General features: G+C 33.4%; 1 long non-coding RNA gene across 1 annotated transcript; it reads right to left on the minus strand.

Moving 5' to 3' along the window:
• Positions 1 to 6496: 6496 nt before the first annotated feature.
• LOC106998456 (uncharacterized) lies at positions 6497 to 59474 on the minus strand. Its single transcript, XR_001444915.3, has 3 exons — positions 59416 to 59474; positions 7372 to 7433; positions 6497 to 6699 (listed from the first exon to the last, which is right to left on the minus strand). It is a non-coding gene; the product is annotated as an uncharacterized LOC106998456 (long non-coding RNA).
• Positions 59475 to 72089: the final 12615 nt, after the last annotated feature.

Here is a 72089-nt window from a genome sequence, read left to right on the forward strand (position 1 = left end):
TGAGACTCAGTCATACACTTACCATGGACTGATTCTCCATGATTCTTTTCTCTGCCCTCTCGATTTATGAATTCTTTATTGAAAATACCTCAGCTGAATATAACCTACAGCCCACTCAGAAAGTGACTTTGTTTTTACTCTCTTTGTCTCTTTTGGTGAAAACTGGAACAGTTTATGCAAATATAATTCTCTTAAAAATGTGTTCATTTATTCCTATTGAACTCTTAAAAAATTCAATTGTATGTTTTTAAAATATATTCTGAGAACAAACTTCTACAGCTTTTGTGTGTTCCAAATATCTTCTTCAACTGCATGGCTTGCCTTTGAAATCACATATGTGTATTACTTATATCTTTATTTATTTACATATATAATATACTCAATATATTTTATTATATTAATTATATATTTACATATGTAAAATGCATATATTCGTCATAATATATATGTGTTTTACTTAACTTTTCTTCGATTTTTAATCATGATTAATAATTTTTAATTTCTATTTACAAAATTTTAATCAGAGGTCAAGTTGATATTTTCTTGTATACTCCACAGAGCTTATTTTATTACAGAGTGCTTTTAGAACTAAAATGTATTACAGATCAGTGGTCTTTTTTCCTCATATGCACTCCAACTCCATAAACAGGACATGTTCCTTGAAGATTACTCTCACCAGGCAAGTCTCAGCAGAGAAAGTGGTGGGAGGGTAATCCTGCAGATTCTACAGTTCAGCTCGCTTTCAGCAAGGGGCTGATATCCCAATACCTCTATTTTGCTTGAATTACTCTTCTGAGGGCCCCTCACCTGTCTGCCTGTGAGTAGTCTTTACAGTATGTTTCCAAAAAATCTTACAAAGACTATCTCAGTGACTCTCAACTCTCAACTCTCAACACTTTCTCTGTCCCCAGTCATTGTTGCATAAAGTTTGGGGATAAGAGCTGGAGAGCTACTATTGTGGAAAAGTGGTAATTGTAGTAGGAATAAATTCTATTTTCTCTTTAGTAATCCCTAAGGATCTTCTTTAGAACTGGACACACATCATCGCTTGGTGGCAACTGTGGATCCTGATCTCCGCGGCAGAAGTTAGCTAAGCCTCAATTACATGAGTGAAAATGAAGATCCCCCTTGTCCCTGAAGGTTTGTTTATCTGTTGAGTTTTAGAGCAGAATACTATGTGATGGCACATATTGAATTCTAATGTATTTTTTTATTGTTTATGTTGAAGAATAAACTAATAAAGAACATATTTTCAGGAAAATAGTGCATTGAACTTTTGAAAAAAAAATTATCTCAAACTGTAAAATTACCTGACATTACTTTCCAACAAAATGAATGATCTACTAAACTGTAGAATCTGTGATATAGAACTAATCTTCTAAGTGGGTGGGTAGGTAAAAACAAAAGAAAAATTTCTACTAGCATGACTCTTATTAATGTTTCAGCCCTACACACTAAGTTGAAAATTTATTCTTTATTATGTAGAGTCTTCTATTCAAAATCATTCAGTGAATCTTTCAGTTATTAATTGCACATGAGATTTGTTTTTGTGCTATGATAACTCCTCTGGAAATGAAGTTATAACACAGGCTATGTGAAAATTTACAAGGTGCTAATGAGCTTTCTTCAAGCACCACAAATTATTTAAGTAACTTAATGCTGTTGTTATTTTTACAGTGTCAGAGGAGTTTTCACACTAATGTGAAGCAGCCACACAATTTATTTCTCTGTTTTCAAACTTCCAAGTATAAATTGAAAACATAAGCATAATGTCAAACAGAATGGCATTAATTTATTTCTTTCAAATGCTTGGATGTTAAAAAGTATTTTTATTCCAGGGAAATGTAATACATAATGATATAATTGACTTTGATCTTTAACAATCTGAAATGTTTAGTACAGTATTGAGGAAGGGAATGTGTAATAGAATGTTGATGTATTTTAATAAAATATTTAATTTCTATTCATTTCAGTTGGATTCACTATATTAAAATTTGATCCAGGTATATATTTACACTAAAACCTCTCAGTGATAACTGTGCTCATTCCATCACACTTGAAGGTCAATTTGATTCTTGTCTAATATGGAGAAGTAAACACTGGATAAGCATAATTCTGTTATTTTAAGGAACCTCAGAAGTGGAAAGCTAAGTTGAATTTGCAGTGGTATGCAGAGCTAAGGATTCTAGAGAAAGATAGAAAATTCCAAAGGATAAGTGAAAGTTGAGTTTTGAGCTCATAAGGGTTTAACACTAGCTTTGGACTCTTGAGGAGATTCACTTGTATGGTTGTAAACTCAACAGCTGAGAAAATTGGAAGGGGTAGAGAGGTGGACAAGAGTTTTAAGCTCTCATTTGGTGAAGATGCCACCCAATAGAAATTTTAAAACCTAGACACACTTGCTTTCTATTTCCTCAGTTACCTGTGGTCAACAGCAGTCCAAAAATATTAAATGGAAAGTTCCAGAAATAAACAATTCATAAGTTTTATATTGCACTCCATTCTAAGTAGTGTTTTGAAATCTCACACCATCTCACTCATCCCTCCAGGAATGTCAGTCCTCCCTTTCTCTATCATAATCTCAGTGTATTTGCTACCTACATGTTAGTCACTCAGTCATTAGATCAACTGACATGGTATCACAGTGTTTATGTTCAAGTAACTCTTATTTTACTTAATAATATCCTAAAAGTGTATGCATAGTGGTGCTGACAATTCAGATATATCAAAGACAAGTCATAAAAGATTTCCATTAAGTAAAATGGGTCATATCCTGAGGTTGCTATGATATATGGTAAGAACATATTTGTGAAACTGTGAAGAAGAAGAAATAATTTTTTGTTAGTTTTGCTGATTCACCTCAAACTGCAAAAGTTATGGCCAAAGTGTATAATAAATTCCTAGTTAAGAAGGAAAAGGCATGGAAGGAGTGGAAGACATGAAAATAAACACACTCCTGTTGACAACAATTAGGTTCAGTACTATCTGTGGTTTAAGGTATCCACTGGGGGGTCACAAAACTTATCCCTTTTGGATAAGGGAGGGCTCCTCTAAAAAAATAATAATTAGTTTAACACTGATCTTTTCAATGACTTACTTTCTGAAGTGATTTTCTACCTATGTGGCAATATATTTAACCCTTCTGAGAACAAGACTTAAGATCTGTCAGATTCAGGATTTAACTGCAGGTTCAATGCTTACTAACTGCAGGGCCCTGAAAAATTTACTCACAATCTCTAAAATTTAATTTCTTCTCCTTTGAGATGGGAAAAATAATAATGCGTATTTCATCAGGTCGTTTTCAAGGTTTAAATGAGTTTAGCTGAGTGCCTGACACAGATTTCAGTTTCACTGAATTTTAATAGTTGATTACTTTTGCTAAATGATATGAATGACGTAAACCAGAATATATCATATGATATAATAATAAGAATTATACAAAATGATAGAAATCATTTATTGAGATTACAATATTTGCTTATACAATTAACTCAGTGCTTTAAGTAAGTTTAATCATTTCAATAACTCTAGATAGAGATAAATAAGAGGCTGAGTAACTTTAATAAAGTATTAAAATTAGGGAAAAATATTGTAAATCCAACCTCTAGTTAATGCGTTGAAGAGTTTTGATCCTTAAAAGTTGTCAGTGGTTATGTAACATGCTTATTATTAACAAAAGCATGTGCTATTACCCTTAATTATCACTTTTAAGTCTTTGAAACCACAGCTTCTTTATTTATAAGTAATGTGCATGCAGACCAGGTTTGGAGATGTTGAGCACACTAATTGGCTTCTTATTTTGTTTTGTTTTGCTCTGTTTTTGTTTCTTCTGAGATAGAGTTTCACTTTTGTTGCCCAGCCTGGAGTGCAATGGCGCGATCTCGGCTCATCGCAACCTCCACCTCCCGGATTCAAGCAATTCTCCTGCCTCAGCCTACCAAGTAGCTGGGATTACAGGCACCCACCACCACGCCTGGCAATTTTTTTTTTTTTTTCATAGAGACGGGGTTACATTATGTTGGCCAGGTTGATCTCGAACTCCTGACCTCAGATGATCCACCCACCTCAGCCTCCCAAAGTGCTGGGATTACAGGCATGAGCCACTGCACCCGGCCGGATTCTTATTTTAAACCACGTTTGCGAGCATGTGTGCCTTGTGCATTTCATTTAGGGATTTGGACGTATACCACAGAGCAACACTTTGCTTTGATATGGCTGCTCTGTAAACAGATGGTAAATTTCTTACTGTTTTCAATTAAGTGCATTTTTTTTTCCCAGAAACTTTGAAAATACTAAACATTCAGAAATTGTACCCACATACACCTGTAATGTTATGAAGAGGGCAGAATAAATTTTTGATAATATAGTAAGTTTAACTTAGGTAGTTCCTGGACTGATGGATTTATTTTCTCTATGGTTTTCACACTAATATATAACTGTTTCTTCCATTTAGGCTAGGTTTTAATAAAGGCACCTCTTATTTACAGTGTACCTCTTAATTGATTTAATTAACTCTGATTATGTAACTGCAAATTGGCAGATGTAAAATTTATTTAAATGGTGTTTCTCAAATTTCAAAATAAAAGCATTTCTGTTTCCTTCAATCATACAATTTAAAATCAAGAAAACATGCAAATGTTAAATTGGGAGGTTGGAGTTTGACAGTATATTTATTTGATTTTAATTTAAAAAATGTAGCTTTGCATATAAAGTGCATGAATTTCAATTCAATAATGATATAAGTAGGAATAGCAGAGATGATTAAAAATGTTACCTTAATTCTACATTCTAAGTATATCTTTATACGTCCTATTAGCTCTATGCTTTTTATTTCCCATCATCTTTAGTGATAAATGACCATAAAATTTTCACACCATGAAGGAATTTCAAAATTATAGTTTCAAGTGTTTCTTGCATAGCTTCAAAATATAAAAAAACAGAAAATTGAATACAATTTTCCAAACTGCCATGGATAATGGAAGAAGAAATTCCACGTTGATTTCATTAAGATTAAATGCTGTTTCCACCATACAATAAATTGTCTTTACAATCTGCCAACTAAGTAAAAAAAATTGTATTATATTCTAATATTAAAGCCACCTCATATGCTATTGTCTTCACAGGGACAATAAAACATAAAGACATTCTATTCTGTGTGTTTCTATTTACTGAAGATAATTGTCTTAAAACAATAGGTAATGATGGATATTTTAGAAGGAGATATAAATTAAACAGACATAGAACTTAATGTGTAAGTATGTATGTTTACATGCACACACTTATCTACATATAGTCATTAAACACTTGGATTTGCAAGGACTACACAAATAAACATATGTGCACTTGAAAAAACCATAAGAGACTGTGAAATAAGCTTTGGTGTAAGAATTAAGTCTATATACTACACTAATGCTTATTTAAGATCCATTAATGTGAAATTTTAGTTGAAGATCATTTTGTTGTGGAAAGAGATTTGGGCTCAGATCACGATAGAAGGAAAAAATAATACTCAATACTCACTTCTACTATCAGTTCCTTCTCAAATTCTACCTTATAATGTTCATGATATATTCTTATCTTTATGGACTATGATGTATAGCATTGCCATTAATTTATAAATTACATTGATAGACATTTTGGAGAAAGCTTAAATTTATTTTGAGCTATTTCAGGAATATAAAATGAATAAAGAATCTAAAATATTCTCTGTCTCCACTATTAACAAATAAAACTTAAAACAGAGTTGAATCATTCCTACAAACTTTTACTGATTGTATTTTTCTTTCACACAGAGATATTTATAATTCTGAATTTATATTTATTACCCCTTTACATTCTTTATGTTTTACTTCATATGTATGCACTCTGAAACTTTGTGACTAAACTAGAACTATGTATATCAATATAAATGAATTAAAAAAACATAATTTTATAAAATATTAAAAGAAATTAGTTGGTGAAAAACTAAGTAGTATATATAACAACAATTACATGAAGTTTTATTCAGTTTTATGTCTACCTATAAATATTGTGTAATTCTCTATGTCTCTGATAGTTTCTTCTACATATAGTTTGCTAAACAATACATAAGATTTTCTTAACAAATCTTGATCCCCCTAACTTCTACTCACTAGTAGAGTCTTACCAACTTGATTCTATAACCGAGGGACCATGATCAACTATGTTCATTATATTAGATCCCTTGGAAGCAACCAATATTTTCTTTCTGTCTCCTGACATCTGATATTGCCACATAACATCTAACAGCTTTGCTTATCAAGATATACCTTCGTTCTGAGGGTCTGATTTTTTTTTTCTTTTTAGTGTCATCATTCATATGAACCATTCATTTGGTTTTTTGTTTTTTTTTTTAACTCCTGATATTTTATCACTGTATCACTATCTGGCAGAAACACATAAGGTCTTTTAAAACTTCCTATCACATTACACTGATATAAAATATAACATATAGAATAATAACTTCTCATCAATAGCATTTGACGTCAGGATCCATTTTAATTAAGACTCACATTTTCTGATACATGTGAAACAAACATACTTCTCTGTTAAATGGACTGCTTAATATTTTTACATAAAGATCTTCATAAAGCATGAGAAACCATTTAAGTATAATAATAATCTTGGTTGCTGCTATTTTTCTTCCTCCGTTTTTGTCACAAAAAGGCAATCTGTGCAATCCTGTATTATAGAAGGACATAGAGCATAGAGAGAAAAAAAACAATTAAATTAATTACATATTCTAAGCAAGATTAGAAAGCAGTAATAACCCAAAGAGAAAGATAAAATACCACTGAATAGTGGAACTCTAAAAACCGTAGAGACATTTCCCATTAGAATTAAATTACATAAAAAACAAAGTTACCCCTAGCCCTTATCAAAAGTTCCTGTGTCTTGTGAGAGCCAAAACAATCACATCAGACACATATATTGAGAAAATGTAATGAAGAGCAATGAAACTTAATTGAAGTGCTTTTGGCCATTAGGGTCAGGCCTTCAGTGGATTAGAGGCACATACTATTAGGCATTGCTCTTGCTATTTCCATTTAATGTCAATTTAATGTAGGTGCACGCACTGTTCTTCTGCTCCAATTAAATTAGTCAAAGTTATATTTTGAAATGTTCCAATACAGAGTTAACCTTGAGGAAATACACTAATCATATTAGAAGATGATATATTTTAATAAATATTTTACTGAAAGAAATAATTGCATTATGTTAACAATCTGTTATTTCACTGGAATAAATTATATCAGCTTTCAACATGTCTACATTTAAATATTTCATCTGCCTTATTCATCCTGAAGTTACACACACACACACACACACACAAACACACTCAACAAATATCACCTGTTTGCACCTATATAATGAAGGTTAGTTCTTTTCTTTAAATATTTTTTCTGTTCTTTGACCTGAAACAAGATTTATTCTCTTGTGAATTTATCTAGTCATTCCAGTTGTAGCAGTTGCCTATTTGAATAGATAGTTTGAGGTCAGAATTTCACACCAGGAGAGCCTCAGAGGATAATGTTTTATTTCACTGTGTATCTCCACTGGGACATGACTGTCACCCTCATAAGTAATAAATAAATAAATACCAAATATTGCCAAGTAGAGATGAAATAGCAGAATAAATGTGATGCATATAAATAAATATTTATTTTCTTCTAAAAATAAAACTGATAAAAGTTATAAAATTAATAGGTGAATTATTAGCCTTCTTTCTAATATGTGATTATAGAAAATCATATAGATATTTAATAATTCCTATGGTTTTCAAATAATAACTCTGGACATTTATTAACACTCTTATATTTAAGTCTCCTCACACACTCACATATAGGATCCCTATTGGCCTTTCTTAGAGGAATAGTGCTTTGCTATCAACTCTGAAAAGTCTGAGGTAATTTATGAAGAGCAAATTTCATGAGTTACCATAAACAACAAAATAAGATGAAGGAACTGATGTTATTCTTCAAATGCCGTAGCCCTTACTCTTGCTGTTCATTTTTATCAAAATCCAGATGTCAAAAACTTTAGTACTCTGCAAGAGAAACTCATAGTTGAAGATGATCTTGACAGACTGTAACATGTGCATAATATGACTTGTTTATGGTTTAAAAGAATAAATGTATAGACTTACTAATACAGGCTAGTTGATATGACAAAACACATGAGAAAGCAAAATCCCTGTGATTTAGAATTAATGAAAATACTATTGATGGATAGTTAGGTTGATTCACTGCCTTTGGTATTATAAATAGTGCTGTAATGAACATGCAGGTGCATATGTTTTAAAACAAAATAATTTATGTTCTACTGGGTATATACCCAGTAATGGGATTGCTGGGTTGAATGCTATTTCTGTCTTTAGGTGTTTGAAGAATTGCCACATTCTCTTGTCAGAGCTAAATGATGAGAACACATGGACACACTGCGGGAACAACATGCACTGGGGCGTTTCAGAGGGTGGAGGTGGGAGGATGGAGAGGATCAGGAAAAATAACTAATGGGTACTAGGCTTGATAACTGGATGATTAAATAATCTGTACAACAAAATCATATGAGACAAATTTTCCTACGTAACAAACCTCCACTTGTACCCTCAACTTAAAGTAAAAGATTAAATAAATAAATAAATAAATAAATAAATAAGAATAAAATAGAAAAAAATAATGAAAATAATATTGAGACTCCCCAGGAGCTCTAGCTACAGATACAGCATATACAACTCTGTATGTAATTTAAACAAAATACAGAATACCATCACACAATTCACCAATTGACAAGGACAATTAGGCATAAAAAGACAAATAATAATTAAGAACTAAATTTCTAGAAAAAATACATTTATTATACTTTAATATTTTATTTTTAAATAAATAATTATTATACTGAATGATAAACCTAAAGACATTGAAAATATTCAGCCCAGAAAGACAATGTGTAAAAGAGATAGTACAGATAATATTAGACAACAGTGAAAATGGAAAAAATAGCATAACATGGGGAAAACAATAAGTGCAAAGTTTGTTTTTTGAAAAAAGATAAAATAAGAGAGAAAAATCTCTAGCCAGATTGATCAAGAAAAAAAAAAAAAACAGACACATGTAAAAATAATATTAGTAATGCTAGAGCAAAAATAACTGCATTAAAAATGAGAGTACTTTATTATAGTAATAACTTGAAGATTTTGCTGGAATACCAGAATTCTTAGAAAAAATATAACCTGCATCTGAATCACAAAAATCTGAATACCCCTATAAAATTGAAGTAATTAAAATATTTCTTATCAAACTACAAGAGAAACACCAGACCCAGTGATTGACAATATAAAGGTCTATAAGGCTTTCCTAGAGTATATCATTCTAATGGTCTCCAAATACTTTAAAGAAATTTATAAAGGAATATCTTCTATCTCATTTGGTGAAGCCATGTCACCTACCTACCAAAAGATGATGGGAATATTATCAGATAGGTATAGTGAATTTCTTCATCAACAAAGCTCCCAATATTTTTCAAACTATTAATGTCCAACTCTAGCAGTATATTAAATGGTAATTCAACATGAAAAGTTGATATATCCTGGGAATTGGCAATGAGAGGTGAGCAAACAAAATCTATTAAAAAACTATTCAGTACATTAACGGAGTGAAGATAATAAAGAGAATACAGGATAGATGGATTCAGAATAAGTATTCTTCAAGCCTGATATGTCTTCATAATATAAAAGCCATCTTAAAAAACTAAAAAACAAAGAGAATTTCTTTGTCTTGATAAGGATTACCTGCAAATATCTTACTGCATAACATCAATCAATAAGGAAATGTTGGGAAAATTCTTTTAAAATTAGGAATAATGCAAGGATCTCTGCAATCAAAGCTTATCTTTCACATTGTCTTGGTAATTCTAACAAGCACACTAAAACTTTCAAAATAAATTAATTCTAGAAGATTGAAAAAAGTAATAAAAACACACTGTTTCCAAAGATATCATGATGGATTGTCATAGAGAAACCCCTCGCCCAAATTTGCAGGTTCATTATTAAGAAAAATTGACAAGGTATATAGCTATGAGATTCATAAAAAGAAAATAAATTGTGTTTCTATACATGTACTTTACATCTGTTTCTCAACAGCCAGTGATGTGCGTATCATATAAAAATTACCTTGTCTATCAAAGATAACTTTTGTCATCTTTGTAAGTCTTGCTGTTATATGTCATTGTCCTAATTAATTATTTTTTTATATTTTACTAATTGCATCTTACAGAGTGTTTTGTTTACTTGTTTTTAATGATTCCACTTTAAAATTTCATGTGTATTGTAAAAGAACAACTGAAGAACAGAAGTAAATTTTTGTTATGTTTAGAAACATAAAACATCTTATGAATCATGCTTTAGAAATAACCTATTTATTATTAATGTGTTAATTTTGATTTTATCCCAAATCCTATCATCCTTCTTTTGGCTTGACAAGGATTTAGCTTTGTCATTTACAGTTGGGACAGGTTAGTTTTGAGGATATGCAAATTTCACACAAGTTTGAGCTGAAGGAAAATATCCTCAAGCACTTCTGAAAATAAATATTTAGTGTGGTATATAAATGCATTGTCCAATGGGGTTCATACTCTCTAGTCAGTTTTCAGATACATATGTGTGATGGGAAGTTACACATAAAGCAACGAGCTATCTCAAAGGGTTAATACCACATTACAATGGGCATTGTGCAACACACAGTATATGAATGCAATTCTGAGACTAGCAGAAAATATAAAGAGTCTATGGCTCAGTAGTTTCTGGGGCATATTACAGCCTTTGCTGAGTAAGGTGTACAGTTCCTACCTGCAAGACTTTGGGAACATATAGATAGGTATGCTATGTTTGGCTGTAGAGTGATGGTACTTAGTATACATTAAGATGATATTAAAACCATGTAGTGAGCCAACAAAGCACATGTAGGAAGGCTGGAAAATATAGAGTCAATAATAAGATATGAGGATGTGTGCGGTAGCTCACGCCTATAAACCCAGCACTTTGGGAGACCAAGGCGAGTGGATCACCTGAGGTCAGGAGTTCCAGACAAGCCTGGACAACATGCTGAAACCCCCCTCTCTACTAAAAATATAAAAACTAGCCGGTTGTGATGGCATGCACCAGTAATCCCTGCTACTCGTGAGGCTGAAGCAGGAGAATCGCTTGAACCCAGGAGGCAGAAGTTGCAGTGAGCCAAGATGGCGCCACTGCACTCTAGCCAGGGCAACAAAGTGAGGCTCTGTCTCAATAAATACATAAATACATAAATACATAAATAAATAATATGAGGCACAATTCTGAGACATACTGGTACTGTGCATTTTATTCACAAGAAGGAATGAATGCAAGTCAAATTCATTTAAAATAATAGACTCATCATTCAAGGTTAGATCACTTGAGCTACATCATTTTCTAGGTTCAACCTTTGGGGTTCAAACGATTCTCCTGCCTCAGTCTCCTAAGACTTTTTATTTTTAACAATGCAGAAGGAATAGAAGAGAGGGGCTGCTGTTTTAAATTCCATAAATCATTTTGGGGTTTTTATAATGTCTGTGGGAAATGAATTCAATTTAAAGTACTAACATGTAGAAAAAAATTATTTCAAGTCCTCTCGTATGTGAAATGAGTAAGTGTTTATATTTATAAACTGTCACTGTTTACTATATTTTTATGGTTTTTGGTGTTCACAAATTATTAAAATTCATTTTATGAGCTTGACACTCATAAAAATATAAATATTTACCATTTAGACAAGTCAATCTCTGTAATAAAACTAGTCAACCAGAGTTCATATTTATTTCTATTGAATGGAAACTAATAACAGCAATAGAAATAGAAAAATATATCTTTTCTGATAAAGAGCTTAAAAGTTTAATCTCATAAAGAAAATTTCTTAAACTGATTAGTGAAATAAGGTTTTCTGTTCAGTAATAAATTCCCCTTTCAACTCATAGAAGAAAGTTAAATAATTTACCTGAATAAAGAAAATACTTCTAAGTTCAAAAAATGTGCTTCATAATAGCTTTTCTTAATTGAAGTGTTGTTCCTTTTAAAAGGGAGAAATATCTCTGATGACGTTTTCTTTCTGAGAGACTTATACTACATTTTTATTGACAAGATCATACCAATTTTTCTACGTATATTTTTTTCATTTATCCAAAGGGAGCAAATTTATTGATCTACATTATTCGTATTATCAATAACATGTAAATACCATGTTATTTTATTAATCATGCATGCTTATCTGTGATTCATCTGTTTATTCATTAGTTTCATTAAATTACCTATAATTTCCTTGGTATTAGAGACCTGCTTTTTTACTTACATTTTTTTCTAGTACTGATTTCAATTTGAGAAGAAATAAATATGAAATTGATTGTTTTAAATGTATAAATAGGAAATGTATACATACATAGGTAGATGTAAAGATGGGAGATGGTAAATCATCCTCCCATATAAACCATGGTATTGTAGTGTGTGTCTTGATTTCCTGTATTGTTGAAAAAAAAAAAAAAAACTATCTCAAATGACAACATTTAATTATTACTTTACTTTTTAAAACATATTATATGGTCATTTTTTGATCTTTTAAAAATATTTTGGCTGGAAGTAGTGGCTCACATCTGTAATCCTAACACTTTGACTGGCTAAGGCAAGTGGATCACTTGAGCCACAGGAATTCAAGACCAACCTGGGCAACATGGCAAAACCTCGTCTCAACAAAATATACAAATATACAGAAACATGTGCACTCCTGTGGTTCTAGCTACTTTGGAGGCTCAGGTAGGAGGATCACTTGAGCCCAGGAGTTGAGGCTACAGTGAGCCGTGATCGGGCCACTGCACTTCAGCCTGGGCAACAGAGTGAGACCTTGTCTCAAGAAATAAGCAAACAAAAAACCATACTATATATACATACAAATATATACATTTTTTATTCTTAACATACAGTCTTCTTAATTGGTTTTCTAAATATATGCTTATAATTAAAAATGCATTTATCTTGTAAATAATATAACCTAAAATATACTATATAGTGAATGCAGACATCAATTAAAAATTAATCAGATTTGTTTTTTCATGCTCAACAACTCCACATTCATTCATTCTATAAACCATTTATGCAAAAATATATAATATATATTGAATGCAGCTCTATATGTTTTCCTAATTAGCACATGTTTAATTTATCAGGTTTGAATACGAAGCCTCATGACTTTAATTTTTAAATAAGTTAAACATGGTTTTTATATTTCCATTAACTTGATTTAACAATACTATATTTAAAAGTTTATTGAATTTTGTAACAAAATCAATGAATAATTCACATTTACTTAATTACTTTCTCCAGAAGCAGTAAACTCTTCATTAACTTAGGGGTTATGGTTTATGTAAAACACTATAGATTCATTTCAATTTTTATAAAATGTTAAATAGGTACACACAAAACTTTTATGGAATTTTAACCACAGTCAATATTTGCTTCACCTAACCTTGTAATTCAGCTCTATGGTAGATAAATTATTTTGCTCAATAATACTTGAAAATAAACTGCCATTACTAAAATCTGTTAAGAGCCTACTGGCTTTAGGTATCTAATTATTTACCTATTGGTCTATCTGAAAAAGCAGTGTTCATATTGAGTTGAAAACATATTTATCAAACTCCTGATATGTACCTGGAATTATCTATCCTTGACACTGAAGAAAAGTTGCTGAATAAAAGAGACATAGTTCTTGTCATATTAGAGACTAGATTTGGAGCAGAGAGAGAAACAAATACACGTACACACTCATACAAATATGGCTGAAAAGTACAGCAGCAACATTCATTCTAATAATGATAAACACAATAACGCAACAGAGGGAGTCAAGCAATAGATGTTCTATATTCATGTGAGCCAAGGAAGATCTCAGATATGATGGCCTTTGAACTAACACCTAAAAGATGAGGAGTCAGGCATAGAAGGAAGGAAAGAAAGGGGAATATGGCAGAAGAAAAAATTACGTACACGAGTTCTAAAGCAGAAATGTGTATGATGTATTCGAGAAACCGGAAGAAGACCAGAGTGGCGGGATCATGATGTGGAATTCAAAGAATTTGGAGAATACAAGCTACCATCAAACTAATCCATGTGTAAATACAATGTTAGAGACCAGCTTTCACAAATATATAGAAATACAAAGAAGTATGTTTCTCAGTAGAAGCAAGATCTCTTGTGTAGGACAAAGTTAAATGACGTGAACAGGCTAACATTACTAACAAATACACACCTCAATGTGTAATGTTTCTAGACTATAAACTTATTCTCAATCAAGTATCCAGATCAAGGAATGTACAGGTTGGAGGAAGTGCTCTGTTCTATGTATTAATTCAATAGTAAAATGTCAGTGACAATACACCTTCAGCATGTCTCCTGGAAGAATTTCCTTTTCATCAACCTTCATGTAGCAGAGGCAAAGAGTATAGAAGACCATGGGTGGAAAGTTGTTTTATGCGTCTAAAAGTCTCATAGGTTACATTCATTTGCCTCTACTTGAAAATAACTCAGTTGCATGGCCACACTGAACTGGAAGGGATGTTGGGAAATACAATCTAGGGAGAAGGACAACTGATGTTTTAATAGACCCTCCCACAGTGTGGCACTTTTAAATTTCAGGTCATGTCATTCCTGTATTTATTAAAGTTACTTCATTTTCTCATTGTCTAAGGAGTAGGCAGGACCTGTAATCGAATTCAATAAATTATATGTAAGTTGTTTTTAACTGATACTTATACTTTATGATAGCTAATAAAACAACAATATTTTAAATATTTCTTGTCTGACAGCCACATTAATACTTTACATTTAGTGATATAAGAAAAAAAAGAATTACAAGCCTGGTATAGAGAATGATTATATTATTCATAGAATATAACATCAATATGTATCTTGAAATTTGAGTTAGCAAGAAGAAATATTCATATAGTAAAATGACTTCACTGGTCATTTGATGATGAAAATCTGATTAATTTTGCATGTAAAAAGAAATCTGTACTTAAAGCTTGACTTCTTCATGATCTTTAGCAACTACTTTGAACCACCTATGGTCTAAATTAAAGCGACCATCAACTCTAGAGAAATTTCTAATTATGTCTGTTCATTGTCTGAATTTTAATGCATCTGAATGCACCTTCCATCAGCATTTCAGAGTCAGTGCTCTAGTCTGTCATCTGAGAATACGCTTTTCTATGTTATTTGTCAGTCCCCATAAATATACTGAATTGGAGAAATTATCTGTGTTAAATGCTTTAGATGATATTTAACACAGCCACTCTTCTAGGTGATCTTTTGTCTGTCCTTGAGAGCCAAACCACATAGACATAAGCTCACTGAGCTTTACTTTAGCGTTCAACACTTGGTTGTTGTCTAAAGTTGTTAAATTGTCCAGCCATTTGAAGTCTGTGATTTCATTATCTGCATGCACACTGCAGAAAAAAGTATCACTCTGTGCTTTTTTTACAGAGCCTCAGGTGAAGATTTAAGTTCATATTGCTTTTAGAAGAGATATGCAAGGTACAGTTCACATCCTCTAAGGAATCAATGTTTTTCCCTTTCTGATGATAATAATCCCATAAGTGGCCATGTGTTACTGTTTCCTCTTGCCTGCTTTAAGAAAAATAAGCAAATAATTAGAAAGTAATTTATGGCCAATGAATTTGTGGTCTTTGATTTCTTTGTTACATTTATCTCATACTTTTTTGAGATAATGCTTTTTTATATATATTATAACTTCCTTTGACATTCTTACTGTTATTTGTCTCAATGCTTTCTTAAGAAGATTAAGATCTGCACAAATAAAAATGTCATAAACTCTAAGTTTTACTGAGGCGACTGTTGAAGGCAGGGTTACAACAGGATTGCTTAGGGCTCTCATCACTCCACATGTCTATCGGTACTATAGCCTGAATTTATGTTCCTCCAAAATTTATATGTTGAAACTCCAACCCCCAATGTGATGGTGTTAGGAGATAGGGCCTTTGGGAGTTGACTAGAGGTCAAGAAAGTGAAGCCTTCATGAATGGGATTAATTCCCATTATATTATATATTATAAAGGGATGGAGAGATCAGAGTTCTGCCCTTCTGCCATGTGAGGACACAGTCAAAAGATGACCACCTATGAACTAGAAAGAGGGCAATAGTGAATTTGCCAGTGCCTTGATCTTGGACTTCCCAGACTCCAGAACTGTGAGAAATATATAACTGTTCTTTATAGATGACCCAGTTTATGTTATTTTGTTATAGCCACCTGAACTAACACAGTAGACAACACTTACTTGGATGGACACTTTAGTATTGTTTCTATTCAAACTTATTTGAGGATTTACATAGCAAGTTTTATCTCCATATTGCTCTGCTCTATATATATTAAAAGAATACAAAACCATTTCATGGAGTGGATGAGAGTGCTGTCTCTAATTTTAATTTTACTGTTTCATGTCTGTGATGTCCTACCTTGTACTAATGTGCAAACACATGCATATGAGTGTTGTCCTTGGCTTTAAACAAATCTAAAGATTTTTCAAACAAAAGAAATAATAGACAAATTAAGAAGTCTAGAAATAACTTTCAATTGTAGAGCCAAAAAGGAGAATTGACATTTCTTTGAAGTAGATTTCTTTCAGCATTAATGAAATGCAGACTCTTCTGAATTTCTCTTTCTTAAGTCATATCTCCTGTCAAACTCTTAGAGCCACTGAAATCCTGGAAAAATTCTGGAACTACTGAGCACTGAGTATCTCAAATACCGGCTAAGAAAGCACAGACTGGGCATTTATGCACCAGGAAGCTTGAAAAGGGGGCAAATGTAACAATGTCCATACAGTGATTTACATTTTACAAGCTGTTTTTACATGGAATATCTCATTTGATTCAGGGAAAAAATAAAACAATAAAAATGAATAAATGAACAAACAAACAAACATTGTGAGATGAAGAATGAAAAGTAGAATTAGTCTTCAGATTTTATAATAATAGTTGTGGAATTTGAATGTCAAAGAGGTTAAATAACTCCTCAAGTTTCCATGGTTGAACAACATTGTACTAGATTAGTCTGTTGATAGATCACCTCATTGAAGACCTGTGTATAGTTTCAAAATTAAGCTAATTACTTTTCCAGTTCCCCATGTCTGAACACACATGAAAGATTAAATCTAGCTAGAGTTATCCTGATAATTTTAGTGAATAATAGTGTCAGAATTGCATTGCAATTTTAAATTTAGGTCACATTAAATAAGTCATTTTCTTAAAAATTCCTATATTTTTACTAGAAGATTATAAACATTAATGTTTGGAAGAGTATAGTGCAAAGTTAACTTTCATCTTAGTTTTCAAAGTTGTATTATCTACTATTAGTATCTACTACTAGTATCTATGTTCCATGTCTCTTTGCTTGATTTTATCTGTTTGCTTTTCTAGACCAGAAAACAAGAATTTTCATTTTAATATTAAGACAAACCTTTAAGTAATATGTCAAAACAGAAAATACTCTGGTCTAATGTGCAAAAACAGTACTCGGTAGCAAATTGCTTTATTTTCTTTTTTCATTATATAAAATAGGAAAAGTAGATTATGTGCTTGAGAAGGAAAAAAGACATTGGAATAATAATATTAGAATGAATAATTTCATCTTGACAAATATTGCTAGGAAAAATATTAATACATATTAATTTTCCAGTTTTCATAAAGATCTGTGTGCATGTAATTGTCAATTTGTGAATTATTTGTAAATAGCTGTAATTTCAAATATTCACTGATATAATTGTGTCTGGCTGCAGTAAAGTTACATATAGTGTAGCAGGACGAGCTGCAGACAAAACTCCTCAGACACCAAGTTAAAGGAAGCGGTTTATTCGGCCGGGGGCATCGGCAAGACTCCTGTCTCAAGAGCTGAGCCCTCCGAGTGAGCAATTCCTGTCCCTTTTAAGGGTTCACAACTCTAAGGGGGTGCATGTGATAGGGTCGTGATTGATTGGGCAAGCAGGGGGTACATGACTGGGGGCTGCGTGCACCAGTAATTAGATAGGAACAAGATAGGGATTTTCACAGTGCATTTCTATACAATGTCTGTAATCTATAGATAACAGAACCAATTAGGTCAGGGGTTGATCTTTAACTACCAGGCCCAGGGTGTAGCACCGGGCTGTCTGCCTGTGGATTTCATTTCTGCCTTTTAGTTTTTACTTCTTCTTTCTCTGGAGGCAGAAATTGGGCATAAGACAATATGAGGGATGGTCTTCTCCCTTAATAGTACTTTGTGTATCCCTCACTCATCATGAAGCATGTCAAATGCAATGAGCAATAGAGCATAGCTGCCTTGTGGAAACTTCTCTCCCTTTCTATGCTTCACTGCTTTCTGTCTTGACCCAGGATAGAATACCAGCATTTTAACATCACAATTAAACTACCAAACAGTACAAGTTATATCACTAATCAAGTTGAGGGCGAAAAAAGAAACTATTGTTATTTTCCTTTATAAATCAAAACTGACTTTTTAAAGGAAATTTATGAACTCCTTTAGCAATATTTATTAAATTCCATAAAATAATTATGAAGTGTTGGAGGCCCCAATTTTAAGTAATATAAAACGTTTGTATTTTTCAGCAAAACATTTTTACTAAAAGCAAGATCTAAGAATTAAACACGAATGAGATACAGTTTTAAATTACATTCACTATATAACACTTAAGATGTCTACATCAAATGAGAAACATTTGTCTACATCAAATGAGAAACATTTGAATTTTCCCTTTTCATGGCATAAATGCTGTTGAGTAAATATAATTAAAAATAAAAGTTACTCCAAACCTAGAAAACCTCTCTGCAAATGTAGAAGTAAAAGAAAACAACTTTTATAACTGAATAGGTATCAAAACAGAATGTGATGTTCATCACAGATAATCTGCTAAGGGAGTGCAAAGACAGGAATAAATATTATTATTTTGTATAGTGAAGCAGATCTAATCCATTGCATATGAATTCTCAAGATAAACAATAACTAGTGCTCAAATAAGAGGCCCCGACAGCACCATTTAATACACAAAGGTCATTCTATAATCAACAGGTCATTAAAGTAGCCATCTGTGTTTATGAATTGGCTAATCCAAAATTAATAAATAAATCAACTTTTCACATCCTTCTCATGAGAGAATTTTACAACTTGGAGTGAAGCAGCCACTGAGTTAGGCTCCTTCCCTCACAAAAAAACTGGGAAATAAGGGCACTACCCCTTTCTTCATGATTACATTTCTAAGAGAAGATTCCCAAGACTTGGAGAAAGATATTCTTGGGTTTTAAACCTGACAAGAAGCTTATTTAACTTTTAAAAATATTTCCATATATTTCAAAAAGATAGAAGAATAACTTAAAACTGTATTATAAAATAAATGTTATAGGAAAGGGGGGAGTCTCTTATTTTAAATATAAATAATTAAGCCTCTTATTTTTATTTGTTTGATTTTATATTCCACATAGATTATGTATCTATAGAGTGACTAAGTTTTCAATACATTCTGCTAAATAATGCCATATGATAAAATGTTAATTTTTAGGCCATTTTTCTCATAGGCAAATTTCTTTTTTGAAATACATTATCTAATTTTACTATTAACTACTATTGGTTATTAGTAACTACTAGCAACTTTAGTAAGTATTCAAAACTCGGTGACGGTGGGGGAAAGAGGTGTCATGTTGCATATCTGCTGATATTGTTTTCAGTAGGCAAATGGAAGCATCATAATGAACCTACCCTTTTATTATTAAATAACATGCTTTCCTCTGAGACCCTGTAGGCTATTATGCTATTCAGATGATCTGATTTCCTTAACATCTTCCTGGACACCTTGCAGTCTGTTTACATATGTATATATGCATAAGCATTCAGTAATTACTAATGAAGTTCAGCATCTTTTCATTCATTTCCCAGAAAGGAGGAGGGGAGATTTACATTGAGCTGGACTTATCAAGCCCAAACATGATAGACATTCATACTATTTTTGAAGAGAATAGTTGTTTGCTTTAAATTTATAATTCAGTTACTGTCCAAAAGTTAAGCCTGCAGTGATGTAAATTTACTATCATAATTAAATTGAATTGACTATGGGCTAAAATTTTAGATTTTAATGAAACCCTTCAGGAACGGTTATGGTTCAGGATTTCAGCTTTAAAAGATATATTAGTTACACTTTAAAGATTGAATGATATCTTCATCTATATGTGTTGTGTGTGTGTGAAATTAATGTCTATACATGTACATATATAGGTAAAATTACCTACCTATGTGTTAAAAATTATATATAGTATATATAATATATGCATATACTACTATATGATATATAATATATGTATCACACATATTATATATATCATATATTTTTTATATATATGGCTATTCTCTTATCTGTAGGTTATCAATGTCCTTTTAATGCCCACAGTTTATTCAAGGCAGAAGTTTATTTCTTTATAAAAGAGACAATGTATTTGAGGCATTACTTTTTATGATTGTTGCTATGTCCTTCAAACTTCGAAACAGTAACTAATGTTGATTAAATTTTCTGATTTCTAATTTTAGATTACACATAGCATTGAGATAAAAATCAGATAACTTGTAGCCCCATTGCCTAGAGTCTTAGTTCCAATAATTATTAGCTGTATGACCTTGAGCAAGTTAAGCTCTATGTCTCAAGCTTCCTCATCTCTAAAATGAGTATAACAATCATAATTTCCTCATAGGTAGTTGCAAGAGTTCAGTACGTTAATACAAATAGAAAGGGAAATTGTAACTACCAAAGGGATTGTGGGACATGATCCTAACCTCTATGTCTAAAGTTCTCTTCCCTCCTTTAAAAAATAAATATTAGCCGGGCGCAGTGGCTCAAGCCTGTAATCCCAGCACTTTGGGAGGCCAAGATGGGTGGATCACGAGGTCAGGAGATCGAGACCATCCTGGCTAACACGGTGAAACTCCGTCTCTACTAAGAAATACAAAAAACTAGCCGGGCGAGGTGGCGGGCGCCTGTAGTTCCAGCTACTTGGGAGGCTGAGGCAGGAGAATGGCGTGAACCCGGGAGGCGGAGCTTGCAGTGAGCTGAGATCCGGCCACTGCACTCCAGCCTGGGTGACAGAGTGAGACTCCGTCTCAAAAAAATAAATAAATAAATTAATTAATTAATTAAATAAAATAAAAAGTAATAATTAAAAAAGGCAAATCTTTGGTGATTGATAATCACATGTTCTTTAATTCTAATTGGCTATGAATGAGAATTCTATTTTCTTCTCAAAGACAATATAAAACAAATATTTTTATTGCATATCATGGCTGAAAGTATCTCATAAATTGCAGATATATTGACTGCATATGAAAAAAATAACAAGATTGCACTAAGATATCAAAATATAATTTCCTGTATTCTTGACTTAAAATTGTAGTTTTAAAACATTTGATTACAGAACTCTATATTTACATGAATGCTTATTCATGCTCTCAATATTAGGGGAGATAGAATAGACCATTCACCCCTTCCAGCCTGTCTTATACACCAACCAAGACTGCCTTTCATGAAGTGCTACAGGACTCACTGGTCTAGCAGAGTTTAAACTTGCGTTTTGGCCACCATCCAGTGCAATAGATCACAAAGACTTATTCCTTCAGTCCAATGAAGCAATATACCTTTGATTAATATCTCTTATTTTCCCATTCATATACGCAATTATTGTCAATTAAAATTAATTATTAATTAATTAAAACAATAAAAGTAAAATACACAAAAATGTGTGCTTTGTATAAAGTGAAATAATTACTTATTTTTCATCAATGTAATCTCTTTTTGGTACTTGCAGCTACCAAAAATAGCCATTGCTTTTATAGTTATTTTAAGAGTACTATCAGTAAGATAAAATAATCTTATTAATTAGAATTGCCTAATTAATTAGAATTACAAAATGCATAAGGTCAAGCAATCAGAGACACCATATTTTGTTGGAATGTAGCAAAGCAGAGGGGTGCACCATAAACTAAGCTATTGGAATTCTAAAGCTAGGATTTTACCAGGATTTGTTTTGTTATGCTAAACAAATGAAGCAAACTCCATCAATTCAATGACATTTGTTTTAAATAACAAACAGTTCCTGCTGCTTCTTAGATCTCAGCAAAGATATTTTTAATGTAGGGATCGGATCCCCAAAACAATTCTTAAAAATATATTTTTAAAGGAAAAATATTGCAGATAGGCTCAGACTCACAGATTGCTGTGTTTGTTATTATTTTTCTGTACTGCATCTAGTATTTACCCAGATCTCTGTTCAGAGTCCTGAGTATCTATTAAGTCAGCAAACTATGACCTTTCTCCTGCTCTCTTGTTTTTCTTATCCAATTTATATACCGATGTATGACTTTTATTCTAGTTCTTTCTCCTAAGTTTCAACCTAACACTCAAAACCATTAAAGCCCTCTGTTTTTAGGGGATACACTCTGTAATCCTCATTTCCAATTTTTTTTTTTTTTTATCACAACCCAATCCAATTAAATACAAGTGTCCCATGATGTATTCTGTCCACTTTGGAAACGTTGTGACTATGCCTCCCTCACTAGAACAAGTGTCTATTAGCTTAGGGACTTTGAGCATAGCTGAAACCTAAGTTTGTTACACTCATTAAATATTATAATGTGAACTTCTAATGGGTAACAACTATTGATTTCTCTATTTCTGGCTCTCTTATACCAGGTTTTCTCTTTCTACTATGACCTGTGTCCTTGAAGCCTCAGCAGACTTCACCATAATCTAAGGTTTAATACAAAATTATTTAACATGAGTTTATTATGAAGATATATGAAGCCATTTTGTTAATATTAAATGGTGCATAATAACATTTCATTTGATTTCATATGAAATTTCTTAAAATAATATTGTCAAATATACAAATAAAGAGAAACATAAAATCTAAAGAATGTTTTTCTCATAAAAATCATTAAAACAGTGATGTTGACCATCTTGTAGCAGCAACAGATAAAATATCCATGTTATAATCCAAAATATCCTATTCATTTAACTTTCAAGTTACATTACACTTTTGGTAGAAGACAGAGCCTTGGATAGAGCTTCAGGGTCTGAAAATAATGGCTAACCACTAGATAGATTAAGCATACATACAGGATGGCAGGCAATGACTAAATCTCACACATCAGATGTTTTCAGTTGCACTATACACGTGAGTGATTTTGCATCACATATACATAGATAATAATTTTAATTTTCTAATATAAAAGACATAGGCATAAGCTAAACTCTACTTTTTTTTTTTCCTAGCATCTTGGGTAGAGATAGAAAATTTCTTAATATTGATGCTAATTTTAACAACTCCTAGCATTGTAAAATGACTTATATCACACCATAGTAACAGCACAAAGAACACTGAACCAGAAAACAAACTGATCATGGTTTTGTTATTGTCTTTTAGGCCAAACTCATCTTCCCTTAAGCAATTGTTCAGTGCTCAGAGAACTGAGTTTAAAAATGCTCATCACCTTCTTTTTCCAATCTTGAAGGATCTGGAGGAGACAGCATCTTCAAGGATGAACAGGGTTTAATAGATTTTAAATTCTTCCCAGAATTCAAGAAACAGAGTTTTTCATTTGTTGTGCATGCTGTGCACTCAAAGCATTTATGGAATACATCGTGTGTGTGTGTGCGCGCACGCGTGCATGTGCGCGCACGTGCGCCCATGTGTCCACTGGGACTGGGAAAGGGGTAATATGAAATATTTGGTAAGGCAAAATGATCAATCCAACAGCTGAGTTTATATCACAGTATGTGCCTTAGTGGCTTGGTTTGACATAATATCTTTATACCTATTAAATCCTGTAAGACAATCAATTTTATAAAGTTACAACACAATGTAAATATAATTCAATAAACCTTGGTTTGTTAACATTCATTGACTATTCAATTAACTAAATGGTCTTTGGAGGATCTTTTTAGAATACTAGACTTTATCCTCTTTGTTCTTTATGTTTTAACTGTTTCAGTTATTTAAGGACCCGTGATCTGAAAATAGATTATTTTATTTATGAACAAATGAGACTTGGAGGATGAACTGGAATGTCAGAGGCATAAAAACATTAAATTGCCTAGGATTTGGCCAGGTATCTATTCAGAGTATATAATCACTAAGCTTGGTAAATACAGAATGAAATAGCAGAGGCTGTGAAGAGATTGCATCTCTTCTTGCTCTAAGCCTAAGATCACAACTAAACAAAAGATCTTGTATACCTCATAAATGTTTTACCAAAACTTTCCTGACTTGAGATTTTCAGAGGTTAGTTAGATACAGGATCTTGAGAAAGAAAGCAAAATTATTAATTTAGAAAGCCTCAAAGTACAACACAGCAAAACTCGGGAATAATAAATAATCAGACAGCTATTTAGCTAGCAGAACAGTGTTAAACATACTGCAGATTTGTACACACATGTATAGATGCCCGAAATATCTTTGTGTCCAAGAAAAGAAATAACTAAGAGTAGGAATACTGTTAGTAATAAAGAACACTAACTATTTCTTTTCTCACTGTCTGTCTCTGTGATCACAAATAAATAACTTATTTGGACCTCATTTATTTTTACATGTGTTTTAAAACTTAAAAAAATCAGATAATAGTAATACTTGAAGTGAAAGATTTCTAAGAACGGACTGCAAAACAACATTTTAAAAATATATAATACTACCACACATAAATACAAATGTCAAAAATTAGGTAGATTTTGGTTAAATATAAAATATTCAGCTAGTTATTGCTTCATACTAGTAAAAGACAGCTCATGACAGAATTATCTTTTTTCTCATTTGGAATTAAATATCCGCAGCTGTAGTTACACAAATGCACTGAACTTCTCTTTGCAGAGTTTACATATTATTCAACAAATATTTTAATGCTTAATACCCCAAAATGGTCAAAATCAGAGACAAAATGTTCAAGACAAATGATAGTGCCAGAAGCACAAATAACAGCTGTCAAAAGAAAAAATGATAACTGCTGTTCCTAATTGCCTGTTAAAAATCAGTAGTGTTTAAGTTTATAAGTCAATTTTTCTTTGTGAAACATGGAGTCAACAGTTTGCAACATTAAATTTGGAATATTCTTATTTGCATTAGTAATAGGGGAACATCCCTTTATTTGGAAAAAGGTTTAATGTATTTTATTTGAGGCCTAATAGATCAACAAGTCATAGAGTCATTGTACAGAATCATGCTGAAGTTAAATTAAATGCATTGAATGAGTACAGCACAGTACTACATTTTGTCAGGTACAAAAATAAAATATATTAAACTAGACATATAAACATAAAGATTCTGAGAAAATAATAACAATAATATGTGAACATAATGTAGGAAAAAGAGCTGTTGATATGATATTTAGTAGATAAAGAAGATAATATGGCAGAATGGATTGGCTGAGAAAAGAACAGAATTGGTAAGAATTGAAACATGATATTAATAAGTAGAAAATAGTGTAATTATGGTAGATCTTTCATATGAGAGTATTGGTTAGATGGTTTTTCATGAAAAATGTCTGTAAAAAGATACATTAGATTTGGCAAATGTATTAGTCTTCTATAGCTTCAGTAACAGTTTACCACAACTTGGATGGTTTAAAACAACAGAAATTTGGTCTCTCACAGTTCTGGAGACTAGAACTTCGAAATCACATACCAGCAAAATTAGTCCCATCTACAGAGCTCTGAAGAAGAGTCTGTCCCAAGCTTCTTTTTCTGCTTCTGAGAGTTACCAGTTACCCTTGACCTTCTTTGGATTATAAATGCATAAGTGTGAGCTCTGCCACCGTCCACATGCAGAAATCTTTGCTCTGTGTCTCTGTCTCTTCTCCTCTTTTTATAACAACAGCAGGCATTAAGGGCTTACTCTATGCAAGTATTGCTTCATCTTAACTAATTATATTTGCAACGACTGTATCTTCAAATAAGCTCATATTCAGATATTCTGGTGGTTAGGACTTTAAGTGTTGAGGGGGTAAATTTTTACCTATAACAGTAAGTAAATATTTTATGTAATAGAGTTGAATAATATCAATATTAGCTTGAAGTTTACAGGAACTCATTAGATGTACAAATTAGGAGAAAAGCAATTTGGAAAGTGGAACTTTGGGATTATTTAATTGCTTAAGAGAATTCTACAAAAATACAAATATGAGATAATTAAAACATAAATATAATGGAAATGGAAAGAACATATTGAAACAGTCTCTTGTTAAAGAATGATATACCCTAATGGCACCACTGCAAAACAAATAAAAATACCAAGAAACTATTAAAAAAGCATAACATAAAAACATAACTTTGAATCTATCAATGGTATGAAAAATAACTTAAAAATTCTCAGAGACCAAACAGAAAGTAAAAAGAGGCAAAGATTCTAAAAGAGTCATCTGTCAAATTCTATTGACTTTAACCTTCAATTTTTGCTACCATATAGCAGAAGACAAAGTGTAGAAACTGATTTTGTGGGAAATCTGATAGAAGACTCAAAAAACAAAACTGACACCTGTAAAAACTATCCTCTTAGTATGACTGCAAACTAAAGAATCATCCACCCACAAAACAGGGCAGCAAGAAACGTTCTTCTCTCAAACTTTGCGTTGTGTACCAGGAGAAAATACCTTCGTTAAGAATTCAAAATCAAAAACCTCAACTGAGCATGCCACCTGAATTTACAGTTCTTATAGATTTCTGAAAAATTCTAATGAGTGTATAAATGCCATTGTAAGCATATAATGTCACCAAGAAAATGGGAAAACAAAATATAAATTATTGGGGGTAGAACACAGTCTTCAAACAAGACCTCAAACATTATTACAAATGAAGGTCCTAAGGGGCATGAGCTAACAAAGATTAGATATGCAAGAAACAAAGGCATAATGAGCAAGACCAAAAGGATACAAAAGAGTATAGTCATACCCAATGAATATAAAAATTAACAGTAAGAATACAACAAATAAGTGTGTGCAATATAACTGATCAAATAAAATAGTAAGTAGAAAATGAGTTTAAAAGAAAAAGGAGACATAAAATTGTCAAGCACATTGGAATAACAACCAAAGAAGTTAAAGGAGGGAAAATAGTAGTTTCATGTGATGAATAGAGTGGCAATTGCCTAGTTAATTAGATGCAGCTAGGAGAAAGACTGACGTGGAAGATAAATAAAAATATATTATAGTGGTAATTCTAAAAGAAAGATTAAGAATGTACGGAAGAATCTAGTTACCACTTGGCTAGCAAGACTACTAGGAGGAAAGTAGAGAGAAAATGGTGCAGAGTCCACATTTAAAATGATAATCATTGACAAAACTTGGTGAAAGACTCACATTTTCAAATTCGAGAATCTCAATGACTCTCAAACATTATAAATAAGAAATACTAAACCTAAATACACCAGAGTGAAATAGCAAAACAGCAAAGAACAAAAGAAGATTTTAACCACAGCCTGGGGAAAAAAACTATATTTATTCCAAAGAAATAACTTTAGATCAACAGTTAAATTTTCTATAGCTATAGTGGGAAGCATAACATGGTATATGAATAATTTTTGATGAATTTGTAACCAACAGAATCTCTAGAAGCAATATATGGATATGTCTCACACAGAAGAAAAGATTCCAGAGAGATTGCCTAGTAAACATGTACAAAAGTTAAGAGATGAATAACTAAACAGGCAAAACTATGATAATAATAAATAATAAGAAGAAAATAACAGTAATAGTATTTTGTAGGATTAAATGAAGCCATAGAGATCTAATATCTAAACAATAGCAAAGTTTGATGTGCAAAGGTGACTTAAATTATTGATCTTATTTCTTTTCTCAAAATAATATTAGGGCTATTTAATAAATTTAAATATTTTAAATTATACATGTTGAAATGCTGATGGTAAACATTTTCAACAAAACAAAAATAGTGTATTTAATTTCTAAATTAGAGGAAGAAAGTAGAAAAAGGAAGCAAAATAATGTCAAACAAATCAAAGTTATTACAAGGGAAAGAAAAATAATAACATAAAGCAAAATAAAAATTTGAGCCAAAGAAAGAAAGTTGTACAATACATACATTATTATTTAATTTATATACAATTCCAAATGCAAAGCCGAGTATAATAAAAAGAATGTATGTATATATTCCAAAAGTACATAAAAATGAAAGGGAGTGGTTAACATAGAATTGGGGTAACATTTCTCTCCTGAACAGAGAAAGGGAAAAATAATTGGAAAGGAGGCATACAGGGGATCTAATATTAAAAATTAGGAATTTGTATTATCCACGTTTCAAAGAAGATATACAGTTATGTGTTTTATTATTTGTATTTAAAATTAACAAAAATGATTTGGGCATATTCAAAAATTAATAAAACATTTTAAAAGAAAATAAAAGGATTTTAAAATTACACTAAATTTAGAGAGATACCATTGTCAAAACTGGAAATTTGTTACAGGATTTGTTCATATACTAGCATTCTCAAACTGCAAATTTTGTCCTTCAATGTCACTTTCTGGTTGTTACGATGGTTTCTAGACAAAGTTGAGGTTTGATGCAGCAAGCTTGTCCTCCTCTAAAATTGCTTTGCACAGTCTACCAAGAAATCTAATTTTCAGGTGTAGTGAACTCATCATAGAAGCATATATGTATGCATATATAATCAGATATATAAATATATATTTCCAATCTAATTAGACAAAGACATTGTCTTTAATGATAGCATTATTTAGTATGCTTTATGGTTCTTAGAAATTATAGATTAGTCCCCTTAATCTTTGGCAGAGTCAAAAGTAATATCTTATTAGTGTCTCTTGAAAAACAGTAAGAGACATTGCCATTATTCTTAATCTTTGATATGTTTCATTTAATCTCATTAAATATTGTAACTTTATTCAGCCCTTGCTAAATTTGATATACTTGAAATGAGGGGGACATATGCTGAAAGATATATTTTTAGAAGGAATTATGGAAAGTATGTATATATGTTCTATTCACTGATATATACATATTAATATTAAGCATATATAAAAAGAAAACTACATAAAATAAAGAAAGAAACATATTCACTATGAAGTGAATTGAAACTAATATTCCATTTGATTGATTTTCCTGGAGTAAAAATCTATAGTTAAAAAAAAGAAATCTGACAGATCAATTACACAGCTCAATATCAGAGAAGTATTCCAGTTATTGAAGAATGAACTTTAATTTTTATGGTCCTTTAAAATTTCTTTATACAAACATTTAAAAATATAATCTTTAAATCTATGGATAAATATATAAATCCGACACTATCATGTGTGCTACTCTTTTAGTAGTTCTTTTCCTTTTGCTTTCCTTTTTAAAATTTGTATAAGTAGCCTCTTCTCTTACTTCTCATTAGAAGTGCTACCAATCATTAATCCACGTTAGTTCACTAAGATACCTTCTTGTATTTGCCCTTAATTTATACATATGAAAATACAGGAAGAATTAAGATCAATTATGACTGTCAAAAAATTGGGCCATCTTACTCATAACTAACTTAATCGCATAAATCTCTCCAAATCAACTGGTATATATCTACTACTGTTGGTTTTGACATTTAAAAAAAAAAAACTGTCTTTAATGATGGGTATTTATTTGCTTCTTCATCTCACAATGTATCTTTTTTGGGTAATTGTGTGTGTTTGTGTGTGTGTTTAAATGAATAAATATATATTTGTTAATATATAGGTACTTTGCATTTTTGAAAGTGATTATCTGTTGTTTAATTGTGGGATCAGAGTTTGTGCTACTTAACCTTGATTTTAGCAAGCTGTTAGTTTCCAAATGACTGTAATAGTTAATGTATCTGAATACTCCTTAATCCACCATATATAGGTATTTCTAATTTGGAAAATTCTGATTGTATATTGTGACATGCCTGATATGTCACTAAAGTTTGTGTTGAGAATTTCACTATTGATTAAATAACTAATCTACTTCTCACTGAAATAATGCTAACTTCATAATGCAATCTTTTCACACATTTTAAGTTCTATTCATATTTTTGTGTAGTTTTATTTTGTTCTGATCTGCATACCTTTTCCTATGCAGTTTCCAGGTCAACTTGTTTTCAGAGGTTTTATGATTTATTCTCTCAATTCATACACAGTAAGTTTTTAAACATTCTTGCCAGTTGTTCAGTATTCTGGCACAGCTGTTATCCCCTTTGATTTTAAGATCATTTTATTAAATTTCAAAAGCAACAACTAAGAAGGTGCTGAATCTAAAAGCAAAACTTTAATAATGGAGATTACTTAAGAAATGCCACTATAATAGAGATTATTCATAAAAAGTTAACATAGATGGATAAACAATATTCAGATGTGTCATGTGCTAAAACATTATTGTCATTCTTTGATTAAAGCTCATATATTTTGTATTTGGCTGTTAGTCAAAATGCTGTAAGTAATAAACATAGATGACTTCGAAATATATTTCTAATGATCTCTCAAGTGAGATTTAGATAGAATTGATAATTGCGTAATGAGAAAATATGCTGCCTGACAGAGGTTGGTACTCTACAATTCTCTATAGGTGACTGAAGAAGGATATACTTGCATTTGAAACAAGAACATTACATGGTATAATTGAAATGGTCAATCGTTTTTTCATAAAGAAGTACATATTTCAAAGTTTAGTCATACAAAATATGTGAAAGAATACAATTAATAGTGATTTGAAAAAGAACACAAAAATAAACAAAAAATTGTATAAAAATGTTATAGTCATTGGTGGTTCCTGGAATATGTTAAGTTTACTTAGTTGAAGGAATAGAATTATACTAAGGGAGTTAAGCTGAATGGGCATGTTCTCCTATTTTTGTGGGAGTACAGGTGAGATGGTTTGTAGCTACATTTCTTTTTGTCTTCCATCTTCATTCATTTTCTGCTGTACTTTATTCTATTTCTTTGCTTTCCCAGAAAGTCAGCAAGATAATTGAATCAATGCTCACGTTAAAATTATGTATGGTTATTTAATAATATGATTTCTAATTTTGATGCTTTGGTCATCTTTTATTATGCATGACTTAAAACTTCTTTATAATGAGCATGCATATTTTCAGTGCATTCAAACCAATATTCTAAAAGTAATTTAGTCTCTAAAAAGTATTAGATTGAACAAAAAAACAAAATATCTAAATCGATTGTTTAAAAAATTGCTACAAACAAAGTCATTTTTTATTTCTGGATTTTAGGATTCATTTCTTAGAGTGCCTTGATGTTATGTTTCATAAATAGTTACTAGCCATAACTTAATAGCATTCTATTTAAATGATAGTTATTCTGTATACTAATGATTTATTCTATATTACATAAATACATCTTGACTGTAAATTTTCTTCTTATGTCTGCTTTGCTGTGCCTCCCTTGCAATCCCTAAGAGTAGTTTTGTTCATGACTCTGTCCTTGGACTTCTTCTCTTTCCACTCTTTTCCACTCTTAAATTTTTCAGCTCATTTGAAAATTACTTTAAATATCACCAAATACCACCTACAAGCTCATCACTGCAGTAGTCCCCCATTATGCATAGTTTTACCACCATGGTTTCAAGTACATGTGGTCAACCGAGGTCAGAAAATAAGTGATTACAGTACAATAAGATATTTTGAGAGAGAGACCAGATTCGCGTAACTTTTGTGACAGCATATTGTTATGAGTACTCTACTTTATTAGTAGTAATTGTTGTTAATCTTTTATTGTGCCTAATTTGTATATTAAACTTATCATAGGTTTGTATGTATAGGAGAAACTTGGTAATTACAAAGTTTGGTACTTTCTGTGGTTTCAGACATCCAACAAGATCTTAGAACACATTCCCTGCAGATAAAGGGGCATGCAGCTGTACTTAAGGAGTAATTTCTAGCCAAGAATCTCTCTTCAAGTCACAAATGACCATCAGAAAGATCCATCAAATGTAAAGATAAAAATTAAATATAATCATCATTTTTATTGTGATACTTCTCCCAGTATGAATGCAAATCACGTCCACAAAATATTCTTTCTTCTCTAACCCTTTCCCTTTGAAGAGTGCTATCCTCCAAGTCATTTGAGTAATAAAACTAGCGTCTTCCTATCTTATTTATTCTCCTAACTTCAATCTCCATCCATCACTAAATTCTATAGATCTTATCTCCTTTATACTTCACATATCTAGTCTGCCTATATCCAGTACTCCTATATTATTCAGACAGATATTTAGTCCTGAGCTACTGTCTTCTAAGTATTCTGCACACCTGCATTCCCACATCACTCACAAACTTTTTATACCTGTTTCAGAGTAATTTTCTTCCAACATAGGCATGATTATACCCCATCCATGCTTGACATTTTTTCATGAGCATTGAGCTAATTTACACCCCTAACAACAGTGTTTAAGCATTTCCTTTTCTCCACTGCCTTTCCAACATCTATTTTTTGATTTTTTAATAGTAATTGTTCTGACTGATATGCAATGGTATTTAATTGTGGTTTTAATTTGCATTTCTCTGATAATTAGTGCTGTTGAGCACTTTTTTCATATGTTCACTGGCTGCCTGGCTGCTTGTATGTCTTCTTTTGAGAAGTGTCTATTCATATCTTTTGCCCATGGAAAATATTATGGATCTTTGTCAAAGAACTAAAATTTGATTTACCATTTGACCCAGCAATCCCACTACTGGGTTTCTGCCCAGAGGAAATCATTATATCAAAAAGACACCCACACTCATATGTTTACCACAGCACTATTCACAATAGTGAAGTCATGGAATCAACCTAAGCATCCATCAATTGTGCATTGGATTAAGAAAACGTGTTATTTATACACAACTGAATACTACACAGCCATGAAAAAATAATGAAATCAGGTCCTCTGAGCCAATATGGATGAGATTATTATCCTAAGTGAGATTATTTGAGATTATTATCCTAAGTGAATTAATACAGAAACAGATAATTATATACTGCATGTTATCACTTATAAATGGGATCTAAACAATGGGTACACGTGTGCATGAGGACAGAAACTATAGACACCAGGGGACTCTAAAGGGAAGAATGGAAGGAGAAGAGTAAGAGTTGAAAAGCTTCCTATTGAGTACTATATCCACTATTTTGGTGATTACTTCACTAGAATCCCGAACCCTAGCAATATGCTTAAAAATCTGATTTATACTCCAAAATGTAATTTAAAAAAAAATTCATAGCTTCTTCACGTTCTAAATCAGGAACTAGTAAACTATGATGCGTGGGCCAACTCTGGCTTCCAGCAGTTTTTGCAAAGTTTTCCTGGAACCAGCCATGCCCATTCATTTGTAATTGTATGTAGTTGCTTTGGTCTATAATGGCAGAGTTGAGTAGCTATGATAGGGACCGTGTGGCCTACAAAGCTTAAATATCTGGAACTTTACAGAAAGTTTTGATACCCTGCTTGAAATCCTAAACTCTTAATGTTTGACATCTCCTCCATACAAATCTGAGTTCTTTTCAATACCTTATGCTATAACTATCAGAATATACACTGATATAAATATGCATCATAACATACACTGATATCACCTGAGATCAGAAGTTGGAGACCTGCCTGGCCAACATGGCAAAACCTCGTCTCTACTAAAAGTACAAAAATTCGCTGATGTAGTGCCTGTAATCGCAGCTACTCAGGAGGCTGAGGCAGGAGAATAGCTTGAACTTGGAAGGCAGAGGTTGCAGTGAGCTGAGATCTTGCCACTGCACTCCAGCCTGAATGACACAGCAAAACTCTGTCCAAAAAAAAAAAAATCTACACTTTTCATGTTGCAACCTAAATCCTCAACTTCTTGATCATTGGGTAATCTTTTAAGATTCAGAACAAGTTTTCACCTTGTCGTTGAAACCTAATCCCTGGGGAAACTAAATTAATTTCTCCTTGCCCTATGCCCTCTTTGCCTCTCTATGCCCTGCACAAGGTTATTTCTCACACATAAAGGGTTCTCCTCTACTTAATTCACATGGCTCTGTCTTAGCTTCTCCACTATCCTGTGCAGAAGCAGGGGGCATGTTTTATACTTTTTTATTATTCCCAACATATAACCCAGTGCTTGTCGTAAAGTTAGCACTCAACACATACTTGGAGCATGCATATATACATAAGTGAATATCTATATATATTTTGGGAAAAATATTTTTAGGAACAAAGGTAATTAGTACCTATGTTATTGGAAAATTGTTGCTCCCTATCTTTCTTTCCCCATACAAACTTTTCTTCTTAAAGGAAAAATCTACAGTCCTGAATCAATTTACTTTCAAGTTCCATTTGATCCCATACTATTTATCTTTGACACTGTTTCCTTTTATTATACTAATAGGTTACATTGATTTATAGGAATAAAACTGCATTCCTCTCACTTATTTTTTAAAATATTTTTCTTTCTTTCAAAGTTGAATATGAAACTTTCCAACTTTTATTGGACTTAACTTATTCAAGTCTTAACTCATTCCAAGAACTTAACATTATTCAAGTCTTACTATAGCCCCAGCACTCTTGTTTCTAAGAGAACATATTAATGATTTCCTGCTAAGAACAAAAGAACAACAAATCTGTGGGCATTACTTTAATAGTTATAGAACAATAAGAGTTCACAGTTAATTTTGTTTTCATTGTATATGTCTCTGTAGGAAATATAGAAAAACACCCTAGTACATATTCCGTTCACAACTTTCTCTTCCCAGTGTTGTTGGTTAGGTATTTGTTTCCTTAATGATAAAATGAGAAAAGACAGGTTGAGGATAGAAGTAAAGTTATTGTTTAAAACCATAAAATTTTAATGGAATACTGTACAAGCAAAAGGATAAGATCACACATCTGTTCCACTTGCCACTTCTATTATTTGTGTAAATTAAACAGGATTTCCTCTATCCCTCACTAAAAATAATCATGGGTGAATGCAAATTTAGGCATACTTATGAACACAGTTTAATTCCCAGTATCCAATTTTGGAAAGAAAAATGTAACATATATATTAATCAAACTGTTTCATATTCTTAATAGGTAGGTAGGTAGGTAGACAAATGCATATTATTTCTTTAAGAATATTTTCCCATATTAGAGTCAAGATTGCATCTGAAGAATCAGATACTATATTTTGGAGAATTAGTTCAAAGATAAATTATGGCATTTATAGGTGGTAAAATATGTACTTAAGGAATCAGTACAGTACAGATGTCAGTTTATCCTGGACTTTACATGCATGTGCACATACACATTTTCAGCAAAATGTTTACAATAAGATAGACAGGTGTGTATTTTATAGTAATTTATTATAGGTTGGTGAAAAGTAATTATGGTTCTTGACATTAAAAGTAATTGCAAAAACTGCAATTACCTTTGCACCAACCAAATAGACAAGGCTAAACAAGGTTGACCTGGTTTTTAATCTATTATGCTGATTATCAAATAGTTAAATTCTGCATAACATATAATTAAACAGAGTAAATCATATTGTATTGGTTTTAAAATGCCTTACTGTTGTGTACAAAAACCTTCATTTTAAAGTAGGTATAAATTGTGGCATCAACAAATATTTGTATTATTCACAGTAAAAAATTAACATTAATTAAATAAGAAAATAGGCCAGGCACAGTGACTCATGCCTATGATCCTACTACTTTGGGAAACCAAGGTGGGAGGATCACTTGAGCATGGGATTTCAAGACCAGCTTGGGAAAGGTGGTGAGATCCTGTTTCTACAAAAGTAAAAAAAATAGCCAGGTGTGGTGATGCATGCCTGTGGTCCCAGCTACTCAGGAGGCTGAAGTGGGAGAATTGTTTGAGCCCAGGAGTTTGAGGCTGAAGTTAGCCTGAGCAACAGAGGATGATCCTGTCACTACTTCTTCAAAAAAAGAAAATTATAGTAAAGAAACTGCAAGTTTACATTTATGCACTAATAACAGAAAATTATTTTAAATGTCCTATTACATGGACCTTAATTATATTTAATTATTTGAGACACTAAATTTCACTGGGCATACACATATGCACATGCACACATGACTAACCTTGTAACTCTAAGTAAACAGGAAAATCAAGTCAGTTTGTTTTAGATACTTTATTCATAGCAATAAAGCAAAGTGACTAAAGCTATGCATTCACAATTCCTATTTTCATCAATGCATTCACAATTCCTGTTTGCATTGAAAATTATTTATCAAAGTAAATTTGTAAAAATATTTCTGGTATTCATTAATTTTGTTACGTATACTGTTTTGCATGCAGTCAAGCCATACATCCATCCAGATATATATATATATATAACCGACATACCATGTCTTGGGTGCCCTCATACTATCATAAAGGTTGGAATAGATCCTTGAATAAAAACAGGCAAACACATTATTCTCTTTTTTTTTTTTTTTTTTTTTTTTGAGACGGAGTCTCGCTCTGCCGCCCAGGCTGGAGTGCAGTGGCCGGATCTCAGCTCACTGCAAGCTCCGTCTCCCGGGTTCCCGCCATTCTCCTGCCTCAGCCTCCCGAGTAGCTGGGACTACAGGCGCCCGCCACCGCGCCCGGCTAGTTTTTTGTATTTTTTTAGTAGAGACGGGGTTTCACCGTGTTAGCCAGGATGGTCTCGATCTCCTGACCTCGTGATCCGCCCGTCTCGGCCTCCCAAAGTGCTGGGATTACAGGTTTGAGCCACCGCGCCCGGCCAAACACATTATTCTCATTGAGCACATTCTTCAATGAGTGGAGACAGACTCTAGACAAGATAAATAAGTAAAATATATAGTACATTACATGGATATTAATGTTATGAAAAATATTGTATTACAAATGGAAGTTGGAAGTGATGGTAGGGCCTTCTTAAAAAAGACCCCAAGGACACAAATAACAAATGTGGAGATTTCTGCTGTAAGAATGTTCCCGTCAGAAGGACCAGCACACATTGCTCACTATGAGAATGGCTACAGGAATAGCAAAGAGGCAAGCATAACAGAAGTGGAGTGGAATGAGTGAAGTAAGGAAGAGAAGGTAAGGGAGGGAGGTAGGGGAAAAAACTGGGCAACAAACTCTAAGATTTTATTCTGAATTGTCCTTTTGTAGAGGTTGAAATAAACTTTATTTTTATAGCAATAAAATATAAGTTATATTGTAAATGAAATTCTGAATTATTCTTATTTTGTAGGAACACTATCTCTTGCGGGTCTACATCGCTTAGTATTTTGGTCCTGTCTTCCGTTTATGCTAGTGCAGTGGTGTGTGATCTGCTGGTTTTCTTCCTTTCAATGGGGGAAACTAAGTAATATGCACGTTTTCAGAGACTGTATTCCACAAGAAGTGTTCTTTTGGGAGATTTTGAGGGGGGAAGTGCCATCCTCACTGAAAGGAGTGAGTTATTAGCCTGTTAGTTCCTGGGAGAGCTGGTTATGTAAAAAAACTCTGGTACCTCCTTCCTCTCGGTCTCACTTTCTTCTTCTCTTGCCATGTGATCCCTGCTCCCCTTGGTCTTGAAACATGAGTGGGAAGCTTTCTGAAGCCCTCACCAGAATCAGATGCTGACACTATGCTTCTCACACAGTCTGCAGCACTGGGAACAAGACAAAGTTCTTCTCTTTATAAATTACCCAGCCTCAGTGTTTTATTTATAGCAACACAGATAGACTAAAATAACAAATTGGTACTGATGAATGGGGCATTACTATCCCTAGCATCAGTGTCAAATCCAGAAAAAATGTATTTCCTGAAAATACCAGACAGATACCAAAAAATGTATAAAGACATTTGGAACTAAGTAACGGACAGAAGTTGGAAGAATTCAGAAGGCTCAGAAGAAGATAGGACGATAAGGGCAAGTTTGGAATTTTTTGAGGCTGGTTAAGTGGTTGTGACCAAAATGCTGATAGATATATAGACAGTAAAAGCCATGCTGATGAAGTGTCAAATGGAAACGAGAAATGTATAGGGAACTGAAAAAAATAAGCCGTCCTTGTTCTGCCTCCGCAAAGAACGTGTCTACTTTGTTTGCATGTCCTAAGGCTCTGTGAAAGGCCACACCTAAGAATGATGATTTAGGTTATCTGGCGGAAGAAATTTCTAAATGCTAAAGCATACAAAATGTGGCCTGGCTACTTCTAACAATCTATGATCAGACATGGGAGCAAAGGAATGATATAAAGTTGGATCTTGTAATTACAAAGAAAACAGAGTGTATAAATCAGGGAAATCTGAAACTTAGTCATGTGGTAAAGAAGGAAAAAGCATTTTCAGGACAGGAATCCAAGGGGACTAGGAAGCAACAACTTGCTAGAGAAATTATTATGACTAAAAGCAAGTCAGGTGCTAATAGTCAAGGTAATGGGTAAAAATCCCTGAGGGCACGTCAGAAATGTTTAAGGCAGCCCCTCTCAGCACTGAGCAGAGGCCTAGGAGAATAGAATGGTATGGGGAAGTGGCAAGCCCAGGTTGCCTGTGCTAACTCAGAGTGCTGCTCCCCACCAAACCACTGAATAGGCTGCTCTGGATCTAGGCTCGGCTCAAAGGGTTCTAGGTACTGCTTGGATAACTGCTTTGTAGGGGCACAAGCCATAAGCCTTGGCAGCTTCCATGTGGGATTAAGTTTTAGGTGCCTAGAATGCAAGAATGGTCGAAGCTTGGCCATTTCCACCCAGATTTCAGAGGATGTATGGAAAAACCTGGGTGCGCAGAGAGAAACCTGCCATAGGGACAGAACTTCTGCAGAAGCTTTACTAAGGCAGTACTGAGGTGCAATGTGGGATTGGTGGTGCCACAAACAGTTCCCACTGGGAGACTGCCTACAAGAGTTGTGAGAATGGAGCCACATCCCTCCAGACCCCAGAAAGTTAGAGCCACCAGCAGCATGCACACTTTAGCCTGGAAAAGCTGCAGGCAATTGCCTCAAACCCTGAGAATAGCCACATGGCCTACACACAGCAAAGTTGGGGAAACAGAATTGCCTGAGGCCTTGGGAGCCCACTTCTTACACCAGCGTGCCCAAGATGTCTGACATGGAGTCAAGGGAGATCATTTTGGAACTTATATTTAATATCTGACCTGCTAGGTTTTGCATGTGTCCTGTTACCCTTTTTGTTTGTGTGATTTCTCCCTTTTGAATGGGAAAGTTTATTCTCTGCCTCTACCACCATTGTATGTTGGAAGTAAATAACTTGTTTTTGAACTTATAGGCACAGAGCTGGAAGGAACTTGCAGTAAATAAGTCTAAAGCCTTGAGAGTCAAGACTTTTGAGTTGGTACTGAAATAAGACTTTTGGGGACGATTGAGGAAGGGTGCTTGTATTTTGCAATGTAAGAAGGATGCAAGATTTGGGGGCGGCCCAAGGTGAAATGATATAGTTTGGATTTGTGTCTCCTCAAAACCTCATGTAGAAATTGGATCACCAAGATCGGAGGTAGAATCTGGTGGGAAGTGTTTGGGTCCTCAGGGTGGATCCCTCATGAATAGCCTTGTGTCATCCTCTCTATAACAAGTTCTCACTATTTATTCCTGCAAGAACTGATTATTAAAGAGTCTGGCACCTCCCTTCTGTCTCTTGCTTCATTCTGCTCTCACTATGTGATGTCAGTTCCTCTTCACCTTCCATCATGAGTGGAAGCTTCCTGAGGTCCTCACCAGAAACAGAAGCCAGTGCCATGCTTCTCGTACGACCTGAAAAACTATAAGCCCAATAAATCTCTTTTCTTTATACATTACTCAGCCTAAGGTTTTTCTTTAGAGCAATGCAGACTAATACAAATTTACACCCACCATCTCCTCTTAACTGCTGGCCCTGTGGACTCCTAAGTCCAGCATCAGACACACACACAAAAAAACAGACTTACCAACTCCCACAAATGCTTATGGCCTAAGCCTTGACTGAAAACATAAGTAAATATTCAAATTCATAAAATGACAGATATAGATAAATTGAAACATAATTAATTTACTTTGAAAAGTGAATAAATGATAGATATTTTTCCCCATGTGGAATTGGTTAAACTTTCAAAAAACAAAAGCACACTATGCACAAATGTTCCCAGGACAGAGAGAAAATATTATTTTATATCAACATATTAAAATGCCAGTTTATTATCTACTAAAATACTGAAATATTTCCATGTCCACTCATAAAAACACTATTACATTTATTAATATTAATTACCTCCACATAGTTATAAAAATCAGACACACATTGCAATTTCAAGAAATACATTCTTCCGGATTTGACACTGAAGCTAGGGATTCTACTGTGGCTATTTTATTTACTTCAGTTTTCTGGCATTGCCACTAGATTTAATCTTCCAGAGGAAAGAGAAACTTCCAAGTCAAGTTAAAAGGAATATATTGTGTAAATCTTTGAGAGAAATGCCTAAGGGGAAAGCTTGACTTAGTTCAGATTGCCTCTGCAGAATGTGTTGGGGTCCATGGTGACAGACAAATGTTTTCATGATAGCCTACTCCTGATGATTTGTGATATAAAAAAATAAATAAATAAATAAAAAATCCTCTAAGTATAGGCAGTGCTTTCTATCCATTCTCGAAAGTTATCACAAACAAGCATCAACCTGAGACCTTGTTTATAAACCTATGCAAGTAACAATGGATCCACCCCTTCCACCCTCTTATCACAGGTACCATAGTGGCATTTGTGTACATATATAATTTGTATAATCATATTATCTTATACATATGTATATATATCCATATATACATTTGTCGAAGAAATTAATTGACTTAAAAATTTGAAAACTACACATGCAGAGACCGGGCGGAGCAAGATGGCTGAATAGGAACAGCTCCAGTCTCTAGCTCCCAGAGCCAGCGACACAGAAGACAGGTGATTTCTGCATTTTCAACTGAGGTACTGGGTTCATCTCACTAGGGAGTACAGGACAATCGGTGCTGGTCAGGTGCTGCAGCCCGACCAGCCAGAGCTGAAGCAAGGTGAGGCATTGCCTCGCCTGGGAAGCGCAAGGGGGAAGGGAATCCCTTTTCTTAGCCAGGGGAACTGAGACACACAACACCTGGAAAAATGGGTAACTCCCACCCCAATACTTAGCAAACAGGCACACCAGGAGATTATATCCCACACCTGGCCGGGAGGGTCCCCTGCCCATGGAGCCTCCCTCATTGCTAGCACAGCAGTCTGCAATCTAACCACAAGGCAGCAGCGAGCCTGGGGGAGGGGCGCCTGCCATTGCTGAGGCTTAAGTGGGTAAACAAAGCCTCTGGGAGGCTCGAACTGGGTGGAGCTCACAGCAGCTCAAGTAGGCCTGCCTGTCTCTGTAGATTCCACCTCTGGGGACAGGGCACAGCTAAACAACAACAACAACAACAAAAAGGCAGCAGAAACCTCGGCAGACCTTGGCAAACAACTCTGTCTGACAGCTTTGAAGAGAGCAGTGGATCTCCCAACATGGAGGTTGAGATCTGAGAATGGCCAGACTGCCTGATCAAGTGGGTCCCTGACCCCTGAGTAGCCTAACTGGGAGACATCCCCCACTAGGGGCAGACCGATACCCCACACCTCACATGGTGGAGTACAAACCTGAGAGGAAGCTTCCACAGCAAGAATCAGACAGGTACACTCACTGTTCAGCAATATTCTATCTTCTGCAGCCTCTGCTGCTGACACCCAGGCAAACAGGGTCTGGAGTGGACCTCAAGCAATCTCCAACAGACCTACAGCTGAGGATCCTGACTGGTAGAAGGAAAACTAACAAACAGGAAGGAGACCCACACCAAAACTCCATCAGTACGTCACCATCATCAAAGACCAGAGGCAAATAAAACCACAAAGATGGTGAAAAAGCAGGGCAGAAAAGCTGGAAATTCAAAAAATAAGAGCGCATCTCCCCCTCCAAAGGAACGCAGCTCATTGCCAGTAATGGATCAAAGCTGGACGAAGAATGACTTTGACGAGATGAGAGAAGAAGGCTTCAGTCCATCAAACTTCTCAGAGCTAAAGGAGAAATTACGTACCCAGTGCAAAGAAACTAAAAATCTTGAAAAAAGAGTGGAAGAACTGATAACTAGAATAATTAATGCAGAGAAGGCCATAAACGAACTGACAGAGATGAAAACCATGACACGAGAAATACGTGACAAATGCACAAGCTTCAGTAACCGACTCGATCAACTGGAAGAAAGAGTATCAGCGATTGAGGATCAAATGAATGAAATGAAGCAAGAAGAGAAACCAAAAGATAAAAGAAGAAAAAGAAATGAACAAAGCCTGCAAGAAGTATGGGATTATGTAAAAAGACCAAATCTACGTCTGATTGGGGTGCCTGAAACTGAGGGGGAAAATGGAATCAAGTTGGAAAACACTCTTTAGGATATTATCCAGGAGAACTTGCCCAACCTAGTAGGGCAGGCCAACATTCAAATCCAGGAAATACAGAGAACACCACAAAGATACTCCTCGAGAAGAGCAACTCCAAGACACATAATTGCCAGATTCACCAAAGTTGAAATGAAGGAAAATATCTTAAGGGCAGCCAGAGAGAAAGGTCGGGTTACCCACAAAGGGAAGCCCATCAGACTAACAGCAGATCTCTTGGCAGAAACTCTACAAGCCTGAAGAGAGTGGGAGCCAATATTCAACATTCTTAAAGAAAAGAATTTCTTTAATTTCATATCCAGCCAAACTAAGTTTCATAAGTGAAGGAAAAATAAAATCCTTTACAGACAAGCAAATGCTTAGAGATTTTGTCACCACCAGGCCTGCCCTACAAGAGACCCTGAAGGAAGCACTAAACATGGAAAGGAACAACCGGTACCAGCCATTGCAAAAACATGCCAAAATGTAAAGACCATTGAGGCTAGGAAGAAACTGCATCAACTAACGAGCAAAGTAACCAGTTAATATCATAATGGCAGGATCATGTTCACACATAACAATATTAACCTTAAATGTAAATGGACTAAATGGTCCAATTAGAAGACACAGACTGGCAAATTGGATAAAGAGTCAAGACCCATCAGTTTGCTGTATTCAGGAGACCCATCTCACATGCAGAGACATACATAGGCTCAAAATAAAGGGATGGAGAAAGATCTACCAAGCAAATGGAGAACAAAAAAAAGCAGGGGTTGCAATACTAGTGTCTGATAAAACAGACTTTCAACCATCAAAGATCAAAAGAGACAAAGAAGGCCATTACATAATGGTAAAAGGATCAATTCAACAGGAAGTGCTAACTATCCTAAATATATATGCACCCAATACAGGAGCACCCAGATTCATAAAGCAAGTCCTTAGAGACTTACAAAGAGACTTAGACTCCCATACAATAATAATGGGAGACTTCAACACTCCACTGTCAACATTAGACAGATCAATGAGACAGAAAGTTAACAAGGATATCCAGGAATTGAACTCATCTCTGCAACAAGCAGACCTAATAGACATCTACAGAACTCTCCATCCCAAATCAACAGAATATACATTCTTCTCAGCACCACATCACACTTATTCCAAAATTGAAGACATAATTGGAAGTAAAGCACTCCCCAGCAAATGTACAAGAACAAAAATTATAACAAACTGTCTCTCAGACCACAGTGCAACCAAACTAGAACTCAGGACTAAGAAACTCAATCAAAACTGCTCAACTACAGGGAAACTGAATAACCTGCTCCTGAGGTACATAACAAAATGAAGGCAGAAATAAAGATGTTCTTTGAAACCAATGAGAACGAAGATACAACATACCAGAATCTCTGGGACACATTTAAAGCAGAGTGTAGAGGGAAATTTATAGCACTAAATGCCCACAAGAGAAAGCAGGAAAGATCTAGAATTGACACTCTAACATCACAATTAAAAGAACTAGAGAAGCAAGAGCAAACACATTGAAAAGCAAGCAGAAGGCAAGAAATATCTAAGATCAGAGCAGAACTCAAGGAGATAGAGACACAAAAAACCCTCCAAAAAATCAATGAATCTAGGAGTTGGTTTTTGAAAAGATCAACAAAATTGACAGACTGCTAGCAAGACTAATAAAGAAGAAAAGAGAGAAGAATCAAATAGACACAATAAAAAATGATAAAGGGGATATCACAACCGACCCCACAGAAATACAAACTACCATCAGAGAATACTGTAAACACCTCTACGCAAATAAACTGGAAAATCTAGAAGAAATGGATAATTTCCTGGACGCTTAGACTCTCCCAAGACTAAACCAGGAAGAAGCTGAATTCCTGAATAGACCAATAGCAGGCTCTGAAATTGAGGTAATAATTAATAGCCTACCAACCAAAAAAAGTCCAGGACCAGATGGATTCACAGCTGAATTCTACCAGACGTACAAGGAGGAGCTGATATCATTCCTTCTGAAACTATTTCAATCAATAGAAGAAGAGGGAATCCTCCCTAACTCATTTTATGAGGCCAACATCATCCTGATACCAAAGCCTGGCAGAAACACAACAAAAAAGAGAATTTTAGACCAATATCCCTGATGAACATTGATGCAAAAATCCTCAATAAAATACTGGCGAACCGGATCCAGCAGCACATCAAAAAGCCTATCCACCATGATCAAGTGGGCTTCATCCCTGGGATGCAAGGCTGATATATGTTTATACACAAATCAATAAACATAATCCAGCATATAAACAGAACCAAAGACAAAAACCACATGATTATCTCAACAGATGCAGAAAAGGCCTTTGACAAAATTCAACAGCCCTTCATGCTAAAAATGCTCAATAAATTCGGTATTGATGGAATGTATCTCAAAATAATAAGAACTATTTATGACAAACCCACAGCCAATATCATACTGATATCAAACTGGAAGCATTGCCTTTGAGAACTGGCACAAGACAGGGATACCCTCTCTCACCACTCCTATTCAACATAGTGTTGGAAGTTCTGGCTAGGGCAATCAGGCAAGAGAAAGAAATCAAGGGTATTTAGTTAGGAAAAGAAGTCAAATTTTCTCTGTTTGCAGATGACAAGATTGTATATTTAGAAAACCCCATTGTCTCAGCCCAAAATCTTCTTAAGCTGATAAGAACCTTCAGCAAAGTATCAGGATACAAACTCAATGTGCAAAAATCACAAGCATTCTTATACACCAGTAACAGACAAACAAAGAACCAAATCATGAATGAACTTCCTTTCACAATTACTTCAAAGAGAATGAAATACCTAGGAATCCAACTTACAAGGGATGTAAAGGACCTCTTCAAGGAGAACTACAAACCACTGCTCAGTGAAATCAAAGAGGACACAAACAAATGGAAGAACATACCGTGCTCATGGATAGGAAGAATCAATATCGTGAAAATGGCCATACTGCCCAAGGTTATTTATAGATTCAATGCCATCCCCATCAAGCTACCAATGAGTTTCTTCACGGAATTGGAAAAAACTGCTTTAAAGTTCACATGGAACCAAAAAAGAGCCCGCATTGCCAAGACAATCCTAAGTCAAAAGAACAAAGCTGGAGGCATCATGCTACCTGACTTCAAACTATACTACAAGGCTACAGTAACCAAAACAGCATGGTACTGGTACCAAAACAGAGCTATAGACCAATGGAACAGAACAGAGTCCTTAGAAATAATACCACACATCTACAGCCATCTGATCTTTGACAAACCTGAGAGAAACAAGCAATGGGGAAAGGATTCCCTATTTAATAAATGGTGCTGGGAAAATTGGCTAGCCATAAGTAGAAAGCTGAAACTGGATCCTTTCCTTACTCCTTATACGAAAATTAATTCAAGATGGATTAGAGACTTAAATATTAGACCTAATACCATAAAAACCCTAGAAGAAAACCTAGGTAATACCATTCAGGACATAGGCATGGGCAAGGACTTCATGTCTAAAACACCAAAAGCAACGGCAACAAAAGCCAAAATTGACAAATGGGATCTAATTAAACTAAAGAACTTCTGCACAGCAAAAGAAACTACCATCAGAGTGAACAGGCAACCTACAGAATGGGAGAAAATTTTTGCAATCTACTCATCTGTCAAAGGGCTGATATTCAGAATCTACAAAGAACTCAAACAAATTTACAAGAATAAAACAAACAACCCCATCAAAAAGTGGGCAAAGGATATGAACAGACATTTCTCAAAAGAAGACATTCGTACAGCCAACAGACACATGAAAAAATGCTTATCATCACTGGCCATCAGACAAATGCAAATCAAAACCACAATGAGATACCATCTCACACCAGTTAGAAAGGCGATCATTAAAAAGTCAGGAAACAACAGATGCTGGAGAGGATGTGGAGAAATAGGAACACTTTTACACTGTTGATGGGATTGTAAACTAGTTCAACCATTATGGAAAACAGTATGGCGATTCCTCAAGGATCTAGAACTAGATGTACCATATGACCCAGCCATCCCATTACTGGGTATATACCCAAAGGATTGTAAATCATGCTGCTATAAAGACACATGCACACTTGTGTTTATTGCGACACTATTCACAATAGCAAAGACTTGGAATCAACCCAAATGTCCATCAGAGACAGACTGGATTAAGAAAATGTTGTGGCCGTGCGCGGTGGCTCACGCCTGTAATCCCAGCACTTTGGGAGGCCGAGGCAGGCAGTTCACAAGGTCAGGAGATCGAGACCATCCTGGCTAACACTGTGAAACCCCGTCTCTACTAAAAATGCAAAAAATTAGCCAGGCGAGGTGGCGGGCACCTGTAGTCCCAGCTACTCGGGAGGCTGAGGCAGGAGAATGGGGTGAACCCGGGAGGCGGAGCTTGCAGTGAGCCGAGATCGCGCCACTGCACTCCAGCCTGGGCGACTAAGCGAGACTCTGTCTCAAAAAAAAAAAAAAAAAAAAGAAAATGTTGCACATATACACCATGGCATACTATGCAGCCATAAAAAAGGATGAGTTTGTGTCCTTTGTAGGGACATGGATGCAGCTGGAAACCATCATTCTCAGTACACTATCGTAAAAACAGAAAACCAAACACCGCATATTCTCACTCATAGGTGGGAACTGAACAATGAGATCACTTGGACTCGGGAAGGGGGACATCACACACTGGGGCCTATCATGGGGAGGGGGGAGGGGGGAGGGATTGCATTGGGAGTTATACCTGATGTAAATGACGAGTTGATGGGTGCTGACAAGTTGATAGGTGCAGCACGCCAACATGGCACATGTATACATATGTAACAAACCTGCACGTTATGCACATGTACCCTAGAACTTAAAGTATAATATTAAAAAATAATAATAATAAAATAAAAAATAAATAAAAAATAAAAATAAAAGACCATAAGGGACAAAAAAAAAAAAAAAGAAAGAAAGAAAGAAAGAAAACTACACATGCAGAAACATAAAATTTTAATGAAACTTATGTCTATAAATTAACATAGTTAAGTATTTGGGAGGTATAGCTTTCTAAATGTATATTTATATATTTATACCCATTCATTTACCATTTATCCTTCTCTCAATTTGTTTATCTATCTGTTCATCCTGTTATATACTTACCTGTCATGTTAGCTGTTTTCCTGCATTATAATTGCTTAAACAAAAAATCATGGAAGACATTCATTGGCTCTCCTGTCATTATTTACTATTTGTTTAAATGTTTATTCTTTCAATAATGAGTTATGAAGAAGAGAAGTTAAAAAAAGGTACTGCAAATAGAAAGCACACATTTAGCTATTTTTAAATGAAATTTTGTGACAAATGATAGATTCACATTAGAGTAAATCATTCAGTGAACAGAATATTTATCTTAAATTATACCATTATTTTTCATATTTATGGCTATGGGTAGCAAAATTGTTTTGGTCTGAATCATCATAAAGTGATTTACCTTATGCCATCTTTGTCACAGGCCCTAAGGACTAATAATATCTTTTAAATAAGCAAGAGCTACGATAATTCTGAAAAGCAATATACAATGTTTTTCTTGAACCAGATAGAGTAGAAGTTAAACTCTACATGGGTTTTTGCCCAAGTTTGTCATTTATATAAATTAAATTTTAGCTCTTCTACTATTATTACGATAAATTTGTCTCTAAGGAAGCACATTTTAAAATCCCACACAAGCCATTGAAATAAGATACATTAAATCTGTACTTTATAATTCATGTATGTAGTAATATTGTCAACAAACCTACTGTGTTTAACGAAGACACATAGCTAACTCTATCATAAACCTACGTAGTCATGAAATAACTACCACCCATTTGGTCAGTTATGAGTCTTGTTTAGAACATAAATGTAAAGAACAGGTACATTTACCAAATAAAAATAAAATCTCTGCTTTGGATCAAGTGAAGGTGAATTAATCTAAGATTCTAATTCAATCCAATGGTTAATATGCAACACAATTTCTACCTCATCTCTCTCCAAACATATTGTATTTTTATATGTGAATAGTTAATGAAATTCCACAGTCTCATTATTAAAGAAACTTGGAAAAATTATTGCATTTTAAATGCACTGTGAAATACAATCACATTTAACCTTCATTTAAAACTGTAAATATACAATTTCCTGTTAATATAGAATAGAAGAACTCTGAAAAATTAATCAAAACATTCTGACTTAATTTCTTAGGGCATCAACACAAATTAACATAAAATATTTGCTCAATAATTCTGTAAGGCAAATAATAGCAAAGCTCTTAGTAGAAATAAGCAGAAAAGAATGAGAAACAGTAGCATATAATTTTAGGACACACTGTATTACAAGAGTGATGTGAAAGTTCATAATTGATTAATTGACACTGTACCATAGACCGAATCTGTTAAGCTCTTATTTATTCTGTTACTATACTCTGGTATATAAGCTGGAATATTTAAACACTTTTTCGATTTTAGAGGAAAATAGTGGCTAGCTAACAATCAATTACACATTTTGTTTTGCATTATATGTTTTGACCGGGGATGTGGTCTTTGACAACATATGTTTGAGGTCCCCATGGCAGAGTTCCTGTGGTATTTCCCTGCATGCTGTTTGTCAGTCCAAGTAATCCATTAAAACAGTTGATTTCTTCTTTGCTTAACAGCAACAAAGAAGACATTTTTAAAGATTAATTTTATAATGTCATGAAAAATATTTGTAAAATATACTATTTGAAATATCAATACAATTACTTAGAGATTAATGCACTTGTCATTGAAACAGCTTAGAATTTTTTGATTAATTTTCCAATACTCTAAAAAGATATAGAGATATTTTCTTTGTAGCATGTCCAATGTTTTCAAACAGTTATTGGATTACTTTAGAACACTATTTGTTAATGTTAAGAAAAGAGAAACATTTTGATTAGATATGTTGAAGTTTGTTTGGAAAGACAAGTGATGAGACAATAATTTCATTTTATTGTTACTCTTTCTTTTGAAATGTTTTGAATTTATAAAAGCATAACAAAATAATGCAGATGTTTTTCATGAAATTAAGCATTCTTTACTGCTGCTTTGTGAGGTTGAGGTGTAACGAATCTATTATTTTCTTTGAATAAACATATATAGGCCAGGCCTGGTGGCTCACACCTGTCATGCTAGCACTTTGGGAGGCTGAGGTGGGCGGATCACGTGGTCAGGAGTTTGAGACCAGCCTGACCAATATGATGAAACTCCGTCTCTACTACAAATACAAAAATTAGCCGGGCATGGTGGCATGCGCCTGTAATCCCAGCTAGGAGAACTAGCAAATATGGACTCTACAAATAATGAGGATTGACAATATAATATTAGAATATCATAAAAAATGGAGGTTTTTCTTCCTTTGAAAGCAGAGTACAATGAGGGAGTTCATGAATTCCCAGGAAAAGTGCAGCTGTTATTTAAAAAGGGTAAATCAGGGCATCCTGGAGAAAACAAAATTTCAGTAAAGGTCTGGAGCAGGTAAGGAGGGTAGGTATTTGTTTTCTGGTGTGTAACATTCCAAACAAAATGAGTAAAAATAGCCAATGTGCGAAGCTTGAAGCATTCCTGAAATATTAGCCCAAGAGCAAGGAAGTCATAGTGCCTGGAAGGTCAGAAAGAGAGAGGAGGAGAGAGAGAGAGAGAGAGAGAGAGAGAGAGAGAGAGAGAGAGAGAGGGAGAAAGTTGCAGAGAAGGTCAGAGAAGTAATATGAAGAATCAGTTCCTGTGGGTTTTTTGGGCCCCACTAAAGATCTCTGCTTATATGTTAAATACAACAAGAAGTCATTGCACAAGGACTGACTTACATTTTAAATCAAACTCTCTGGGTGTTCTGTGGTGAAAAAACAAAGAGAGAAGGGAGGGATGAGGGTCAAAGGAAAAAAGCAAGAAAACCTGTATACATTAGGCATTCTTTGTGGTGTGTGGAAAATAGCTGCAATAGATCAGATTCATAGTCATATTCATATCTGTGGAAGTGTTGAGAACTAGTAATGCTCCAAATACAGTTTTAAAGTATTTAATGTAGGACATGAGAAAAGAAATTAAAAAGAATAGGAAAAGAAGAGGAACCAGTTAAGGTGACTGAGAAGGACTAAAAGTAAGGTAGAAAAAAATTGAGGAGAGAGTGGTGTTTAGTACCCAAAAGAAGTAGTGGATCAAGATTGAGCACGTTAAGCTTTGTCAAAGGCTACTAATAAATAAATTATATTGAGAAGGGAGCAATTTGACACTTGATTTGACAGCCTAGAAATTATTATAGTCTTTATGGGAACTCTAGGAGGGAAATCTTGATTGAATTGGATTTAAGAGAGAATGGAAAGTGAGAATTTGAAGATGGTTAGCCTAAACTATTTCTTAAGAGATTTGCAAAAAATGGAAACAGCTTTGGTATATAGTGATTCAAGAAAAAAAAAGTGTTTAAAAAATTGTAAGACAGGAAAATAACATTATGTTTTTATGATGATGAAAAATCATTTTTTTTTTATGTGGGGAAGAGCCAAAGTGTACATTCTCAGGCCATGTACATAAATAGTCAAAAGATGAAAGAAGAGAAGGTAAGCTGAAATAAAAGAAATTATTGAATTTAGGCAGAATCGTGATAGCATTACATCTATAGTAACATCAAAAACACAGTCAGTATTTGCAAATACTGGCAAGTAAGGAAAATGTGCTTGTGAGAATATGTAGATACTTTTTAAAAAAACTTTTAAGTTCAAAGGTACAAGCACAGGTTTCTTACATAGGTAAACGTGTGTCATGGGATTTTGTTGTACAGATCAGTTCATCACCCAGGTATTAGGCCTAGTACTCATTCGTTGTTTTTCCTGAAGCTCTTTCTCTTCCCACCCTCCACCCATCAAAAGGCCCCAGTGTGTATGGTACCCCTCTATGAGTCCATTTGTTCTCACCATTTACTTATTTGGTTTTCTGTTCCTGTGTTATTTTGCCAAGGATAATGACCTCCAGATCCATCCATGTCCCTGTGTCCCTGCCAAAAAACAAAAACAAAACAAAAATTCATTTTTCTTGATGGATGCATAGTTTTCCATGGTCTTCTTTTGAGAAGTACCTGTTTCCTTCTTTTACCCACATTTTAATGGGGTTGTTTGTTTTTTTCTTGTTTGTCTAAGTTCCTCATAGATGCTGGATATTAGACATTTGTTGGATGCCTATTTTGTGAAAAATTATCTCATCAGTAGATTATCTGTTTACTATTTTAGTAGTTTCTTTTGCTGTGCAGAATCTTTTTTAGTTAAATTAGAATCTCAATTGTCCATTTTTGCTTTTGCTGAAATTGCTTTTGGCATCCTTGTCATAAAATCTTTGCTCATGGCTATGCTCTGAATGGAATTGCCTAGGTTGTCTTCCAGGGTTTTTATAGTTTTGGGTTTTCCATTTAAGTCTTTAATCCATATTGAGTTAAATTTTGTATATGGTGTAAGGAAGTCGTTCAGTTTCCATCTTCTGCATATGGTAAAACAGTTATCCCAGCACCATTTATTAAATAGGGAATTGTTTTCCAATGGCTTGTTTTTGTCAGGTTTGTCAAAGATCAGATGGTTGTAGGTGTGTGGTCTTATTTCTGAGTTCTCTATTCTGTTCCCTTGGTCTATGTGTCTGTTCTTGTACTTGTACCATGCTGTTTTGGTTACTGTAGTCTTGTAGTATAGTTTGAAGTCAGGTAATGTGATGCCTCCAGCTGTATTATTTTTGCTTAGGATTTCTTTGGCTATTTGGACACTTTCTTGATTCCACATGAATTTTAAAATAGTTTTTCTACTTATGTGAAGAATGTCAATGATAGTTTAATGGGAGTAGTATTGAATGTATGAATTGCTTTGGGCTTTACAGTCATTTTGTTGATATTGATTCTTTATTTTTCATAAGTATGCAATGTTTTTCCATTTGTTTGTGTCATTTCTGATTCCTTTGAGGAGTTGTTTGTAGCTCTCCTTGTAGAGATCTTTCACCTTCCTGGTTAAATGTATTCCTAGGTATTTTGTTTCTTTCTATGGAAATTTGAATGAGAGTTTATTTGTGATATGACTCTTGGCTTGACTATTGTTGGTGTATAGGAATGCTAGCAACTTTTGCACATTGATTTTTTATCCTAAGACATTGCTGAAGTTGCTTATCAGATTAAGAAGCTTTTTGGCTGAGATGATGGGCTTTTCTTGATATAGGTTTATGTCATCTGCAAACAGGGATAGTTTGGCTTCTTTTCTTCCTATTCAAATGCCTGTTTTTCTTTTGCCTCATTGCTGTGGCCACAACTTCCAATATTATGTTGAATAGGATTGTTGAGACAGGGCATTCTTGTCTAGTGCCAGTTTTCAAGGAGAATGCTTCCAGCTTTTGCTCATTCAGTATCATATTGGCTGTGGGTTTATCAGATATGTCTCTTAATATTTTGAGTTATGTTCCTTCAATACCTGGTTTACTGAGAGTTTTTAGCATGAAGGGATTTGAATTTTATCAAAAGCCTTTAGTGCATCTATTCAGATCATCATGTGACTTTTGTTTTTAGTTCCATTTATGTGATGAATCACAATTATTGATTTGCAAATATTGAACCAACTTTGCTTCCTGGAGATGAAGCCTACTTGATCGTGGTGGATAAGCTTTTTGATGTGCTGCTGGATTCAGTTTGCCAGTAGTTTGTTGAGGACTTTTGCATCAATGTTCATCAAGGATATTGGCCTAAAGTTTTGTTTGTTGTATCTCTGCCAGTTTTTAGTATCAGGATGATGTTGGCTTCATATAATTAGTTAGGGATGAATCTCTCCTTTTCACATTTTTGGATTCGTTTCTGGAAGAATTGTACCAACTCTTCTTTGTGCATCTGGTAAAAGTCAGCCATGAATCTGTCTGGTCCTGTCATTTTCTAATTGGTAGGCTATTTATTACTGCCTCAACTTCATAACTCTTTATTAGTCTGTTCAGGTATTGAATTTCTTCCTGGTTCAGTCTTGGGAGGGTGTATGTGTCCAGGAATGTATCTATTTCTTCTAGATTTTCTAGTTTATGTGCATAGAGTTGTTTATAATATCCTCTGATAGTTGTTTGTATTTCTGTGGGATTGTGGTAATATCCCCCTTATGGTTTCTGATTGTGCTTATATGAATCTTGTCTCTTTTCTTCTTTATTAGTCTAGATAGTGGTCTATCTATTTTATTATTTTTTTTTCAAAACAAAACGCCACCTGAATTTGTTGACCTTTTGAATGTTTTTTCATATATCCATCTCCTTGAGTTTAGCTCTGATTTTGGTTATTTATTGTCTTCTGCTAGCTTTGGGATGTGTTTGCTCTTGATTTTCTAGTTATTTTTGTTGTGATGTTAGGTTGTTAAATTGAGATCTTTCTAACTTTTTGATGTGGGTGTTTAGTGCTACAAATTTTCATCTTAATACTGGATTAACTGTCTCAGGGATTCTGGTATGTTATATCTTTGTCTTCATTAGTTTCAAAAAACTTCTTGATTTTTGCCTCAATTTTATTATTTTCCTAAAAGTCATTCAGAAGCACGTTATTCAATTTCCATGTAATTGCATGGTTTTGAGTTAATTTCTTAGTCTTGAGTTTTAATTTGATTATGCCGAGGTTTGGGAGACTGTTATTTCAGTTATTTTGCATTTGCTGAGGAGTGTTTTACTTCTGATTATTTGATTGATTTTAGAGTAAGTGCCATATGACAATGAAAAGAATGTGCATTCTATTGCTTTGGGGTGAAGAGTTCTGCAGATAGCTATAAGGTTCATTTGATCCAGTACTGAATACAGGTCCTGAATATCTTTGTTAATTTTCTGTGTTGGTGAACGATCTAATATTGTCTGTGGGTTAAAATCTCCCACTATTATTGTGTGGCAGTCTGTCTCTTTGAAGGTCTCTAAAAACTTGTTTTATTAATCTGGTTGCTCCTGTGTTGAGTGCATATATATTTAGGATAGTCAGCTCTTCTTGTTGAATTGAACCTCTTTAAAGCCCTTTTTTGTCTTATTTGATCTTCGTTAGTTTAAAGTCTGTTATGTCAGAAACTAGGGTTGCAACCTTTGCTTTTTTCTGCTTTTCATTTGCATGCTAGATTTTCCTCCATCACTTTATTTTGAAGCTATGTATGTCATTGCAAAGGTGAGATGGAGCTCTTGAAGACAGCATACCAATGGGTTTTGGTTCTTTATCCAGGTTGCCACTCTGTGAATTTTTACTGGGGCATTTAACTCATTTACATTTAAGGTTAGTATTGATATGTGTAGATTTAATCTTCTCATCATGTTAACTAGTTATATTGCAGACTTATTTATGTCATTGCTTTATAATGTTACTGGTTTGTGTATTTTAGTGTATTTTTGTAGTGACTGGTAATCATCTTTCCTTTCCATATTTAGTGCTTTCTTCAGACGCTCTGGTGATAACAAATTATCTCAGTATTTACTTCTCTGAAAAGAATCTCTGAATCATTTTGGACATTGTTTTCCTGAATTAAATTGTAACCAATAGATATAATTATGTGTTTTTTTTTCTAGTCACTTTTGTTCATAAATTTGCATGTGTGGAATAAGTGACGTGTTTAATTTGAGTTTTAGTTTTGCTAATAAGTAAGACAAAACACAGATGATCAAGGGTCAGTGTTATATTTATTAAATATTAAGAATCCAAAACTTCATGGTGATCTTATCCAGGATATCATTTCTTTACATTTGCCTGACACACACACACATAAACTTTCTGCTTACCAGGGAGGTTTTATCACCTTATTGAAAGATTCAGTGATGCGGTAGCTTTCCAAATGATGGTCTACCTTATATGTCTCAATGTGCCCCTAGTTGATATTAATTTATTCTACACATTGCCAACAGATTAATCTTTATGATACCCTATTTCACAAATAATATATTTTGTAATTAAAAAACCATGCATGTCTCCTTTGTGAGAAATCACAAAATAACGTAAAAGCTTTGTTTATTACTCTTAACCTTAGAGAAAACCAATTAACCTCCTTTTTGCATTTTTTCTGACAATGTTGTGGAAATTATTATATTTCAGTGACAGAAAATATTTTAATACTCTTTAAGTAGTGATAACTGTTAGTTAACAATCATAAAATATTTATTTTATATTGCCCAACTAAACTATTTTAACCATTTTATGGTTTAATATTTTTGAAAATATTTGTAATTTTTTGTAGTTAAATCCCTTTATTAGATTCCATTTTTATTTCCGAAAGATCCACATAAACTATTGATGAGAAATAGATGTATTTCTCTAGTAATGACTCATGCCTAAGCTCGAAATTTATATATTTTACTTGGTTTTACTTCCTGCTTGATTTTTCACTTGGATATTGAATAGGAAATTCAAGCATAATGTCTCCAAATATCTTGTTTCAACTCTACCATGTCCCTGTCACAACCTACTCCCCATGTCTTTTGTATTGCAGTAAAGTGTACCATTATTCACCTAGATGTTCATTCTCAAACATGATGTTTGATTTTACTCTGTCTACCTCACCAATACATCATCAAATACTGTCTGTTCTACTTTCATACAGCCTCAACAATACAATCTCCCATTTCACAGAGTTCTACTCAATTCCTTGTCTGGAGTTATGCTTTTAAATATCAAACCCTCTTACAGCTTCTCATCTCCTTTACAAAGAGGTTTAAGCTCCTACAATGCCCTGTACAAACTGTCTTCTCATGACCTTTCCAAATTAATCTCTCATTTATCTTCCCATTATCACACACTTCATGTTAGATAGGCTTGCTACTTTTCACTCCTTAAGCATGTTAAGCCAGTTCTGCCTTACCTAGGAACTTTACTCTTACATTTTTTTCACCAGACAAATGTTTCCCTCAGATCTTATCACAGTGTCACATCAGTATTTTTCAAGTGGTCCTTCCTGAGAGATGTCATTAGTAACTTTCCTCTGTAAAATAGTCATCAACCTTGTGAGCCTCTCTCACTTCCTTCTGCCTTTTGTCCCTTCCTTTTTTTCTAATCCACACTTAACCAAAAGATCTCATATTTCTATCTAGATGTACAGATTTATTATCTCATCTTCAATTTAACACCCCCCCCCACACACACACTTTATTGTAATTACTTCTATTCATTTCTAGCCTCTCCATCTCATAACTTTATGACTATGGGAAGATCTGTTTTCTTGTTCACTATTCTATCATCAGTGCCTAAATAGAATTCTTCTTAATATGATAACTGTTTAATAAATATTGTTTGAAAGAAAGAAGAAAATATGAAGTGAGAGAAGAATGAAAGGGAAAAAAGAAGAAAGGCATTGCGAAATCTGAATCCCAAGGTATGATAATTTTTTAAATGCCACGTAATTTTAATATCCTTCTTTGACAAAGCTGGAACAACAAAAAATATGCCTTCTTTGCTCAGTTGTCATAGGAAGTGTTATGCAAAAGGGAGTATCATAGTAAGGAAAATGCCATTCAGTGAGGCATCTGGAAATTTGTATGAGCATTTTGTTGTCACATGTGGATGGCATTGAATGTATGTGGATGAGGACTGTTAGATATTCTGCACTGTGCAAAAATAGACCTTTGTCATGTACATATTTTGAATGATCTGATATGTATTTATATATGATAAAACCTAGAACTAATATTTTGTATATAAATAAAATGTTTCTGGAACCACATTTTGCATGCATATACTTTTCTAACAATATTAAAACTGTATAGATACAGAAAATATTTTTTTATTTGGGGGCATGTAATAAAAAACTGTTCAGTATTTCCCCAAACTTGTATCAGCAAAGGCAATGCCACTCTTTATATTCACCTACCACTATCAGTGGCAATTGTCTGTCTAATATGATGCAAAGGCTTGTGTCTGCTCCCAAAGGTGTGATTATTAAAGGACATATTATTTTTTAACTTAAATTTGCTTTTATGTTTCCTAATACAGTTAGGGCATTATATTATTTTTTTGTAGCTGCCTATGAAGTTGGGTTACAGTTCCTCTGTTTATCATTGCATGATAACAAATTCACTACAATATATGAGAAGTTGGTTTGAAATGATTGAGAATGAATGGTCTAACATTTAGCTTGTTCATATATGTATTTTATATATGCATTTTATTCCTATTTTCATCAGCAACATCTAATATCACTACTACTTTGCATAGTGAAATATGATAATAACAACTAACTGCTGTCTTTTTCTAAGGGTCTTCTGCTAATCACTTTATGTTTATTATTCCATTAATCCTCTCAAAACCTGTATAAGGTATTGAAGAAAGTGAAGTTCAAAGAAATGATGTCTTATGCAAATATCACAAAGCTAGTAATCATGAGATATGACTTGATCTCTTGTCGGTGTCCTTCTTTTCAGACATGGACTTTGTATTTTTATGCTCCATAGCACATTCTAAAAGGTATTATGCACAGTTATTCCAAAAAAAAAAATCACTCAAATTTCCTTTAATGGATAAAAGCAGGAGCATGGGCAATGTTACGACTCAGACTCAGACAACACCTCAAAGCCATTATAAGTGGAGACTTCTTCATGTTCCAGTTCTTGGAGATATTTGGTTTGGGTCACCTGTTTTCTCTGCTGGCATACCCATGAGTGCCTCTATGGCAGTTGTTCCTACCATGGTTTCACCAGAGAGTAAGTCCTGTGTCATATGCTTCATACAGAAGATGTTCACAACATATGTAATATTTTTGATAATAGTAAACCCCAGTCAAGAAAGAAAACTCTGTTAAACGGCATATTGCTTACTTAATGTGAACTATTTCAATCTGTATGCAAAATTCAAATAATTCAGTAAACGAGTCATTCTTTAAATTAAGCCATCAATTAAAATCATTTTTCAATGGAAAGGAATCCTAGTTTGAATTAAACATGTGACATAATGTCAAGACAATGTTTAAATTCTTTGAATAAAAGAATTAAAACTCACACTGAATTTGGAATTTGATTTTCAAAACTGATTTAAAACAACTATTATCTACTTGTAGCTAAGCATTTTAAATGGTTTCAAATATTAATTTAAAAATCAGACTAGGTATCTAAATTATAAATTTAAAATTATTATGTTCAAAATATCAATGAAAAGAAACTAATTTTGTATTAGTTAGATAGTTGCTAACATTTAAAAAATAAACAACTGCATTTCTTCAGGTAAAACAGGAAAATTCAATCCCTAATTTTTATCAATCTTTTGATTTGAAAATGTGACAGTAATTGTAAATCTTGTTGACATGATTTCCCCATGTTCTGGCAAATATTTGAGCTTATATTTAAACAGCCAACACTCATTACCTGTTACTCTGGTTTCCTTTTCATTTTGGGGAATATGTTCTTTTTCTTGTGTGGCAGGATCATCCTAACTAATAGGTTTATATTACCAAGTATGAAGAAGGTGACTACATAGACAATGCTAATAGCATGTCATCATTTTTATAGTTACATATTCTGTGAAAAGCAATTTTTTAAAGGTAAGAATTCTTAAGTAAGTATTATAGGATTAGTAGTAACAGGAAAAGATTGTGTCTGTCATGGCTTAAGCTGAGCAAGGGAACCCATCTCTGCTTTCTTTTTATATTTGTTTAGCTTTAGCAGTAACAAGGCACTATTTGCCTAACAGATCCTCACTAGGTAAGAGCCTACATCCAGCCTATGATATCAGCATTTTCACTTTAAAATTCATTTGATTAATAACTTAGTATCCCTGATGTTGTCTGATATATCTTAGCTCAGTGACTAATATTTATTTTGAAATGCAGGGCACAATAAATCCGAAAAAAAGTTAAGTCCATTTATTTTCTATTAAAGCTATTCAAAAGAATAGTTCTAATTGAATGATGACAATAGGATTGAGGGAACAAAAGAAAGATAAAAGATTCTATAATCCTTCTGACCAGGTTTGGCTGCAGATGACCTCTTGTTCTTTCTCTGATTTCTCATTGTTGCACAAGAGCCTGTACAGAACAGAACAAGAATTCTTTAGCCTCTGTCGTGCAGCATTAATAATGCCTCTTATCTCTTATAACATTGACCTATAAATAAATGGGAGTTAAAGACTATACAGCACAAGATCAAAAGTATATTTTATGTAATGACAGTCTAACCATCAGATACATTAAAATATTGAATATATACAAATCCTAGGTCAGTAAACAATTTCTGGTATGGAATAATAATAAAACTCTCAATATGTGAGATATGAGTGGAAATTATTGATTAGGCTCAATTAAAAATTAGTCTTCAAGGTACAGTTTTTTAAGATTTATATTAAATGACCCTCTTTACTTCTTGTACAATGGCTTGTCTTGAAGTTTATTTTATCTGATATTAATATAGCAACACTAGCTTGCTTATGTTTAATATTTGCATGGGATATATTTTAATATTTTACTTGTGAGTCATTCATGTTCTTACATTTGAAGTGCATCTATTGAAAGATATAAGTTTACATGATTTATCATTTTTTGTTTTTAGAGTTTGGGCTGGCAATTTGGAACAATCTGTACATTTTAATTGAATTGTAAATTCAATTTATATTTGATGTAATGTAGTTGTATTTATAATTTTCCATCCATATCTATTGATTCTTTTTTTATTTTCCCATTTGTCTTTCGTATTTTTATTCTTTTTCTTGAATTGCTCAACTTTTTTTTAAATATTCCGCTTAAATTCCATTAATGGACTTTCTGCCATATCATTCTGTATCTATTGTATGGTTGCTGTTGGGATTATTTTATGTTTGTTTATCTCAGTATAGTGTTAATATTTTAACACTTTATGCAAAATGTACAAATTTTATAATATTCATATTTAATTTGCCTCAAATTTGTTGTACCATGGACATACATTTTGCGTCTACATGTGTTATAAACATAACTATACAAGGTTACGTTTTTGTATTAAATTATAACTTGTATATTAAGGCAATTAAGAGAAGAATAAAAAAGTAAGTCTTTTGCATTTATTCAAAGTATTTATCTAGTCTCAGCCTCTATCTTGGTCAGCTCCATTTGGAGTCTGAAAATTTCTCATAGCAGCTTTTGTGGTGCAGATCTTTGATGATAAATTGTTTTAGCTTTCATTTTCTGAAAAGATTTTTAATTCACCTTGCTTTATCAAGACAGTTTGACTGGATATAGAATTTTTGTTTTTTGTCTTCCATGTGTTTCCTTGTTCACTTTTCCTATAAGCACCTTAAAGATATTGGCCCATTCATTGTGTGCTCTCATTGATATTTTCTGATTCTAGGGAATTCCACCATTATTTGTTTCATTTTTATTTTACTCTGACTGCTTTCAAGATTTATATTTAGTTGTCAGCAATTTAATTACAATACGTCTAGGTGTGATTCTCTTTGCATTTGGCCTGCTAAAAAGGGTTCCTGCACATCTCGAGTCTGTGAATTTGTATTTTTCTTCTTCTTTGGGACATCTTTGCCATTACTTCCTCAAATACACATGCACGCACATGCGCATACACACACATACACACATATATTCCCCTCTCACATTCTGTCTATCCTAAGAATCTAATTAGCATATTCTGGACCCACTGGGTACAGGCATCAAATTTACTTATTTTTCAATCTGTTTTGCTGCCTGTTTTGTTGCCTGTACTTCATATTTTACAGTTTTTATTGATTGATTGATTTTTAGAAACAAAGTTTTGCTCTGTCTCCCAAGCTCGAGTGCAGCAACATAATCATAGTTCACTGCAGCTTCTGACTCCTGGGCCCAAGTGGTTCTCCAGCCTCAGCCTCTCAAGTAGCTAGAACTATCAGTATGCACCAACACAGCCAGCTAATTTCTTTAAATTTTTGTAGAGATTAAGGTCTCACAATGCTGCCCAGACTCATCTCAAGTTCCTGGGCTCAAGAGATCCTCTCTCCTCAGCTGTCCAAAGCGCTGCTATTACAGGTGTGAGCCACTTCACCCGATTGTATACATTCTATTGCTTTGTCTACTAGGTCGTTGAATCTTTCTTTGCCATCTTTAATCTTTTGTTAGTTACATTCAATAAATTTTTACTTTAACTTCTTAGAATTTTCATTTTGTTTTTGTAGTAGCTCTGTTTTTAGTTTTACTTATTAAGATTTGCTTTTCTTAAAGTATTTGCACATATTTCAAACAACTGGTTTAAAATTCCTGCCTGCTAATTTCTATCTCTGGTTTATCTTGGATTATTTACTTATTAATTTTCCTTCAGTCATATTTTCCTAGTCCATCACATATTTAGTCATTTTTATGTATTACTAGACACTTCAGATGGTATACTGTTCAGGCTTTCATCCCAGATTAGTCAAGACTTTGAGAAAAGGTTATACCTAGGTATGGATATCTTTCATTAATTGTTTGAACTAATATGTTAAAAATAAGGTTGATTAGACTTTAAAATATGGTTTTCAAGAAATTCTGTTACAAGAATTTCATGAAATTTTTTCTTTAAATACAGAAAATGCTTATATACATGTAAGTATACATGCATATATTTACACATTTATAACCTTTATAGTAATTAATATTTTATAGCTTTATGTTCAATGTTGATCATGGTAACAACACTTGAATAAAATCAATCCCTGAAATGTAATTCTTTCTTATTTTTGTATAAAATTACTTATAAGTGTGCTGGGAAAACTGGATATCCATGTGTAGAAGAATAAGATTATACACCCACCTATCATCCTATACAAAAATCAACTTAAAGGAGATGAAATACACAAATGTAAGACTCAAGGGAGTTGAACAATGAGAACACATAAACACAGAGAGGGGAATATCACACACCAGGGCCTGTCAGGGGTGAGGAGTAGGGGAGGGATAGCATTAGGAGAAATACCTAATGTAGATGACAGGTTGATGGGTGCAGTAAGCCACTGTCGCACAAGTATACCAACAAATTTGAACGTTCTGCACATGTACCCCATAACTTAAAGTATAATTTTAAAAAATTAGAATAAAACATATGGGACTTTTTCAGGCATTCATATAGGAAAAGATTTTATAAGACTACAAAAGCACAGGCAACAAAAGCAAAAAAAAAGAAAAAAAATAGGACTTTATATCAAACTCAAAAGCTTCTGTATAAAAAAGAAACAACAGAGTGAGAAGACAGTTTAGAGAATGGGAGAAATATTTACAAACTATTCATTCAACAGGTGTTTAATATTCACAATATCCAATGAACTCAAACATCTCAACACACACAAAAAAAATCTGATTAAAAAATGGACAAGTTACCTAAACAGACAATTATCAAAAGAAGAAAACAAAAGTATTGTGGGCATTATCCAAAAGACAATAATATAAAATACTGGAGAGGATGCAGCTAAAAGGGAACTCTTAAATACTATTGGTTTGAATGTAAACTAGTACAGCCACTATGGAAAACAGTATGAAGATTCCTCAAAAAACTAAAAAAAGAATGATCATATGAGCCAGCAATTCCAACTACTGGGCATTTATCCAAATGAAAAATAAGATCAGTATGTTGAACATCTGCATCACCATGTTCACTGCAGCACTATTCACCGTAGTGAATTAACCTATAGTTGTCCAAAAACAGATAAATTGATGAGGAGAATGTGATATATACACAATATCATATTGCATGATATACACAATGGAATACTATTTGGCCATAAAAGATTAAAAGAATGAATATCTATCATTCATAACAACATGGATGTAACTGGAGGGCACTATGTGAGTGAAATAAGCCAGGAACAAAAAGTTAAACACTGCATATTCTCACTCCTATGTGGAAGCTAAAAACGTTGGTCTCACAGAAATTAAAAAGTAGAACAGAGGAAGGGTGTGGGAAGGGAAGAATAGGGAGAGATTTATTAAGGGGTATATAATTTTAGCTAGATGGAGGGAAATTTTCTAGTGTTCTATACTACTTTAGGATGACTATAGTTGACAATGTTTGATACAGTTTCAGATAACTAGAAGGAAGATGTTCACAAGACAAAGAAATGATAAATGCTGGAGATGCTGGCTCTGCTAATTACCCTGATAATAGCCTACATCAGTAATTGCTGTTAGTAGTCTAGTCACTATACATTTAGTAATATAAAATTACTAATAGTAATTAGTTCTTCAACTAAAATCAAAACGTATACTCCATTAGTATGAACAATTATTACACATCAATTAAAAAATTTTAAATGCCACAGTATTTACTCTTCCTATAGTCTAAGATGAAAGCATAATATTTTCTTCTACCTATAATTAGATATTAGTATTTATTCTCATAAAACCTGGTAAGCTTCCTGGGAAAGTCCCATTTAGACCTCCAAACTATAGAACCTTGAACACATTTCTGCAACCACGGTAATGCGAAGCGGTGGTCCCTTCACATTTATGATATTCATTAGGATGTGTATGATTGGTGCAGATCATCTTTAAAGAAGAAATAAAGTGTTGTGGAGTTTCACTTGTTAATAAACATTATAAGCTCCTTTTTCATACGAGATCTCTTTCCTATTTTTCTTCACGTTTCCTTAAATAATGTGTTTTCCCTTCTGCTGCTAATTTATGTTTACAAAAGTTAATCTACTTTCTTTTTTTTTTCTTTTTGTTTTTTTACCTCTAAAATAAGCGTGAAATTATTTTGAGTTCCTCTAAAGGTTGTTTGTTATGAGATAGAGTAAGGCAAAATCTAAAGAGATGAAAAAAGACAGAGTAATGAGATGTGAAATCCAAACCACTGAAAAGACCTGAAAGTAAAAGATTCACTGTCACCTTTTGTTCTGCTGGCTCCTATGTGTACAGAAGTAGCTACCCACAGGTAATCCAGAAAACATGGTTGAAACTAATTCACTTTTATATTTTAAAAGTATTTACAATGTTCATTTTTGTTATGTTCTGGCTTAAGATAAAGAAAATAATTTTTAAAAATAAAATTTCAAGGTACCCAGAGAAGATATACTGTATATTAAAATCCACAGAAGCAAGATATTTCAGATTTTTTAAAAAAGTAAAGAAAGCTGTGTAACAATAACAAACACAAATAAATAATCACAAACATTAAATCATAATAATGGTAATGAAGATAATTAGTAATCAGATTGATGTAAGCAGGTATTTTATGAAAGAAATTCCCCATCAAATTATTGATGAATAAGACAATAAAAAGCTGAAAAGTTAGGCAAATCACCAATTTCTGAAGGAAATTTACCAGCTCATGAAATTAAAACAAACTAACCAACCAGAGCCAATTAATAAAGTCTATTAAGATTTGCTTCTGGCAGATGATTTCAATGATCTTTATAAACTCATGATACATATGTAGTGTTTCTTACTCCCCAAATATGGAACAACTTCTAATGCTCTGATTCCTACATCCAGACATCATTCTTAGTTCTATGCAGTTGAATTTATAAGCTTTTTTTGAGAAGTCTATTAGATATTAATATTTATTTTATTATTTTTTCTTTGAAAAACTTTGCATCTATGGCATTAGACTCTTCATATGCTATGATAAAGTTGAGCAAATGAGAATTTGAAAATTGAATTTTGTTTGGTGTGAATTTATTTCTCATCTTGGTTATTTAAAGTATAAAATAATAAAAATTTATTTTATATATACTTTTCTAAAGTAAACTATCATCTTAAACAATATAGAATAACAGATAACTATAAATGGATAATGCCAAATATAGACAAAGATTTCCCAAACTACTGCATAAACTCATTCTCAATATTCATCTGAAAATTGACATTAACTTTTGCATTTCGGCCACTACTAATCTTTACACTCATTTCTGGAAATCCCTCTCATATGCTCTTTATTTCCTCTGTGGTTTGATAAGAACATAGTGAATGGAGAGCACAATTGGACTCCGTGAGAATACGGTTGAATCATAAATCTCTCTATAGCAGAATCCATTTAAAAACATATAAATTAGTATTTGGTTTAGGGCGTGTTCAATGTATTATGTGAACTATGTCCCTAAGAATTAATTAATTGTAGTAATGCTTTCTTGGAAAACCAAATGCTACAAATAAATATTGTAAATCAGAATGAGTGCCAATATTAGAATGGTATATATAGTAACTATTATATATAATTTAGCTTAGGTAATACAAAGTATATATGGTAATATATTGCAAATAATCAAAATATGCTTAGCTCCCCTTATTATTATTCTCCACTATGTTTTAGAGTATTTTAAATTCATATTCTAAGAAAAAAAAATCTGTTTTTCTTACATCAGAAGTTTTATGAAAATTATAAATTGTAGAATATATTATATTAGGATTTTTAACCAACTTCCTTATATTACATACAAGTGCTCTTTACTATGTCTTGGCCTGAATTATTTTATATTTTGTATCTGTAGTCTGTGGGATGATTTTTACTTACATAAATGCTTTTAAAATTATATTTTAATCTGACCTTTGATGCCTTTTTGTTGTTGTTACTGAGACGGAGTCTCACTCTGTCACCCAGGCTGGAGTGCAGTACTTCCATCTCAGCTCACTGCAAGCTCCGCCTCCGGGTTCACTCCATTCTCCTGCCTCAGCCTCTCCAGCAGCTGGGACTACAGGCACCCGCCGCCATGCCTGGCTAATTTTTTTGTATTTTTAGTAGAGATGGAGTTTCACAGTGTTAGCCAGCCTGATCTCGATCTCCTGACCTCGTGATCCACCCGCCTCGGCTTCCCGAAGTCCTGGGATTACAGGCATGAGCCACCGCGCCCGGCCAATGTATTTTTAAAGAAAGCATGACAAATATAATTTGATTTTTTTCTTCAAATTATTGATGCAAGTCTAAGAACAATCAAAGAACGGGGTTAATAAAATTACTACAATTATTTTTAAATAGTTATTTGAAATATCATGCATTGAACGTTTAAAAACATAATTAAAAAATTGAGTTGAGTATTTTTGCTGATGCTTTTTAGAATAATAATATATAATGGACTATTTTTCATTTATTCATTTATAAATTAAGAGTACAAAATTTAGTAGGAATTTGTTGAAAATATTTTATATGGAAAGCTTTGAGAGAGATAATTTGTGGAGGCTGAAAACTACTTTAGTCACAATACTAATTCAACATAAGTAAAATTAACAATTATATTTAAAATATAATAGTTGTTTAAGAAACTCACAATTATAACTTATTGTGCCTTAGCAGTTGCTGGTGTAAGTAATGAATTCTTTGTCAACTAAAACACATCTAGTAACATCTACTGATGAAAAGCTGCAATATTAAAGATTCAATATAACTAAACTCTGTCACTTAAAAAATTTTAAAACATCTAAAATTTATTAATATCTTCTTCCTTCCAAACAGTTATGAGATCGTCAACTTTTATCAGTATTTTAGTGACATTTTGGTACTTATATTTCATAATTTGTCATAGTTACTATTACTGTTTCCAGTCAGCACTTGTTTATTATATAATCAGAATGGAGTTTCAGTAGTAACCGTTACATAATTTGAAGATAAATAATCTTTTGAAAAAGTCTACGATTTCAATAAGTTGGGTTTCATAAAAGTGATACTAAAAATCTAATTCTTTACAATTATTTTCTGTCTTGGTAATCTAAACTAAAGTATCCGTAGTTAACATAGTACCAAGCATGGTAACATATGTACTAAGAATATTTTCTTGGGCTTTAACTTACATATGTGTGAATTCTAGAATTTAGTTACAGGCCAGGGTGACTGACTCTGTCTTAAATCAGACTGCTAACATTTACAGTCACAGACACAAGATAAAAAATACAACTAGCACTAACTGGAACACTTCCAATAATGGCCTTATTGAAGAGGATTTATGACTGTGGTGCTAAAGCCCTCTTCAGAAGTCCTGTTCTGGGGTGTTGTGTGCTAACAGTGAAAATATTCATTGTGTATTATATATGCTGTGTGTACTTGCACACACACTGTGTGTGTGTAAATATATAGTATATGTACCTAGGAAAATATAAGAAAGACAATACAGATTTCACTCAGACCCACCATACCCTAGTCCATATATTTTAAAACTTGAATTTGTCCATTGTAAATTTTCTCTTTTTGAATTAGTTAGCTCTTTCATTATCATTAAGGTCTAAATAGAAACAGGTAGGTGAACTGTTCTTATGAACCATTCCTTATTTGCATAATTTTTCCTGAATTAATTTAAATCTCCAATTTATTTATTTATTTATTTATTTTTTTATTGAGTTATTAGTCAATGTTCGTTGCAACTCAGTCAAAGTCTTCTAAATATAGTTCTCTCTTGCTTGGCCTCCACATCCACTTTGAACTCTGCCAACCCTATTTTAGACTCAGGACACTGACATATGTGGGCTGTATCAACAGGACTTCAAGGCCCTCTGACTTCTAGTTGAGTTCCACCAATGATTAGCCCCAGTAGGAAATCTAAAGGGTGAAGGAGAGATAGGTCAGGAAAATTATCTTCAGGCTCCCTCTTACTAAGATCACAACAGTTGGCTGTGTTCTTTTACTGAAGATAACTAATCCTCAAAGCTATATTTTTTTCTTGTTCCTATAACCTCACCTTCCTTTTATTGTTAAAAAAATTCAGCTAGTGCAGGAATCTGCACTAACACTTGAGTTTTCTTACACCTCATTCAAACCTTCATAATTTATTCTTACACAAATAAAGCCTCTTCAAATTATCTTAACTGAAATGTGCTATGTGTCTCTATTTGGGTTGTAGATTGATACATTTTCAGTCATAGAACACATACTTTATATAGTATGTCCATGAGGACACATCAGTGTGCTTGAAATCTAAGACAGTATTAATGGTGATCTAATAAGTTTGTTAAAACCGACAGATGATAATGTGTTAACACCTACTGCAATACAGTTATTTATTTTTCAGGAGAATTCACAGGGCAAAGCACAGAATACTGTGAAAATAATTTGAACATATTACTAATAGACAAATTTTTTTTTCAAATGATTACTTAAAAACTAATTATATATTATGGAATAATTTATCAAATGTTAGAAGAGCATCTTCTGTGGTCAAGATTTCTATTTAAGCCCATATAAATGCATTTAAAAATCAGTATAAAAAATTAAGTACTTTTATTAATTACTGTGTTCCTTATGTTCAAAGAAATAATGAGGTTGTACTACTTCAAAATTTTTGTTTAATTGCTTTTTAAATAATAAGATTAGATTTAGATGTTATCTCAAATGATAGATCAGCATGAAAAGAATTTTAAAAAATAAGTGTTTAATTTGCATTTCTCTGATGGCCAGTGATGATGAGCATTTTTTCATGTGTCTGTTGGCTGTATGAATGTCTTCTTTTGAGAAATGTCTGTTCATATCCTTTGCCCACTTTTTGATGGGGTTGTTTGTTTTTTTCTTGTAAATTTGTTTGAGTTCTTTGTAGGTTCTGGATATTAGCCCTTTGTCAGATGAGTAGATTGCAAAAGTTTTCTCCCATTCTGTAGGTTGCCTGTTCACTCTGATGGTAGTTTCTTTTGCTGTGCAGAAGCTCTTTAGTTTAATGAGATCCCATTTGTCAATTTTGGCTTTTGCACAAGTATACATATGTAACAAACCTGCACGTTATGCACATGTACCCTACAACTTAAAGTATAATAATAATAAATAAATTAAAAAATAATAATAATAAAAAAATAAAACCACAATGAGATATCAAAAAAAAAAAAAGAAATCAAGAAGTCAGGAGGGTGGGGCCAGGAAACTGTTTAAGAAGAAATGTACAAAATCAAAATCACCTGTTCTCACTTAATAAAGAAAATCAGTTTTTCTCTTTAAAAAAAAAATAAGTGTTTAAAATACATTTTATTTCATCGTCATGAAATATGTCACAGTCATAATAAAATTTAATTAATAACACCTGGATGGAAACCTGAATTAAATACAAAAATACTAGCTATTTCAGTTGAAATTTGAGTATGTTATTTCCTTTACTTTTCATTTTGTTATGTTTTCTAAATTGGGACCTAAGTACTAATGTATCAATTTCCCTCTCCAGTTCCACATTATTAATCACTCAGTGTGTGGAGTGTAGGTTTACAGGATCTGAGCATTTGGCTCAATTGGTAGGTGTATTTCTCTAATGAAGCCATAGATCTATGCCCAGTCCCAATAGAAGCCACTTTGTTTCACATGGGAACAGTAACTACATAATGCATCTTTAAACGCAATACTTACTGGAAAAAATCAAATTATTCATATGCAAGCTTACTTTCATATTTTTGCTTGAGGAAATAGTCTCTACTTCAGTATTAAATAAAATAATAATAATATTAATACTGCTACTACTGATAAAGCATTTTAGCTTACCATTTCCTGAATACAGCACTTCATCTTAAGCTCCCTCAAGTAGAAGATGCTCATTTTCCATATCTCACAAAATTGGGAGTCAGGAGATTATATAGGAACCTCCATGATCCCTGCTGCTATGATTCTATTTCCAAATTATAAGTTCTTCACTTTTATGTGAAATCATCTGTGAATTAGAGGCTCTTAGCATTGTGTTATATATGATATTCTTTTCAATTTTTAACAGTGAATTTTGAAACATTCAATTTATACAAAAAATTTAAAAACATTAAAAAGAACGTGTATACAAGTTTTACTTGTATCCTATGTATTTTACCAAACTTCCGTTCAATTTCTATGTATTTTCTGTCTCACACACACATACACCCATTCAAAGGTAAATTCTAAGTGAGTTGCTCCTTTACCTGTGAATGACTTTGTATATAATTGTGTGTGTGTTTCTTAAAAGGACATTCTTTCAAATAAGCACAGTTTAAACACAGATATCACAAAATCAAATTGATAAGGTACTATTTATATAATGCATAGATTATTTTTAAATTTTATCAATATGTCCCACTGGCGCTCTTTTTTTTTTTTTTTTTTTTTTGGTCTAGTCTAGAATTCAATTCAAGTTGTCATCATTTGTCATTCTTTTAAGGCCTCTTTAAGGTGATACAATTTTTCAATCTTTGTTTTTTCATGACCTTGATATTTTTACTGACATCTCCTTAACTCTTTCTCATTCATTAAATTACTGAGCACTGGCCTTACATTTGCCTTTTCCACGCTGACATCGAGCTGGGTAACTTAAACAGAATCTGACATTATCTCGAATACTATTCACCTTCTCCTTATTTCAGCTCTCCCCTAGCACGGCTACATCATAGCCTTAGTCAACACCCAGAAGTTTCCTCACATCTAAAATGTTAATGCTGGGGTTTCTTTCCTGTGTGACAACATTCTTGCTATTCAGAGTGATTATCAACTGCTTCTCCCAAAACTCGAATCTCTCTTGTCTTTCTCATTGGATTCCTCCTGTCTTCATTTTTCTCTTTGTTCAGTGAATATTTTACAGTATATCAGTCTGCCTAAAGCTTTTCAACACTTTAAGTGTCTTTACTTAATTCATTTCAGTGTCCTCAGGTGACAAAATGCCTATTTCAGATTATTCAAATATTGAGCAAAGTCTTGCCTCTATCATTAAAGCAGACAGAATTATGACTCGAAGAATTTATGATCTCAAAGACCAATTAGATAGTTAATACTCCCAGTCAATTATTTCTATTTTTCTTTCCAAGGAAATTGAAATTGACCCTATGGGCAACCAAACGTGAAGCACAGCAATCAAAAAACTCTCTCCTCCTCCTATGCATAGCACTCCTGTTTTTGAATTATCACTACTTCCTTACCAGTGACAAACCTCACCAAGCTTTAATATTCCAGCCTCCGGATAAAGATTATTGAAGTATCCAATCACCAAATTTACATCACTTCAAATTCAGAAAATGGCCCATCTTTTGAATTACTTCTTTAATATTATAAAGTCCCTCCCAACTGCTCCATATTAAAATGGTCCTGGCTGTTCCCTGGGGTGTGTTTCATCTTATAACAAACTAAATAAACCTAACTTGGTTTCAATAAAATTTGTCCTGGATTTACTCATAAGATGCTCTCCCTTTTCCCAAAGGAAATACAGTAATTATCTGTGTTCAGATAATAATTTTCTGTCCTCAGATAATAATCTTACCTGGCTGTGTTATAGGGAATGGGTTGCAAGGGAGTTAAATTAAGATAAGAAACATGGTTCAGGCTGGGCGTGGTGGCTCACACAGGTAATCCCAATACTTTGGGAGGCCGAGGCAGGCGGATCACCTGAGGTCAGGAGTTTGAGACCGGTCTGACCAATATGGTGAAATCCTGTCTCTCTACTAAGAATACAAAAATTAGCTGGGTGTGGTGGTGGGTGCCTGTAGTCCCAGCTACTTGGGGGGCTGAGACAGAAGAATTGCTCGAACCTGGGAGGCAGAGATTGCAGTGAGCCAAGATCGCGCCACTGCACTCCAGCCTGGGTGACAGAGCGAGACTCCATCTCAAAAGAAAAAAAAAAAAGAAAAGAAAAAGAAAAACAGTTTTCATTTTCAGGCCAGAGAAGACAACAGTCAGGGTTAGGCACTAGGGTGGAGTTTCAGAGAAGTAGACAGAATTCAAGGAAATTAAGGAGACACAGCCATGAACTTAAAAGTCAATCACTATACCCCTTCACTCCTGCTGCAAAGATTCATAGGTTTAA

This window comes from Macaca mulatta, chromosome 5, assembly GCF_049350105.2.
Source record: "Macaca mulatta isolate MMU2019108-1 chromosome 5, T2T-MMU8v2.0, whole genome shotgun sequence".
Taxonomy (NCBI): domain Eukaryota; kingdom Metazoa; phylum Chordata; class Mammalia; order Primates; family Cercopithecidae; genus Macaca; species Macaca mulatta.